Genomic DNA, 72089 nt, shown 5'->3' on the forward strand with positions numbered 1-72089 from the left:
CCACTTTGTATGGTGTTCTGGACCGAACCCCGCTATTTATTAATATTTCAGATATTGTGTTTAGGATAGAGACATAGTAATTTCCAGTAATATGCTCAGGGAAGGGGTGCAGGTCTGTGTAAATTTTGAGGAAAAACCAATATGGCGAAAGTCACTAAAAAGCACAAAATGTTGCCATTTGTGAACCCAGGCTCTGAGGGGGATCAGAGTTGGGCGAGAGTGTATCTTAAATTAATCTGTGAAATGTGTATGTAATTTCAATGACGTGTTTATCTGGTAAACCTGTTCGTTATGAAAAATTCATTATCTAAGTAAAAGCAAAGGGGCATTTCTTCAATAGAGTGTAAGACTCTGACTCACTCTGACCTCACTGCTCCCTTCTCAAATCAGGTCAAAGAGAAATCCTTGACCTATCAAATCGTGAGTGGGTTGGCAAAGAAAGTTAGCATCCACATCCATTTTCAAAAGACATAAAAAGAGCCACTGGAAGCCAGACAGGGACATTCATTTTCCAACCTTCAACTGAATTCCTGCGCAGCACTCTGACAGAGAACCCCAGAATCCAGAATCCACTTGATCCAGAACTTCACTCCAGAACTTAAAGCAGAGAGGCCTGGACCACCAGCTAAATCCTTTTTCAGCAGGCCTTCAGAATCCAGCAATCCAACCAAACTATTCTACAGCCGGGCGAGCTGTTGGATTCTTGCCAAGAACTTTTGCCAGAACTGGTAGCAGACCCAGAAAGCAGTGCTGTATCCAGAGAGACCAGACCAGATCGCTGTGAGCAGAACCAGAGAACCAGACCAGACCAGCAGAGCAGAGCTACCCACATAGCTGTGACTTCAGAACCAACCGCCTGGAGTCCAGTCCCAACCTGACCATTCCCTTACGGCCTATTTCAAATTCATAGTGTGAGTATCTCACCAGAACTGTGCAGAAGAAATCTCTTAGTTTAAAATAATCTAAATCAAACATTTAACCTGTCCAAAACTGCATCATAGAATCGTGTGTCCCTTCTCCGATTTTAAACCTGTAAAAGTGTAATTTGCCATTTTGAATCATTATTTCATTTCTGAAAAACTACCTTCATAAAATCGTCCGTATCTCTTGAACCGTTTGTGCTAGAAGCGAGATTTAACTTTCATTTTAAGCTAAGATCCGACATTCTATTCATTATACTTTATTCCATAATCACGCTCGACACACTCGGAAAAAGTGCCGCGATTTGCGATTTGGCTCAAATTTCTTCACTTGGCAAAATAGCAGCTTCTTGCTTTCCTTTGCTGAAATTCGTTTGCAACCTGACAATCATTCATAGAGCATTGCTAAAGTGATCCTGAACTAATTTAAAGTAGCTATCACCCACCCTGAATCTCTTATAGGGAATTAAAATCATTTTTAGCATATGTTTCCCTTCTTTGCAAACCACACTTAAAGTATTTTGCCTGTGTTTTAAAATCATCCCTGTGATCTAAGCTTGCTAGGGGGGAAGTGAACTACATTTGATTATATTCCTGAGAACTGTGTGCTTACTTCCATCTCCTTATATTGCATAAAGGGGGGGAGTGAATTGCCACAAGGGGAAAAGTGAACATATTAGCTTTTGTTGAACCCATATCAGTTTATTCCTGTGCTGCATTCTTTTCCATCACTACATTCATTGAAATCATAAAAGTATTTTCAGCTACCTTGTTCTTTCCGTACCAACTCCTAAGTAATAAAATAAGTGTGCTAGTATAACATTATCCATTGTTGATCGACATTATACTCATAAGTGTGATATAAAATATTAATTTATTATAAAGTGTGATATATATCTATTGTTTAATTTTTCAAATAAACCTTTTCAATTTGCAAAACAAACCTACTTCTTGGCTCAGTGGGGTCAGGAGGATTCTAAGAGAGGGGCATTATATAGGGGTTTATCATCCAGAGTATAACTTGTCATAAAAATATATGAATAAGGGCTTCCCTTGAGCAATCCCAGACAAGGCACTGACTTAGTGGGAATGCTTGATTGGAGTCATTAACAACTACCTACCTTCCAGGGCCTACCATGTACTGCGTGAATACACAAGTACACACATCAGCAGATCCACACATTCCTCAACAGATCACTGACAAATTACACATGCATCTGCAGCATGCTGTGCCAACTCTGACACCACTAATGGTGAAGGTTGCTTCCTGCCTTGTGAAGACCATACTGACACCATTGACAGATCATGTCCCGGGACGATAGCTCAGCAGCAACATGCTCACTTTGGAAACAAGACAACACGAAGCAGCACAGGTTGATCCCCGGGTCCGTGCTTAGACACCTGTGGTGTGGTATACATACACAAGACATATTCCTGCAACAGCGCCTTCTTGCCGCTGGGCTGTGGGAGTGCTTTAAAAATGCAAATAAATAAAATAAAATAAAATCCTCCTATTACAGCACAGCCAATATCGGAGAGCAGATGTACTAAAACATTCCTGCTGTTGTGTCTGAGTCCAAAATGTGCTGCTTCAAGGCTCCCCTTTGTGTAGCGACACACATATTTGCCTCATGACAAACCTACGCATACCATCAATAGCAAAAGACAACTCATGAGAGCCACTTCAGTTACCCCGGAATTCAGTGGCTTCAACACATTTGTCATTTGTGTACCAAAACATCATACAAAGTTGTATCAGGCACACTTACTTCACAAGGAGCAACACAAACACACAACTATTAATGTGAAAACCCTCTATCCACCCACCCCAGCAGAAACAAATGGTAGGTCACAGGGAAAATGCACCATCATTGCTTTATCCACCTGCAATAACACCTTCGGGCAAACAAGAACCATTGTGTGCACTACACAATGAAACTTCCATCTACTGGCTCCCAGCTGCCATTACCCACTTTTCCCTCGTCCTCGTCCCAGTGCAAAAAAAAGGTGGGTTCACCTCTGACACAGGTATCATAGCATGTACAAGAGAAGATGCAACTTAAGGTGATTTGCAACTGAACTCGATGTGAGGTTGACCACTCCTCCTACACTAAGGGATGGATGATAGGTAGGTGTTTCTCAACCCTTGTCCAGTGTCTGTCCATGTCTATGCCAATGCAGGGATGTAATGTAGGAGGTGACTGGCCTAAAGTGTCTCAGGTTGGATTCTACCCTAACTGTCAGGTACTGTGCAAGACGTTCCCGTTTACTGTGCCACGTAGCTCACTTTCAAAGCCTAATAGTCAGTCAATATGGGTGGGCACAAAAGCAGATGCATGTTGCAGGTAATACTTAAGTCAGGAAGGAGTCCTGCCAGGCAGGTTGCAATTTCCTTATGCTATTCCTGTCAAAGTCATGTTTCTCACAGATGTGTGTACTTTTCCTAACATGTCAGGTGGCAAACAATTTAAACATTAGTACTAGACCCTGCATCCTGCACACTTAGATGTTTGTGCATGGGAAGAGGAAGAGGGCAGGTTGGGAAAATTGCCCATAATTGACAAGAAAATCTGATTTCAAATAGTAGTAACATCATCCTCTCAGTGCATAATCCTGTCTGTCAAACAACCTCCTTCCCTTTAGGTGTATCCCACATGCAGTTGCACCAACCATCAATGTACTCAGTAAATGAGGCCACTTAAATTGCACAACCATATACCTGCACTGTCACCCATTGCAAGTCTTCCACACCTTTAATTTATGCAGTGTGTTAGCCTGTAGTCAATACGATTTTGCATCCACAAGTCAGCATGCCTGTCAGCCCATAATAAATTAGAGGTTAGGACAACCGCAGACTACTTTTCTGCTGGTACAATAATTTGAGATCCAGCAGACAGGCCTACTTAGCTTTTGTGAAATAATACTTCCTCCTCACAACAGTGGTCTCTATAATCAGTGAAAAAGTGCCTGATAGAACATTTTGACCTCCTCTGCAAGGTAAAGACATTCTATGACACATGCCTCTGCACACCTTCCGCCCAAAACCCTACCTGAGACAGTGTTAGCTGCTTTCCCCTTGACCTATCCTGCTTGTTGTTCATCACTTTATGGGCACTCACTGGACACCCACTCCCTCCTCATCCATGTCTCTGATACCCTCAACATGCCCCTTGTCCATTCATGAATATGTTCTCCAAATGTATCAGAATGCAATGTAGACACCCACACAATATGTCAACATTATGTAACGTTACACACCCCTGACTATCAATAGTTCTTGTTCACATTAATGGGAATGCAGCAATACCATTACACATGACACATGAGAAAGACAGTTTGCCCTCCAACATCTGCATCTCACTAACAATGCACAGCGTCTACTTTCCATGACATATGTCACGAGATGACATGCAAGTCTGACATGAGAGGAGTGTAAATGTAATGCTGCACCAGAAAAAAACGACTGCATCACCACTCCCCAGAAACATGTACACAGGAACATCCCGAGGAGTCTGACTCTAAGCAGCATGTTGTGGAGTTGTAACCAATAACACAAAGCACATGCGTACTTGATCAAGGAGACTTGTACACCCTCAGTGATGTAGGACAACGGCCATCTTCACTGACAGCGACATCATCCATGTGTAGCCATATTGAATCATTCATGCTCAACCCTAGATGTGCCACAGCATGCAACTATTGGGATGCATAGACCAACAGCCATGCTAATGAATGACAGTGCAAAACCATTGCCTGGTGGTACTGCTGGTGTGCTATGAATCCCTCACCACTTCCACCTTGGTGAAGGGTCTTGGTGCTAAGAGGGTCAGGGTCCAGCAGACAAAATGAGCATTGTGTACAAATGAGGGTGTCTTCTCAGGGAATATGGGCTTCAGATGAGCCATGAGATGTGAAATGACATTGGACATTTCTTCAGACAAGCTAAACGAGTCTGGGCCTCATCACCAGTTGGGCATTAGCTCTTAAACCTGGCAGTAATGGAATTAGCAACTCCAGTAGCACTGTGCTGGATTACGAGTTGTTGCAAATACCGCCGGACCCAAAACGTAATGCCACTATTACAGCCGGCACTATTACAGCTGATGCTATCACAGCCGGTACAAATAGCTTTGACAACACAAAGTGCAATTACAAACCTATTATTAGTGCATGTACAGTGGTATTAGTGCCAAAAACCAGTGCTAATGTAGCTGAGAATTACCTCCAGATGGAGGTAAATGAACCCAGGTGCCAGGTATCAAGCCAAGGCTGCACACAATGCACACCAGAGGAATATATAAATCACACCTAGGCCCCAAACAATGTGTTCAATACGATGCTTCCATTATTTGCTAGAAGCTCAGATAGGCAGCTGTTCATGCTGCACCTGGACCTACAGATTGAGGCCAACCAGGTCAGGGTGCAGGGAGAACAGGGGTGGGGGTGGGGTGGGGGGGCAGAATGAGCAGGAGAAGGAGGAGGATGAGAAGGAGAGTGGCCCCAGCAAGGGAAGCACCCATCCACAGGGTCATGCCATCACGCTGGGCCCTTAGTGACACCTAGTTGGTATCTGAGTACCTCCTCAACAGGGCGACCATCACTGAGCTGCTGGCCACAATCCAGGATGACATAAGGAGCAGGATACATATGTGTACAGATCTGTCCTCACTGGTGAAGCTTGCAGCAGTCCTGAAGTTCCTGGGAGAGGCACCTTCCAGCACTCTGTGGCAATGATGAACGGCATGGCAAAGCCCACATTATGTGCAGTCCGGGCCAGTGCTGGATGCCTTCCTGAGCCAAATGATCCAACATATTGCATTGCCCACCACCTAGGCCCAGGTCAACGACATGAAGGCAAGGTTACATACCGCCACACAAATGCCTAATGTCATAGCAGCCATTGACTGTACCCATACCACGTTGGTGGCCCTCCTGGCCCATGATTCCATATACAGTAACCGGAAGCACTACCACTCTCTCAACGTGCAGGTGAATTGCAGCCCTGACCTCATCATCAGCCACTGCTGTGGCCACTACACAGGTTCCACCCAGGGCTCCATGGTCCTATGCAAAAGAACAGTGTCTGGATACATGGAGAGGCACAGAGGTCAATGGCATGGATAGTGGGGTGAGTACAATCCCTGCCACATATTCACAGTGAACCACCAGGCCAAAAAGGGTGTGTCCGGCAACTCTGAAAGAAAGCATGGCATGACAAGTGGCTGTATTGGCAGCACCCAGGCAGCATCTTCACCAACAGCAGGGGGCATCCAAGGTAGCATGCACATGTTGGACACACCTGGACACAAAGGTAGCGCTATTAGCTCAGGTTTTCAAGCAGCAGCCCTTATTTGAGTGCATTTACAACTGTGCGCTAATAGTGTTACCATCGGAGTTAGGGCACGTGCACGCTGCATGACCCGTCAGTAATGCTATTTGTGCTCAGCAGATATTGGGCCTCATCACGAGTTGGGCGGTAATGCCGGTGCTAATAGCTCCGGCGCTAATAGCCGTACCGCCAAACCTCCGGTGCTATTAGCGCCGGATCACGGGTTTGGTGTAAGGGTTATTGCCCATTCCCCATTGGGCCCATTCGGGAATTCCTCATTCCCCGTTGGGCCCAATGGGGAAAATTTGCGCTATTACCGCCGGCGGATTTCCCACCGGCGGTAATTGTGCCGAAAATCAGCAATTTTGCCACGGATTTTCCCCCAGCTCAGAGCTGGGGGAAAATCCACCAAAGCCATGATCTGGCGGACCCTTAAATGCGGTGGTAATAGCGCTACTGCCGCATTTAAGGGTTACCGCCAGACTCGTGATGAGGCCCATTGTGTAGAGTTAATGTCAAACTCTTGATGAGGCCATCTGTCAGACAGACTGCACATATCATAGACATCATTGTTCAATGGAATGTTTGCCTGTATGTGTGGGGCAGTTGCAATCCATATCACTACGTCAGTTGACTTCACTGCACTTGTCTGAATGTACAGTTCCCTAGCTCAATAATGCACCTTGGATGGGGATTTTATTTTTTTATCCATTCTCCATCCATGGGCATATTGACACCAGTGTGCATGAAGAAGGAGTGGTGGTGGCAGCAGGATAAGGGTGTGTTGGGACATAGCCCATGGTATCACCTGTGTGGTTCAGCTGGAACCCACATCCTGTGGAGGATCCAGGGAATGATGCACTCTGAACGTGCATTGCCAAAGCCTAGTCCTCACTGGCTAGGACTACTTGTAAATTTGATGCATGCATGAGTAACCCAATTGCAATACGCTCATGATGATGACTATCGAGAGTGTCAAACAAGTCTGCATGCATGCTGACCCCTGACATCTGCAACTGCATATATTGTCTCAACATATCTGTGTCTTGATGGAGGGTTTCCCTTGAGGCCCACAGCTCTTTTTGCAGGGCTTGCCTCAAGGAGGCCCTCTCTTGCTGCACAATATCCCAATAGGCCAAACACTCATCATGCAGGGATTGCCACAAGACAGAATCCTCCTCAGGAGTCACCTTGCTCTTGTAATGCTTGTCCTAGTTCCTCTCCTGCCGCAATAGGCATAGTTTGTCAGTGTGTGCAGCATTGGAGGAGATGAAATATTCTGCCAGATGATGGATATTCCATACCATCTCTTGCAGGACCTCACCCTATTGGGCACTTGCATGCAGTGACTCCTCCTCCCACTCTAAGAGTCTGGCAGACACAGGTCCACCATGTGTGTGTGGCCTACCAAGCTGGAGCCCAAGAGCGGTCCTGTCTCAGTGAGTGCATTGTCAATGGCTGGTGGTCTATAACCCTCCCATTGACATCAGACTCTGTGTCTGCTTCTATGATGGTGGAAGGCAATGTTGCAAACACAGAAGCCACCATTGATGCAGGCCTCTCCACAGGTAGGGCCAGGGTCGCCTGGCTCTCCTCCTTAGAGCCAGCATTCTCTAGGAACTCAAGGAGCTCCGTGGCATCCAGACTACTTAGTGGTGGCCCCTCCACCATGTCCCTCAGTATGCCTTCCACATCTGATTCAGCAGCATCATCAGAAGACGAGTCGGCAGGCCTTCTGATGATGTCCTGAAACAGGAGGGGATTCTCACCGGACACAGCACCCCAGGATGCACTGGTGGATGGTTGTGCCTCATCCTCCTCCTACTCCTCCTCCTCCTCCTCCTCATACACTGCGTCCTCACCTGCACAAAGTTAGACAAAAATATTCAGAGACCAAGCTACCCCGCTGAATGGGATTATTTAAATTCAAATGTATACAGACACAAATAGGCTTACTACACATGCATCAGAAATTGAAACTGGGCATTTTGTAATGTGGAAGGCACAGTTGCCTAAAGTTCAATGCTTTGTAAAATCCTTTCGGTGCACATCAGGTCCTGCATTGAGCCACAGATTAGAGGAGTAGGTGAGCAGACATACACAAAGAGATGTATGAGAATGCAAGGTGTAACAGTAGACAGATGGAGTTCTGCACATTGCTGAGCATATTCTCCACTTCATCCATGCATACTTGCAATATGTGAAAGTGTCACATTTTCTCTTGCTTACAAAACACGCATGCAACAATGTGTGTTGCCAACATCCCCATCACCCCCTTCGCCAGATACCCCATGGACATATGTGTGGTTATTCACGCTCACATGAATCTTTACCATGTGTGAGGAAACTACAATATGGATATGACCTGTGTGCACTTGCATGGCCACTGAATTATTGACACTCCAAATATGGAATCAACATTACATATCAAATATATTTTAGTCAACCACTGAAACTTCTGTCAAGTGCACCCCCTCATGCAACTTGTCACTGACATTGTAGCTGCACTATCCACAATCATTAAGCTTTCAGTGTGTCCAATAAAGAGTGTCTTTAAGACCATTGGCACACACATAGGTGCATTGGGCAACTAAATTTCTGTAAACAGTAATGTGTGCCGTAAAATCAATGTCAACTGGAAGCATGGCTCATGCATCCACATACTATGATGCTCAACATGTAATGGACGTGACCATGGATGCATTACAGTAGTAAACATGGATAGGAGAGAAGGACCCTATCCAACAGTACTGCAACATTTGATTGCATATCATGTGGTGACAGCAGCATGTATTTCATGCACGCATGGCACTCACCTGATGTGGCAGCATAGGTGTCCATGCCTTCCATGCCAACCATCTGCTCACTCTTGATGATGCCACTGGCGACCTTTTCAAATGGAGTCAGCTCTTCAACATGTGATGATCCATCACTGGTAGTTTAGGCAGAGGCCACATTGCTGCCAAGCTTCTCCTTGATCCACCTAATGAGGTCACCAATCCTTTTGTGTAACTCTTCCCCAGTGGGCCTACCACCCCACCGGCATTTTTCAAATCTGTGACCTCCTGCCATAGCCTCAACCGATTGGTCACATGAAGGGTAGTACCATCCAGAGATTACATGTCAACATGGTGTTTGATGACATAATCTGTGAGGATTTGCAATTCCTCATCAGTAAAGCGCTTCTTCGTTGGTGGCTCCTTCTCCTGAACCTGTGACTGTTCCCGGGCAGCCACCTGTGCCTGGCGCATCTTAGCCCTAGAGGGCCTTGATGGTACTGGGGCACTTGTAGCCTCACCCCCACATTTTGAAGGTGTATCCTTCTTCTGCTCTTTGCCCTGTCCTCTGCGTCAATCCCTCTTACAATGGAATTGTTAAGGGAGAATGTTCTTCAAAGCCCAATGTAAGCCATGTTTCCTCCACATACCCATAAAGAGTGCTACATATTTGCATGACAGCAAAAGGAAATGCAGGTGTGAGTTGTGCACGAGCACGATATCTAAATAATAGCATGGGTACGTTCATGGGTGGCACGTACTGCGTGCTGCAAAGAACCTACAAGCATAGGGCCATTTCTCTGATTTTGTCACTGGTGCCTCGTGGATCTATTGGAGACACCTGTTCCTTCTATTACCTCCTGCCTTGTGCCATTTTGTAACCCCACCTGCCATATTTTGTCTCCTTACAGGAACATCTCCTGCTGCCTGGTATTATGTGCCTGGTTTCTGGTCAATTACACTGCCTTGGAGAGCCTGGTTTTCCTCCCTAGCCTGTTCTACTGTGGGTCCCGTGCCAGGCTTGGTGATCACCTCATCTGCCATATACAGACTTCTACATCTCAATATTACTTACACAGCTCCAATTTTCAGATATAGTTAGGGCCCAGCATCACCCCACCAGCCTCAGGTGCACCATGTCTGCAACATCTACCAGCACCAGAAGGTGGGGAGCCTGAGGGCTGTCAAAGTCTCTGCTGACACGATCGGTACAATTTTAAAACCTTTATTAACATTGTTGGGGCTGGAGAAACTCCTACTTTACCATAAAACTAAGATGGGAATAGACTTGACAATCAAATAATAAATAATGCAGTCCTAGTGGAGTCTGTAAAATCAAAATGGCCTATGCCAACAAAACTCAATTCTTGCCCTATCTCTTGTACACAAAAGTGTAAAAATGAGAAATGTATGCAATAGGAAAAATCAGTGTTCAAATGATAATGTGGTTGTACCAGCTCTCCTTCCCATGTTAGGCTTCACAGAGTAAGGCAGTTCCTTTTTCTCAGGATGACACACTCTGTCTCGGTTTCCAACACAATACACAGTTCAAAACCATGTATCGAGGTCTGCCTGGCCTTCCACGTTAAAGTGTCTTTCTCTGACTTCCAAAATAATTTTTCAGCCAAAATGTTCACAAAGATCACCCTCTTTCGGGCTTAGAACTTTCACCATGTTGTTCTCGTAGGTCCCCCTCTGTCGGGCTCATACCTCTAACAATAAAGTTCAACACAAACTTGCAAGGGGGCTCCCTTACCCAAGCTTATTATACTTTGGGTCTCCTCAGTCAGGTTTGAACAACTTTCGGATGTCGAAGAATTTCAAATGTACGTGGCATTCTTTACAGACCGCTGCAGGACCACTCCAACTCAAAGTTCACGGTTGAACTTTCATTCTTCCCTTCTCTAGGAATTAATCTTCTTTATTTCACTTGTGCTGTTCTTTCACTTTCTCCCTTTAAACAAAGTACCTTTCACTGAGACTTCCGAGTGGGCTACTTATTTTCACCAGACCACTCCGTCACTTAATATTGCTGATTTCACAGCTGTTATTTACATCAAACTTCACTCAAAGGTCTGCCTTTCTTCACATCTCATCCACATGCATGCAGCCCTCACTTACAATATAATGTTTCTATTTCAAACTTTAACACACACTGCTCTCTCAGGACACTGGCCAACTCACCGGCTGTGTGTGTCGTTTTCTGGATTTTGTGATTTCTAATTGACGAGTCAATGTTAGTACCACAGGTTTGGCCTCTTCTCCCCAAACCTGCCATTGACCCGGGAAGGTTGCTGGCATCCTTGACACACGATACAGTCTTTACTTGTGGGATCTTGCCTTTTACACATGTCTATCGTGGTCTGCGGAGGCAACAACCTCCAGTAGGGAACTCTTGGGGTTTTCTACTCACAGACTTCTTCCCTTGGTCCGTCGCCCTGCTCCAGTAGGTTTGCTTTTGTTCCGGAAGTTCTGCTCGTACTTGTATTCCACCTTGCTCCAATTGTGTCCTTAGGTGTTGCCTTTTATCAGTGTGAGGAGGGCTAATTGGTATCAGATGTATGCACTTGAAGTTAAGTGCCTGACTTTGCCTGACATGATTAACGGGACATGTACTCTATGATGTATGAGAGTTATTCTTGTTACTCTCAGTCACCCTCTTCCTCGGCCCAGTGTTTGTGTGAAAAGGGGCAGAGGGTTGGGACCTTGGAATATCCTAAACATAGGATGGGATAGATGAACATAATGGGGGGAATACCACGTCTCACCATTGGCTGCCTGTTATGGAGAATTCTCAGAAATGTGCTAATTTCTACCTTAGAGACCCCCAGCACCTCTGCTGGATTTTGATGACTTGAATTTTTAACCCGGCGAGAGTGAGACCATTTCTCCCATTCTCTCTTGTATTGTAATGTGATTTTTGGACACTGACACTCCTTTGGTTGTGGAGTGTGACAAACTCCATAGGCATCATCTTTTACATTGTTTAACCAGCACCTTCAGTGCAGTGGCACAGGGAACTCTTTCCAATTTCCCAAAGGTTTTTAATACCTTCTCTTGGATAAACTACTGTTTCCAAGAGCAGTGAAGTGAAATTGCCTTTACTTACAGTTGTAACTTTGTATACCCAGCACACACTATCTTACAGTAGGGTGCTGGAGGGGTTACTTAGTATCCCCTTTGTCTAGCTTCTTAATTAACAATCTTATGTTACCCTTTCCTCCTTGAATTGCTGATGGCAGTGGTTTTCTTTTAACCACCGTGGTGTGCTTTTACCATTGACTGTGTTCGCAGCCATGGTAAAACACACAAGGGTGCCATTTATTTTCAAAATGGCCCCCGTTTATTTCCACCATTTCCTTCTAGAAAGGTCCTTCTTGTGATTTACTCTGCGGGCCAAACCAGGTTTGGTCCCATTGTTCGTTTTGACTCCAGGGTGTATTGCGGGGGCAAGAAGAGAGGGGGTGCCCAAAACTCTCTTTGCTTAGTCTCCTAGAAGACAGGAATGCACTCTTAGGTGATTGGTTGGCTGGCTGTCTGGCAAGGACAGCCACCCTGCTAGGTGACTGACAGCTGGGCTGGAATGAATGGAAAAAACCTGCATAAAAGGCAAGGCTTTTTGCCTTGGAAGACAGAGTCAACCACTGGACGAAGGAATCTGAAGAAGAACTTGGAAGAGACGCCTGCTGCAACTCCTGGACCATTGGTTTGCCTGGTGAAGCCCTGCTGCTGTGCTAAAGCTCCAAATTCGCCTCAACTAGAGAAGCCCTGAAAGGACCACTTCTCAGCTTGAGTTGGTGGGACCAATCATCTCCAAAGAGGGACACCTGGACATCCTATTAAAGTTGGTTGAATTTCCACTGCAGTCGCTGCTGGAACCAAATAGCCAGGGAGAGGAACACCAGATCCTGTGTGTTACTTTTAAGCTGGGCAAGAGCTCAAGGAAGATCCTCCGCACTCCCAGGAAGCAGGACTGACCAAACCTGAACCCCTTCAACAGAGTGCGGGACCCCTGATGCAAGGAATGTCCACCTCAACAGCCAGGATCCGTGGTGGTGCTATTTGTGGTAGACATGAACCGTGGTGGTGCTATTTGTGGTAGACGCGAGGAGCTGAAACCTCCGAAGTGCCACTTGTTTGAAGATTGCTGGTTGCATCCACAACTGTCCCATTGCAGTGCAGGAGCCCACAGAGGTCCTCCCTCTTGTTCGCAAGACTGAGGCCCAAGAACACCAGGATCTGCAGAGCTGCACAGGAAGAGAAGCCATCGCTGCACTTTTCTTCAACCTAAAGGTACTGTACAGTCTAAGAGAACTTACCTCTTATCTTGTAACCTTGCTTGTTCTCAGTTGAGACTTGTCTTGGTTTCTCATGTAAAGTTGCTTGCATCTTCTACTACTCACAGGCCTAACAACTTGTGACCCTACATTTGATTCTACCTTTTCTACAAAGATTTTCTAAAACATTGTGCAACACTTTTACTTACCTTCAAGAAGTGTTTCAGTGCACCTTGACTTTTTGCTAACTAAGGATTGGCTGTCCTGGCTCCCTGAATGACCCTTATCTCCTCTGCTTATGTGTTTTGCCTTCCTTCCAGGAAAGGGTTAACTGACTTTTCATTTTTTTTAAGTACTTACCTGATTAAGATTAACTTTGTGGGCACTCGACTTATTCTGAAACCTCTCTTCTTTGACACTCATCTCAGTAATATTCTAAATGCAACAGTGATATATTAATGTCAACGGCACCCTAACTATTGAAATCAAGTGAGGGTGTAGGAAGTGTTTGTATGCCATTCCAAATGGGTATTTGCTGATTTGGAAAACTATTAGTTTGTATTTTGAAGTGTATTTGTATGTTGCTTTATATTGCTCCCTTCTGAAGAAGGCTTATTCTAACTGACTGGTAAATACATTAATAAGTGTTTAATCAAGAAATGTGTGTGTAAGGGTGTATTTGAATAATAGTCACTGTGAATCTCTGTGTAACTCCCCTACAGCTCACATTGACCCCCCTTGAGATAAGCCTGGGTACTCGACCACACAACCAACCTGTGTAGTGAAGACTTATACCAAAGGTTGGGTTCCTATTGACAGGAGGTCAGGGTTGTTGTAGAGCACCCAAAGGGTACTGAATACAATGTTGCCTAACACTGCCTCACCCCCACTTTTTGAGGAACTCTCACCCAGGTGATCATCCCCCGCTGGTCCACCCCCAGTGTCTGGATCCAAAGTTGATGGCCATGCTCTGGCCACCTGAGAGAGAGATCCCCGGGACTAGCGTGTGAGACACCCACTGGTTTCTCACAGTGAACAGGTCCTGACCCATTAAGATTCCCTCTTTATTAGGCAGAAGCAACTTGGGGCATGTGGATGTCAAAGGATCTGGAATGACATCACAACTGCCAACAATGCCGAACGGGTGTCAGTCCTTAATGTGGACAATGTCAAAAACCACTGAGATGACCTGAGGATCTGGAACCAGACGAAGGCGAAGGCCACCAGTGAGGCTCGGACATAGGTGGAGGTGCACTCTGTAAGCCGCCACTAAGTGACACTGCTTCAACTTCAGCACTTCATGTCCAGGTCCTTGAACTGCAGTCCCTTTATTCAAGCTGCTAGTACATTCTCACAGGGTGTACAATACCGCGGCTTTAGAATGTCCTCAATGAGTATGCATGAATTGAGGAAGTCAGTGCTTTTCATGTCATGTGTGTTACACAATTCGTAAAAGGCATGCCGTCTCATACACTCATTGTGAGTATGCCATGGCACATATCTGTCAACCAGACAGGTGTAAGAATGATGTCTGGTAGCTTGGGTGACAAAGAAAACTCATGTTCACACAGTGTGAGATGCTGATGGTAAGGCCACAGACAGGGACAACACACAGATACAGATTTTAAGGCCTTGTAGTACACACCTTCCCTGTGGGTTGTTCAATTAGGGAATGATGATTGCATCAAATCCACTAAGCCGGTGGGACTGACACATGTGTTTGGATGTCTGATCATGGCGATTTAGTGCATTTGACAATCTTGTTCACTGTCTGAACTAGTCTGGCCACTGAATTAGGAGGTGCATACATGGTATGTCATCATAACAATTTTTCATGTTAGTACCAACAGCATTTTGATCCTCAGCAACAGGTGCATGTACATGTTGCATACATTCATGTTGGACTATCAGGGATGGGACAACCGGTGCTGTGAAGGTGCATTCCAGGGCCAACGCCCCCAGATGTCAACACAGACCTCAGGCATGCCCAATTACATCCACCTCCTCTGATGGCCATATGCCTGGGGAGCGTAAACATCTGATGCCACTACTGCTGAAGAGAAGCCCCTGGATACCATCATTGTGGAGGACACCTCAGCAGCAGAGGAACAGGGTAGTGGTGACTTAACCAAACAGGGTATTCAAGGCAATGAGCCCTCATTGGAGGTGTCAGGGTTGATGGAGGAGGAGGAATTTATTGCAGGACGGCACATGGTGTCAGGTGGGGTAGCAAGGGTGATGTGCAGGCTGCACACCTGGCCCAGAGACAGGAGGGTGAGCAGTCCACCATGGAGGGAGCAGCACATTCTCCTGTCCCAGGGCCATTTGCTGCAGCACTACCCACCTTCCATGACTCCACCAAGACCGTTCCTGTACTTCCGTCCAAAGAGTTCTGCCATGCAGCTGGGTGGCTTGAGGTGGCAGACATTTCTCTGTGATACTGTTCATGCAACTTATGAGCTGCTTCCACAACATCATGTCAGGTGTGCCCCCTCTTGTCATAACTGGCAAAAGCACTGCTTGGTGGTGGCCTCTCTGGACTGGTTACTCCAATAAACCCAGCCTCCTCCTCCTCATCTGTGCCCCAGTCAACTTCAACAGAGGCCTTCATGTCAGCCAACACCAGGGCCTCCTCTGCCCCTGTCCCTCCATTGGAGAATCTTGATGTGCCTGCACCCCTGAAGGAGGTGGAATTCGGTAGATAGGAAGATGAGGTGATCATAGAGCTGGCCCAGGGACCAACAGGCGGCCAGACTGTGGAGGAATCACAGGCAAGTGATCCCAATGCAGGTGCAGTACTGCCCTGAATCAGACTGTCGTCCAATCAGAGGGACTACCTGTGACTGAGATGCATTGCCAGGCAGCAGGAGATGTTTGTTCTGAATAGGCAAATCCTTTGTTGAATAGCTTGCCAGGATGAGGTGTGACAATCCTTCAAATGCTGTCACTTTTCCCCAGAGGAGAGTACCTGTCCATGTGGCTAGGGAGGTGCAGCCACTAACAAATAGTCCCCCTAGGGGTGGTAACCCATGGGAGGATCTTCTGGGAAGTAACTCCCATCCTGGGGAAAAGGACGTGCATCCAGGACAATGCCCCTTTAACTCCTGATCCCATTGGGTAGTAATAACCCCCAATATTTCTCTACCTATAGTGCAATCTTGGACCATCCCCGCTATTTAAACTAAACAGGGACGAAGGTTTTTTTTCGGTTTTGAATCCGGAAGGAGAACCTGGCGAGTGAGGATGCTGTTGAGAAGCTAGTGAGGTCGAAATTGGGCTTTTGGAGACTGCAGCAAGGGCAGTCCTTTCACGGGGGTATGATGGGGTAAAGCATCCAGTCCTTTCTACAAGTAGAACTTTGTTTCCCTGTGAGAAAAAATATGCCACAATAGAATTACAGGCCCTTGCTATTAAATGGGATGTAGAACATCTGCAATATTACCTCACAGGTCAAAAATTCAACCTGGTAACAGATCACCCCCCTTAACCTGGCTCAGTCTACATAAAGAAACTAACCCTTGCATTATGCAATGGTTTTGGGAATTACAACCATTTTGCTTCCATGTCGAGCATAAGATGGGGAAGGAAAAGGGAAATGTGGATTTATTGTCTTCATTTCCACTTCATATGTCATCATTTCTCCCCAGAGGGGAGCCCCTTTCTAAGAGTCTAGGGAGGTGTGGCCGCCACTAGTCAATAGTCCCCCTAGATATGGTAACATGTGGGGATGTCATGGGGAGGAAATCCCCTAGTGGGGAAAAGGACATGAGTCAGGGACATGGCTGATTTATGTCCCAATCCCACTGGGTAGTAATAACACCCAAACCTTTCCTGCCTATGGCACAGTCTGAAACCCTGCTTTATTGTAAATTGTCGGATAATCTTGCTGTGATGAGGACAGGTATGAAGAAGATCGCAAGCATGCTGCCATCATGTAGAAATAGTGCTCAACCAGCTGTTGTCAATTGAATTGACATTATGCTGGGGCCTTCCCCGCTATTTAAACTAAACACTGAAGAAGAACGATGTTCGGTTCAGAATCCAGAAAGTGAAACCAGTGAGCAAAGATTCAGTTGAGAAGCCATGAAGGTTGAAATTAGGCTTTCAGAGACTGCACAGTGGTAGCTCACCAGAGTAGCAGAGATGAGCAGCCAGACTCCCAAGAAGTGCCTTGTGCGTCAGCTAGGAGCCGGCGCCTTTTAAGTGGAGAAACTGAGAGGTGGTGGCGTGACCTGTCGTGGGTAGAACTTGCAGTCCAAGAACTGCACTGATACCGCCTACTCTGGCCTACCATGGAGCTGGATAGGTGAATGTATGGGGAGCACGAGGAACTGTCATGGCAGCGTGACCTGTAACAGGTGGACTGTCCAGTCCAGAACATCTACTGAGACTGCCTACAGAACTGTGCCTATGAAGAGAAGTGGAAGTAGAAGGTAGAAGAGCAATCCCAGGGTCCCTGACAAAACCGGTGAAGCCTTCTTTGAGACAAGGTAACAGGATTAAGAATAAGTCTGGGATGGTGAAGCAGAAGCAGAAGAAGTCGAAGAAGAAGAAGAGAAAGTAGTGGACCACATTGTGAGGCAATTCACTGGCCAGTTCTGCAAAGGTGTGATACAGGGAAGCCAAGGAGGACTCAGGGAAATCTCTTCATCATCTTAGTGGGGGCAAGTTAAAGAATCTAAAGAAACTCAACAGTAGAAGAAGCCCTTGGAGGTAAACACGAGAACTGTTGACTAAGTTAGAATTAAGATAGCACAGAAGATGATTACAAAGAACGGGGACCAAACTAGGAGAAGGGATTCTTACTCCTATCCCTACTGTAGAGTTGCGGATCCTTGTCTTTTTGGAGTGTGAACCTTGGAACTGTTCCAGAAGTTGAGAAAGTTGCACCTTGAGAGACTAACACCCAGGAGAAGGGCAACGCTAAACTGGGCTGTAGAAATAATTTTTCTTGGATTCGAATTTGTGCTTACAGTCAAATGGATAGAATAGGAGTTTGAACTAGGATGATAAACTTTTTGATTTGGACTATACAGACCTCCTGACTGCCCATATTTTAGTTTGTTTGAGGTAAGTAAACCACCACTAGTTAGGGCTAGATAGGTTTCTTGGTTGTTAATAAAGGTTTATAGCAATCATTATACCACCGCTTGGTCAGACTTCTCGTTCCATGTAGCCACAGAGGCGACAAGAAGCATACATACAGGTAGTAAGGCAGGAGGCAAGAATGCAGGTGCCTGGCCAGATGTTCTCCAGCACTGGGATATTTGAGGAATATCGAGATAGCTCCTTCACCTCTGCCCATTCACTTCTCCAGATTGCAAATTCTTCTGCATAGTGTTCCTTTAGGTTGCCACAGTAGTTGAAGTGGCCCTTTGGTACGTGCTTGCCCTTGTGGATGTGTTCACACTTCCACAAAGATGCGGCTTATTGTATTGTGGATGATAAAAATGGATTTGGGATCCCTTGGATTCAATGGGCTCCCCACCTCACATGAGTACTACATCACCTGAAGGGATAATCACAAAGTATTAGCAGAACAAACCATGGGGTTGGCAGTTGGTGTGCAGCTGAGTGTGATCCAAGGGTCATCCATGGAAGAGGTGATTCTCCTGGAACTACCAGTACTGCTTCCAAGTGATCATGTTGTAGTTGGATATCTGCCAGGTGTAGTTCATGGCAGATAACAGCCAGAACAGTTGAGGAAGGTAAGTGCTCAACACTAAACTGGGCCAGAGGTTTTCAAGGTGCTTAGCTGTTAAGTGTGCTTCCACTTAGAAACATTGTACGGCTGACACCACCATTGAACTTAGCAAGGCCCACAAGCTTGTTCAGCACCTTCTAGGGTCTGTGAGTGGGTGTGCACATCCATTACTATTGGATATGTGACTTACCCTTTTCATGACAGATCTGGAGTGCAGGCCAGAATACAGTTCTGTGTGTTCAACAAACAACAAGAACAGTAGGTCAGTGGGAGTCCAATTGTGTTCCTAAGTGCAATGAGTATGGAGGGTTCATGGGTTCATCCGATGAGCTGTCATCAAGAGAGTGATGTAGGGAAATTTCTTGGGAGTGGAGGAGGCCTAGTAAGATGGGCTGGAGCTTTATCATGGACCTCAAGTTGATTCAAAAGGATTTCATTCAAACATTTGGCATTTCACCAAATACCTGGAATCAGTATTGTGCTATTGTGCAATAGATGAGTGGCCGTTGGGGTGCTGATAATTCCGGATGCATGAATGTAAGATTGCACCTTGTTGGGGAACATACTGCGAGGAAGAGGAGTGGGTGCAGAGTGATGAGGCTAAGGGGGAGCTGATTGGTGGAGGTACTGGGATGAGGGCTTGTGGGCTAAGCCTCAATGTAGGATTGTGTGGTGCAGATTGGTGGAGGTACTGGGATGAGGATTTTTGGGGGAAACCTTAATGTAGGATTGTGGGGCACAGATTGGTGGAAGTACTGGGAAGGGGACTTGTGTGTGCTGCCATACTGTAGGATTGGGTTGGTGCAGATTCATGTAGGCACTGGAACAAGGACTTGTGGGTGCAGCCTTAATGTGGATTTGTGGGGGCGCACATTGGTGGAGGTACTGAGTCGAGGACATTTGTGGGCTTACTTAATGTAGGATTGGGGGTGTGCACATTGGTGGACATACTGGGCCGAGGACATTTTTGTGCAACCTTTATGTAGGATTGGGGAGGGCAGATTGTTGAAGGTACTAGGACGAGGACTTGCCCAACGCAGAAGAGGAGTGGAGGTAATGGTTATTGCTGTTAAATAATTCTTGATGACTTCATTCCCATTGGTCTGGCCAATGGCACACTTTGCATTGTGGCTCAGGGTACTTCAACAGTGCTATGTTATTTTGCCATGAGGCACTTTGTGGGCGTACCGTGCGCCATGTCTGGCTTCGATCACAATGTCGTCTACACTGGATGAACTCTAATTCCCTGATAAGAGCCAAGGGATGTTGGATCCCAGGAGAGCAGGATGCACTGCACACCTAAGATTCATCTGGGTGAGTAATCTTGATTTGATAGCTATGTTGGCCAACTTTCCAAAATCCTTTCACAGTGTCCATTACACATAAAGACCCATGGTGGCCTATTGAGCAGCGTGGATCAGGAACAATTTTTGAAGAGCTTACATCCTTTATATGCATGTTTTTTAAATCAGTGACACAGTTTGAGTTCATTTTTGTTTTATTATTTTTGGCGTTTTAACGTGTTTTATGGGTTGTGTTGTCTGCTGTCAAACACTACAAATCTGTGACACCAGCACATTAACAAAAAGTTGTTAGTTATGTCAAATGTGTTTTGAAGATCATTCGATGCAGACATCATTTGTTCCTGTACAGTAATATGCCTAATTAAATCTCAAACATGTTGCTAACACCAATTTGAATGAATAGATCAAAAAGCACAAACACTTCACATTCAGTAGGAATAATGGAAAGAAACAGACCCTAGTCATTAAAGCACAGCTACCAAAGTTATACTTGATTACTGCATGTCGAAATGTGCACACAATGTCAAATTTAGACATTCCTAATAAAAATCTTCGCTGGCATTTCACAAAAAATAAGCATGCTACATATAGTTTAAATGAAGAAAAAAAATACCATATTAGAACATGGGTTCTCATGACAGCAATATACCTTGAAAACCGTGGTTTGGAGGACAAATTAATTTGATAAAGGCCAGCTTTGCATGCATGATATTAATCATTGAGCTTCGTACCAAAAAGATAATTTAGCTGACATTATTTTGTGGTGACAGATGGTGACCCTTCACAGTGGCTGAAGGTAAAAAGGTTAAACAAAAGCTCACAGGAAGCTAGGCTATGAGGTCGTGGAGGGGTGAGGTAGTCACAGCAAGGGCCAGTTTACACCCAAGTTGAGCATTGGTAGAACGAGAAAAGTTCTGGGATGGAAAAAGAAAGGTCAGAAGGTTGGCAGAGGAGATGGTTTGCGATGTTACTAGCCAACAGGTGCACACAAGGTAGCATTGGGTATTTATGGTGCTGCCCTTTAAGGGCACACTCACGCGGCAGAGTGATGCTGCACTTTGCTGCGTGCCTTATAAATAAAAGGGGCGTAACCGGCCACCACAGAGTGACCGGGGAGCCCAAACTGATGACATCGGTGTTCGTGTGGATCTCTAGGCGTGAGCGGGCTCACAGGCACTCTGGGTACAACCAGAGACATACAACAGTGGCAAGGGAGATCCGATTGTTCACAAGGGCACGGCGATGAAGGCTGTGAATTTCTTTTTCTCTCCTGAGCTGATTTTCACCATCCTGAATGATGCGTAGAGGGGACGGACCACGTGGTTTGGCAGCCATTTGTTTAACATGCTTGGGATGGTCGCAGCTCTATTTTGGAGCGCCTGTGCACCATTACGGCTCAATTTTAGGAAAATCCGTCAGCGGACCGGCTGATATTGCATGTGAAGTGCTTTGTGAAGTTCTTCTTTTCAGAATTTCATTAAGTTTGAGGTGAGGCGCTAGGGGAGGCCTGCTGTTCCTTTGTTTGGTCCCCTGGGCACACCCAGCTCAATTTATGGAGCCACTGACTGGCCTGAGGTTTCCCTGGCAGTGACATCTTGTGCATTGTGGACTGTAGTGCCTGCTGAGAGCCCCGGATTTTTCCAATTTTGGAAATATTCTGGGGTGCACACTACCATGCAACAGCAGACTATTGGAGTGGTGACTGCTGGAGCCCAGAGTCATCGGCTGAGTGAAGCTCAACGCTGCATCAAAAGGGGGTGTGGTGAGTTGCAGCCCTATCTAAGTTGGGTGGGGTGCCTGTGCGCTCGCCATCATGAGTGAAGCCGACCAAGCAGCACCTCCTGTGCCCCCTGCGCAGATGCCCCAGTCCCCAGTACCACAACAACTGCCTGGGATGAGACAACCTAGTGCTTTACAACCAATGCCCAAGTTTGATCTCTGTTGCCCCGTCCAGCTTAGGACCCAGATGGAAGATGTTGATTGATAGGCTTGGAATGTACTTTTGGGACACCATAGAGACCAATGATAGCAAGTTGGCAACAGTGCTATACTCTGCTGGGCCTGCAGTGCATGAGGTTTTTCTGTCTCTCCAACCCATTAAGAACTCCTATGATTCAGAAAAGGCCGCTTTACATGACTACTTCCTGCCACTTGCCAACGCAGACTACAAACACTTCATCATGCTTTCATCTCACCAGAAGGATGACAAGACTCTGGACACATTCTATTTTTTTATTTATGTATTTATATTGCGCTGCAGCCCGCGGGCATCAGAGCGCATTACATATAGACAGACATGGTTGTTCAGGTAACAGGACATTGGCATGTGCCACATACAACATATGATTTTACTAGTGATGCATTAAGGTTACTGGTGTGTCTAGTGATGGTATCTTATTTGAAAAGAAGTGTCTTTAGTTTTTTTCTGAAGCTTGAGTGATTAGTTTCCAGTCTCAATGCAGGGGGAAGTTCATTCCATTTAAGGACTGCTTTTGTCGTGAAAGCCCTGCCTAGTACCTTTGCTTTTTTAGCTGGTATTACTTGGAGTAGGCCTGTGTTGTTTGATCTTAGGTTACGACATGATACATGCCACTTGAATTGTTTTTTTAGGTATATCGGCACTTTACCATATAAGCATCGATGTACCATAGTTATAGTTTTAAATGTGATGCGTTCCTCGATCTACGATTCTACGGGAGGTTGTGTCGGCCAGCTGTGCCATCTGCATGTGACAACCCGGACACTATGGGCCTCATTACGACCCAGGCGGTAAGTTACCACCTGGGTCGTACCCTTACCACCATGGTGTAAACTACGTTTACACCATGGTGGATGGCGGATTTACCGCCCCATTCCAAGGTGAGTGGGGCGGTAAATCCCCATTTCCCATTTTACTCTTCCCCATTCCCATTTTTGCCCCATAGGGCATAATGGGAGTGGGGAAGGCGCTAATTACGCCACCATAAATTACTGTGGCGTAATTAGCACCATGGTCCCTTAGCGCCATGGATTTTAACGCCTGCAAAAAGCAGGCGTTAATATCACCATGGCGCTAACGGACCTTGTAATCAGGTGTTAAGGGTCGGCGCCGTTTACGGCGCCATTAACCCCTTAACGCCTGATTCGTAATGAGGCCCTATGATACAGAACCAGTTAATCCAGGGATGTGCATCAGGAAAACTGCGGAGGCAGGTGCTGCGGGAACCCGACATCTCTCTGCCTCGCACCCCGGAGCTCTGTCCGTGTCAGGAGGTGTCGGAGGTGAGGGCATCCGGAATGGGGGTTGGGGTGAACCCTGGAAAGGCAGAGGACATCTGTGCAGTGGGTTGTGGTCTTGTTGGCAGAGGGGCCATGCGGCCAGGTAGGAACCAACGGGACAGAGACACCAGGTCAGTGGACTTTTGCACAAAGACTCTGAGGGGTCCGGTAAGAGCGGGATTCTTTTGCCAACAACGCCCACCCAACATTGCCCAGGTGGATCAAGGGAAGGAAGATGCCGGGCTGGACGATGAAAAGAAGAAGAGGAGGAGAATTCTTTTTTGTATCCAGTGTGGATGTCCTGCGGTCCAAGAATAGGCAGCTACCAAGGTGCCTCATGACGGTAAACAAATCATCGGTTCCGGTGCTGATGGACACAGGAGCTTCAGTGAATGTCATAGCGCGGGAGCACTATGATGCCATGCAGTGTCTGCAAAGGCTAGCAACGCCAAAGGCATGCATATATACATGTGGTGGGGCATAGCCAATCCCGCTGGATGGAGTCTTCGTGGCTAATGTGAGGCATGGTGGTTCAGTGATTAGAGCACACTTCCACGTCACCACGGTTAGCATTAAAACCCTGCTGAGCTGTGCGGCTGCGGAAGCACTGGGAATCGTCAACATTGTCTACTCAGTGTATGTGGACATTCAGATGCTGCTGGAGAAGTACTTCTGCCTGTTTGAAGGGATTGGGCGCATGGCCGGTGATCCGGTGAAACTGCACATAGACAAGTCAATCCAACCGATTGCCCTGAAACATCGGCGGGTACCGTTCCATCTGCGAGACCTGGTTGACCAAGAGCTGGACAATCTTGTCAAACTAAACATTATTGAAAAGTTGGAGGGCCCGACTCCGTGTGTCTCTCAGATTGTAATCGCGAGAAAGCCAAAACCGCCTGACTCCGTCAGAATATGTGTGGGCATGCGCCTCCCTAACAAAGCAATCAAGAGGGAACGACATCTGACGCCCACCATTGATGACATAATCACATAGTTGCAAGAAGCCCAGTTCTTTTTTAAGCTGGACTTGTGGGCTGGATACCACCAGGTGGTGCTGCACCCTGAGTCGAGGTATATTACCACGTTCACCAGCCATTTTGGTCTTTACCGCTACAAGAAGCTGAGTTTCAGGCTGTCGTCCGCAGAACATCATCTGTGGGGCCCTCGCTGACATGGAAGGTGTCCTCAGTATCAGCGATGACATTTTCTTTTTTGCCATGTCCGGGCTGAGCATTTGAACAAACTGGCAAAGACCTTTGAGCGGCTCCAGTCTCTGGGTTTAACACTACACCGGGAAAAATGCAAATTCTTAAAGACTAAGATTGAGTTCTTTGGCTTTGTATTTAAAGAATGGGGTTTGTCACCTGACCCAAGGAAGGTGTCATGTTATGTTATGTCAAGTATATTTATATAGCGCACGTTCGCCCAGGGGCATCATGGCGCTGAAGGAATATTACCGGGTAGCAGTTAGAAAAGCAAGGTTTTTAATTTTCAACGGAAGGCGAAGTGATTGGTGGTGTCACGCAAGGGAAGGGGTAGTTTGTTCCATGCCTTTGCGGCAGCAAACGGGAAGGCACAGCCTCCCTTATGGGCTAGCTTAAAACAAGGTACTGCCCCCCGATGGGTGGTTTGTGAGTGGAGAGTGCAAGTAGGTAAGTAGGGAGTGAATTTTGCTTGCAGATATTCTGCTCCCACACCATAAAAGGCTAGATGCATTATGCACATGGACTTGAACAAAATCCGATGGGCAATGGGGAGCCACTTTAGTTGTCTCAGCATAGGAGTCATATAGGCTCCAAAAGGTGGATGGATGATAGATCTAGCAGCAGCATTCTGAAGCAACTGCACACATCCAGTAAGATAGCCAGGTTGCGCCCGGTATAATGAGTTTCAGTAGTCCAGTACACTAAGGAGCACGGCAGCCACTACCGGAGCTTGACTGGCTCTAGGAATAATGGAGGACCAACCGTCAGAAAACATCTCAGAAGTGCATAGTCTCCTGGGAATGGTCATCTATTGTGGCTGGTTCATCAAGAACCTTGCATCCCGGTCTGTGCCACTGCATGCCCTCACCAAGAATGACGTTATCTGGCAGTGGGGGCCGCTGGAGCATGCTGCGTTTGAGGACATTAAGGTGACCCTGACTGGCCACCATGGCCTTTTTCGACACGGTCCTTCAATTGGATATTGTGGTGGACGCCAGCCCATTTGGCCTGGGGGCCGAGCTCACCCAGTTTGATGCAAACTTGTATGTCTTTCCGGTCGCATAGGCCAGCAAAGCCCTGTCAGAAACGGAACAAAGATATTCTCAAATTGAGCGAGAGGCCTTGGCGGTCCTGTGGGGCTGTCGACACTTCACGCTGTATGTGTTGGGGAGACCTGTGACGGTGGTCACGGACCACAAGCCCCTGTTGCCCATCCTGACAGGGTCCTCCTCCAAGCCACCAGGGAGGATTGAGTGATGGATGTTGGCTTTGCTGGAGTATTGGATCTCCCTGGTGTACCGGCGTGGCAGCAACAACGCAGCCGATTACCTCTCTAGACACCCGAGACGTGAGCCCGAAGGGCCACTAAACATCTGTGCAGAAGAAGCTGATGAGCATGTTCGGCTCGTGGTGGAAGCGGCCACTTTCAACCCGGTGGCGGTGGGCGAATTGGAGCAAGCTGCAGCAAAGGATGAATGTGTCATTATTCCCAAGATGGCCATTCAGCAGTATTCGTGGAGGATGGTACTGGACACTCTGGCCCTAAGAACTCAGGAAGCCAAAGCCTCGTTGGAGAAACTTTGGAGGGTGAGGGACAAACTAACATTCTCTGAGACTGGCTTACTGCTCAGAGGTGACCGAATAGTAATCTCACACAGAAAGATACAGCTACTCATCGAACTGGCCCACCAGGGGCACCAGGGCACTGCTAAAACAAAAGGCCCGTCTGCAGCAGAAAGTGGGGTTCCCGGATCTGGAGAGGAATTTGTTGTGGCATGTTTGTGGTGCCAGGCAGCGTCACCAGCACAGAAGGAACCCGCCATAGAGACAATGCCGTGGGGCATGAAACCATGGGAGGTGTTCCACGCTGACTTTGGGCCTCATTACACGGTATGCAGTAAGGGTTTACCAGTACTGGTAAGGACACCGGTACCAGCAAACCCTTACCGCCTTACTACGAGGTCCCTTTGCCGGACCCGACCTCAAAGGCTGGTTTTACCAGCCGTTAAGGAACGGGTCCGCAAAGGGATCTTGGTGCTTATTACGGTACCGCAATTACAGTACCGCAATTACGGAACCACAATTTGCGGTACCGTAATTACCTCCTTCCCCATTCCCATTGAGCCCTATGGGGGCAAAAATGGGAATGGGGAAGTGCATTGGTGAATGGGGAATTACTGGCCCCGCGCACCTTGGAGTAGGTGTTAAGTGACTTCAATTCAGCACTCCAACTAAGTCAATGCCTAGTCTGGGATGCCCAAGGGAAGCCCTTATTTATATGTTTTTATGACAAGTTCATAGATCTGGATGATAAACCCTTGTATAACGCCCCTCTCTTTGAATCCCCCTAACCTCACTGAGCCAAGAAGTAGGTTTGTTTTGCAATTTAAAAGATTTATTTGAAAAATTAAGCAATATATATATATATATATATATATATATATATATATATATATATATATATATATATATATATATATATATCACTTTTATTAATAAATTTATATTTGATAGCAGACTTATGAATATAATGTTGATCAACAATGGGTAATGATACAATTGCACAATCTGTTCAATCAGTGAGGAGTTAGTATAGAAAGGATAGGTAGCAGAGAATACTTTTATGGTTTCAAGGAAATGCAATGATGGAAAAGAATGCAGCACAGAAATAAACTGATATGGTTTCAAAAAGAGATAATATGATCACTTTTTCTTTTGACAATTCACTCCTCCCCTACGCAATATAAGGAGATGGAAGGAAAGCACACAGTTTTCAGGAATACAATCAAATGCAATACAAATTCCAGTTCCCCCCTAGCAAACTTAGAGCAACCGGTATGCTTTAAAACAGGCAGAAATACTTTTAAATGTGATTTGCATGTAGTGACAAATATGCTAAAAATGATTTTAATTCCCTATAGGAGATTCAGGGTAGGTGATAGCTACTTAAGATTGGTTCAGGTCAACACTATCAGTGATTCATAAGTGATTATCAGGTTGAAAATGGAGTTCAGCAGTTGCAAGCAAAAGGACAGCTATTTTTGACAGGTGGAGAAATTGAGTCAAATTGCAATTCACAGCACTTTTTCCGAGTGCGTCAAGTGTGATTAAGGAAAAATGATAAGAAAAGCTTGGGTTCTTAGCTTTAAAATGAAAGTTAAATCTCACTTCTAGGATGTGTGGTTCAAAAGATACGGACAATTTAGTGGAGGTAGATTCTCAGAAATAAAGTAAGATTCAAATGACAAATGACACTTTCACAGGTTTGAAATCACAGAATGGATACACAATTTCTATGCAGTTCTAAATAGGTTGAAATGGATGGGATGAGATTATTTTAGACTAAGGGATTGGTTCTGCACAGTTCAGGCTGGATACTCACACTATAATTTTGAAATAGGACGTCAAGATCTGGTCAACAGGTTTAGACTGGACGTCTAGCGGGTGGTTCTGAAGTCACAGCTATCTGGGTCAGCTCTGCTCTGCTGGTCTGGACCTCTGGTTCTGGCAAAGGTTCTTGGCACTGCACAGCGGTCTGGTCTGGTCTGTGGTTCTGGATACATCACTGCTCTCTGGGTCTGATTCTGGCAAAAGTTCTTGGCTAGAATCAAACCGCACAGCCCGGCTGTTTTATTCTGATGTGCCCCTTGGAAGTCTGGGGTAAATCAGTTTGCAAAATGTAAGGCCAGCTGTGAATACTTTTAGCTTGCAGTAGGCCTTCTGCTTCAAAGTTCTGGAATCTGGAGTCTGGTTTTCTAAGTTCTGGTCTCTGGATATTGCCTGAATTTGAAGTCGTCCGTCAAAGTGCTTCGCAAGAAAGTGGAAAGAGCAGTCCCTATCTGGGTTTCAATGGTTGTTTTTATGTCTTTTGAAAATGGGTGGGAAGGCTGACTTTCTATGCCAACCCACTGGGGATTCTGATAGGTTAGAGTATTTTCTGTCCTCTGACTGGAGAATGGAGTTGTGAGTCATCCTGTTGTCATCAGGCATCATTTTTATGGCATACAGAAAGAACACTCCCCTTGTCACTTTGCACACAAATCTATTTTTGACTTAAATGCATATTTATCTATGTACAATTTTTCGAATATCACTAAAAAGAGCCACAGGGGGAGAGAGGGAGGTGATGACCCTGCGACCTTGGCCCTACAGTCAGGTGAATGGTGTGTCTGTCGCCGGGAGAGATGTCCCCCGATACACTCGTTAATTTATTCTAAGACAAAACAAAGTTTTAAAAAAACATTTTGGTGTGAAAATCACACTTAACTGATATTGAATTCAAAATACAAGAGATTATCTTAACATTATTCATATAAAGTTGTGACAGAAAGAGAACAACCACTCGATAGTGACAGCAAAGCTAGGTTTTTTATTTTCGGTCACAATACAATGCCTCTAAAAAATTATTCACTAAAAAACAACAACAAATGTACCCTATGGCTGTGGTGAAGTGGAATCATCACACCAGATCGACATATTAATATCAGTGGGATAGGAGCATGGAGAACAAGAATGATAAGGTCCCAGTAGGTGAGCACTCAATGTCCAACATCAACTGGTAAAGGGTAGAGCATTTTTAGGTAGAACTAGCTCTATCATGTAAGAGAAACATATGATATTTATTAGGTTTAATTTTGTGAAAGTCGACAAATGTTTCGGCTACTAACACCAAAAGAAATCAGGCAATGCACAAAAACGTTGTCTGTTGGTGCGGGTATAGCCGTCTTCAGGACAAAGGAGAAACAAGGTGTTATGATGATTTGACAGTGTTGAGTACTTCATAAACATTGTGCTGTGTCGTTAGGAAAGGCACAAAACCCACTACAAGATAAACAGACATAAGCATATCACATATACATAAAAATATAAATCAAAAAAGGCATCACGAAAGAGTGGTTGGTAAAAACAGTTGTTTAAAACATTAACGGTGTAACAGCGGCGGAACGCCCGGTAGGCAGTACACAACATGTTCATCATCACTGACTGCAGCCAAGGCATATGCAAAGGAAATGATGTCATAAACTTAACCATATCCTGCATTCTTAAGGTCTATTTATTTTGACCATCCAGTTCGGATATAACATTTAGCTTATATGGAAGTAGTAAAGTTATTTTCTTTGATTAGTGGTAACTTTTAGTTTAGAGCGGAAGGCTCGCCTATGTATTGAGGATGAGCACAATCCATGAAGAAAAACAATTATTCACAATTGCAGCACAGAGATGAAAGTTAATGTGCTGTTCCTATTTCAACGTGAGCTGTTAAAAAGAAAACACTTTTAGCATCAATAAGAGGTTCAGACAAAGAAATATTGTTATTGAACCCTCAGAGATCAAATGTCTTGCCTTCCCCCAGAGCAACTGTTGACAATTACACCTCAAAGCAGCATATCCTATTCAGTAGAAAGAGTCTATTGTTTTGACTGAGGTCAGCAGACCAGGGTGCCACTCTGCATCTGGTTAACACGACCATGTGATCTCCTGTGCTGTTGCTGGTAAGGGCAGGTGTGAATGCTTCCCATGGACAGAGGCCTCTTGAACTTTTAATTAAATCAGACTGCCTTCTGGTATGGGGCCTGGAAAGAGTAGGTGTTAAGAATTCTCATTGACGAGCAAGGTTTTGAAGTCCCAGTTAACTTAAAATCCTTTTCAGCTCCTGAAATGCAGGTCTCCTGTCAGAGTTTAGATCGCTAGCGCCGGTCAGTGTCAAACACCGGTACTACACCCATTTTTGGGAGCTGTCTTGAATTAATACATTTCAAAAAGGGGATTTTACTTGAAAGCATATGATCCTTGCTAACATTGTATTAATGTGGATTCTGCAGTAGAGTAATGTAGACCACCCAAACAGAAGTTGGATTTTTTGTTTGGTGGTGTTGTGCCCATGATTTTAGCAATTTTTGCCATTAATTAAAACAGATTTTTAACAGCACCATATTCCTTTGCACTGATTTCGCTCATGGCGCTTCTGGCCCATCACGCTCGCACTAGTGGGTGGCAGGACAGGCGATCATTTTGCTGTGCACAAAACTGCGTGGTTTTCCTGGATTCTAACGCAGATGTGGGCTTTTCAGCCATCTTGGATTTTCTAAGCCCACAGCACCAAATGTTGCAGAATAATAACTTGAACATGGGTCGATACACCTGACATAGGCCGGTAATTCCGCCATCCACCAAGGCGGACACGGTAAAATACCGGCGGCAACCATGGCGCTAATAATGCCATGGTTACCGCATACCGTGTAATGAGGCCCTTTGTCTCTACAACCCAGGATATGCTTTTATTTTCTGGTCATCGTTGATGAGTGGTCTAGGTACCCGGAGGTGGAGTTTGTTGAATCAGTGGCGTTTGAGAATTTGGTGGTGGCTGTCGAGAAGATCTTTGCCACTCACAGACTTCCCAAGGTGCTGTACTCAGACAACAGAGCACCCTTTCAAGGTGAGAGTTTTGCCAACTTGATGGAAGAATATGGAGTACATCACTGAAAGGTTATGCCACTGTGGCCCAGGGCAAATGGAGAGGCAGAGTTGTTGATGAGGACTTTAAATAAGGTCTTCCACATTGCCCAAGGACAAGGTCAGTGTCTGCAGAGGACCATCTATAGGTTTCTGAGGGAATACCGGGCCACCCCCCCACACATCTACGGGGGTGGCACCAGCAGAGGTGATGTTAAGCAATGTCCAAGGGGCCTTCTGCCAGAAACGGTCGAGCGTGAGCCCGCCGTCATAGACAAGGGCCCTCATTACGACCCTGGCGGAATCCGGAAAACGATGGCGGAAATGCAATACCGCCATCGAATAGCGCTCGGTGCGACTATGACCCGTCACCGCAAAGTACGATGCCATTAGCGACACCGTAGTGAACGCCAACGCCAACTGCACCAAGCACGCGCGCGCGCGCCATGCCAAACCGTAAACACCACCATGGCGCAAGGGTACGCCAATTCCGACCCTAGCGGACATGTACCTAACGCCATCAAGCATGGCGGAATGCACCATTCCGCCATGGTGAGAAGTACGGCATCGCGAATCAACCGTAAACGGCCCCACTGAGTGCCTGTACACCGCTCCCTGCCCACAAAGTACAACTCCCCGTAGGTGCAATGAAGTCACAATGCAACCATTGAAATGTACAAGTCACCCATGCATGCCAACGAACAAAAGAAACACAACAGGGGCCAATGGGAGCTGCAGGGCACAGATGGCACGAATACAGAAGCCATCCCAATGGACATGACCACAGTCCCCCACCAAGAAACGCACGCAAACACAGGCACCTGTGACCAGCAATATTCCGAAAATCACATCATTCCACCAGTCCACCTGGCTGACCGGCATCTGGCACACAAAACCCAATCCCCCGCCCCTGAGCATGACAACATTGGGCAGCCCCCATCCCTGACCTCACGGGCTTCGTAGGCAAACGCGCCCAGTACAGTACCACGCAACTAAACTCCGAAGCTGGAACCCAGTGCAGATCTCCTCACAATACATCGCCCCCCAAATAGGCATATGCCACATCACTTGCAAAGAAGAACGCTACACGGGCCAAATCAGAATAGAAATTTAATGCACATCAAAATCACCAAGCCCATACAGCCATCAGGCCATGAACTCCAAAACACATTTCACCATTGTGGGCTGCATCCGCAAGAAATGACCAGCCACTACTCGTGTGACGCCCTGTTCCCTCATGGTACACAGAGCCACATTCACGTACGAAAAGGCAACATGGAAGCGCACAGAACCGCAGGGCCGTCCCAATGGGGAGGCACTAGTCCAGCTGAAAGGCCGAAATGTTGCTCCGAGCCACCAGTACTGCGTAAGGGCATGTGGCCCATTGGCGATCGTCCCATAAGATCGTAATGCTGCTCCACTGATTAACACGAAGCAGCAGGTGTCGGGAGTAAAACCCATCTGCAGGAGTGGCATACAGATGGCAGTGGCAAAAGGGGAGGAGATACCTGTCAACCAAAAGAAAAGAAAAAGAACAGAATGGCCATCAGTACTACATTCCAACAACTCACTGCAATGATCACACTAAATCCACAGCCATATGCATGCTAGCCCACTCCAAAGGATCATCACCACCCCAAAACCACTTGCGACTCATAACTATCTATATCGAGGTGTAAACACCATCACAAACGAGTGTACCTGTGCATGCGTCTGTGAAAACAGAATCCATCTGATGGGATTGTTAACGTGCATGGACACAAGTGTCTGAAGGCGCGTCGAGACAGGGAGGGCTCCTCAAGGCTAGATAGACGATGGTCCCACTATGGCAGCCCTGCATCACATAGCGCAGGGGAGGCGGACAGATTCCAAGAAGCCCTGTACATGGCAAACTCTGTATCAAATCATCTGCCCATGCATCCATTCATCATTCCCTCATCCCGGTATAAAAACGCCTGAATATTTACTCACATAACATTAGAAATATCCATTGAGTCTGTGCGTTATGCAGCCTGCAAAATCCACAGGGCCCCAGCCCGTAATTCCAGTGTAGTGAAGTAACATGTATTTGGGAACGTCCGGCCTCATCGCCCACGTCGCTAATGCGCATCCCAAACCATTCATATCAATCATTGCATTCTCGCCATGGCCCCTGTCTCAAGGACATTGTACAATAGTACGTTATATTTGCAGTCAGACCTGTGGGCATTTCCTCGCCGCTAGCTGAAAACCGAAAGCGCCGCCCTCCGAATTCCTCATTTGCAACATCACGTCGAAAAGGCATCTGTGGCCGCTTGAAATCACAAATTAATCCATCTAGTGCGGCTGTGTGTGAAAATGGCAACTGCCTTCACTCACAAATGGCACGCCCCGCCCGTCGGTGAACCTCGGTACAGTGATGCATGAGGGTCCACCGTTACTCGAGTACTACGTTCCACTGACCCTTCACAACTCTGTTCGCGACTGCACAGATAGTATGTGAAACAATGGGACCACAGCAGAATGAACATATCAACCAATGTTACACGGCCATCGGGTACAAATACATGATTGCAATAGCAAGATGCCATTCCACGAATTGCAGCGTTGTGCGCGGGACGTGCTCGGCCAAAGGGGAGAGCAGTTTGCACAGGTGGAATGAATCACCACAGGTGGAGGCCATTCAGCCTGAAAACACATAAATTGCACAGCCAGTCTCCTCCCACAACCACACCGAAATGCTACTGGCAGGACTCGCGATGTTGGCCCTGGGGGACCTGATAGCACTGCAAGTACTCCAACTCCAAGAAGAAGACGAACACCAACTACAACCGGCCGCATGGAGGAGACGCAGGAGGAGGAGGAGGCCAAGGCAGGGCCAGCAAGGGCCGCCAGCACAGCCACTACCACCACGCAGGCAGCCCGCAATCCCACGCCTCCGAGCACATCCGTTCAACCTCACTGATGAGCAGATCCACACCCTCTACCGTCTGGACCGGGACACCATAGCCGCCATTGTGGACATGACACAGGCTGACCTTGTCAGCATGATAGACAGCCCAACCGCCATCCCACCCCTACTGAAGGTGGTGTCTGTACTCCACTTCCTGGCCACAGGCACCTACCAGCACACAGTCGGACAGTTGCATGGCATTTCTCAGCCACTGTTCTCACGGACACTATTGCAAGTGCTCGATGCCCTCCTGCAGCACGCAGACGACTACATCTCCCTACCACGCTCGGAGCAGGAAATTACCAACACAAAAGTGGGATTCCATGCACTTGCCGGCATACCTGGTTGCATTGGTGCCATCGACTGCACCCATGTGGAATTGGTCGTCCCACATGCCATGGAGGCCCAGTACCGCAACCGAAAACAATTTCATTCTCTGAATGTACAAATGGTGTGTGACTCCAACAGGATCATTACACATTGTTGTGCCCGATTCCCTGGATCAACCCATGATTCAATGGTCTTGAGGAACTCTACAATACCACGCTACATGGAGCGACACGCAGGGAACAGATCCTGGCTACTCGGTGAGTCTCATTACATGCATGATAATGTGGGGTATGTGATTCGGCAATGACCTGGCAGGAAGGGGGGGGGGGTGTGCGTACGTAGCAATGGCATTCCACATCATATGTTTCTCGTCCACATACAGGTGATGCTGGATATCCACTGAAGAGATGGCTCCTCACACCAGTCCGGAACCCACGGGACCAGCATGAGGAGGACTACAACCATGCCCACTCACGTACCCGTGTAGTCATTGAACAGGCATTCGGCCTACTGAGGGTCGTTTCCGCTGCCTCAGCAGGTCTGGCGGGGCACTCCTGTACCGCCATGAGAAGGTTGCAAAGATGGTGATGGCATGTGTCATGCTCCACAACATGTGCGTACGTAGAAATGTGCCCATGCCCCCTGACGCAGAACTGCAAGCACCTGATGATGGTCATGATGAGGGTGGGGATGTGGCAGCACCTCAAGGAGTCTGCGAGGCACCGGAGGGCCGTGACATTCGTCAGCATCTCATTGATGTATGCTTCTAGCACTCACGCCTGGTGGCTGATACATGGACACGGGACTCTTGTGTGTCTGGGACATGCACAATATGGACTGTACGCCTATGATGGCCTAGTACACAAAGATCAATGTCCACACATCTCATTGGTTGATCGTGCACTTTTTATGGCATATGTGATATCATGTGGAACACCCTATCGACCCGCCACCCAAGTGAGCCCAACACACCCCCTCCACCCTCCTACCTCCCCCCCGAACACCAGTGTCCAAAGATGCTCATTGTCAGTGGGCAGTCGCTATTGCAAGCCCCCTCTGCGGGTATCAGGGGCACCCCTGCCTGTGGAGCGCAGGTTCCTCCCAGATCTACGTTGGGGGCTGCCCTGGACGGAACTTGCAACGGATGATGTCTCTGCCTGCTCACGTCCATGCATGTCCCTAAGGGTTTGCGAGAGCTCAGTGAGCACACGGCGCACTGCGGCAAGTTTGGCACATACGTCCTTGGACGTCGCATGCAGTTCCCCCCTCAGGCTCTCGGTGCTTCTCTCCATTTGGACTCTCAAGCTCTCGGTGCTACTCTCCATTTGTGTCCTTAGTGTCTCTGTACTCCTCTCCATTTCTGCCCTAAGTGTCTCAGTTGATGTTTCTATGTCTGCCTTAGTGCCCCCACATTCATCGGCATGGTCCTTGAGGAGCGTGGCCAGTTGCTGCTGTTGCACGATTAACTGGTCGAGGGACTGTTGCCTCTGCTGGGCCATGGCCATTTGCGGGGGTGTCACAGAGGGGCTGTTGTCCTCATGTTGCCCTGCCACAGGGCTTGTGGGGGATGGCCAGTCGTCGTCTTGTGGGTCCCCCTGCGTGGTATCCTCATGTTGTACGGGATGGGACAGACAGGGGGATTGGGACAGGTCATGGATGGATCTGACTTCGACATCCCCGTCTTCTGTGTCGGAGCATGCTGCCATCAATGGGGTGTCACCTATGGTGCTGCTGCCACCGGAGGCAGTGCCTTCTGTGGCATCCGTTGGGGGGACCTGTGGTGGTGGTGTTGTGGGCATGCTGGCTGCTGGGGTGCCTGTTGATGTTCCCTCCTCTGTGCTGCCACCTGATTTGTGCTGCTGCCGTGTCTTGATGCGTGCAGCTGAGGTGGAGGGTCTTTGGCCGTTGGTCTTGGCCCTCTTTGCAGGTGTGCTGGTAGGGGTGTCCTGAAGCTCGTCGTTTGGATCGGACCCTGTGGTGGAGTAAAGGAGGGCGAGGGTTATTGATGGGTCTGTGGGAATTGGAATGGCATTGTATCACATGCATTGGGGTGGTACCTGAGGGTGATTTGGGTCGGGGCCTTGGAGGTGCTTTCATTTGTGTGTGGAGTGAGGGTGCAGTTGTTTGGCAGCCTGCAGTTAGGGTGTGCCTGCTGCACGTGTAGTGCGTGTTTTAGGGGTTTTTAATTATTTATGTATTTATTGTGGGTTTTAACGTGCGCTATCAGGCCGATGTGTGTGGCCGTTCTCCTGGACATGTGTTTCTGTTGCACTATGTGGACGCATGGTACTTCACATGGATGGACTTTGTGGATTTGGCATTGTTTTATTTGGGCCACCTACCTGAATCTTCGGATGTCTGCACTCCTTTCTCCATCCCTCCGACTCCCTCTATGCTCTCCATTCCGATGGTGGAGGCACAGATTTCTTCCCAGGGGGTCAACTTGATGGGTGATGCAGGACCTCCCCCGGTGGCTGTGGCAATGTTGCGGTTGGCAGAGAGTATGCTGCGGACGCGTATCCGCAGGTCGTCCCATCGCTTACGGCATTGCTGTGGGGTGCGGGGTGCGGTCCCCACCGCACTTACCCGCTGTGCCACCAGAGCCCATATGGCCTTCTTGTTTGCAAGTGCCGTCCTGGTCATTTGCGTGCAGAAGACGACGGCAGCATTCTCCTGGAGGGTCTCTGTTAGCACGGTGAGTTCCTCACGGGAGAAGTGGACCTGCCGCTTGCGGTCGCACGCTTTCTTCGCTACTTTTCCCATTTTTCTTGGTTTCGCTAGGGTGGATGACGGGTTGGGGTGTGTCTCAGGGTAGTGATTTTAGTGGTTGTGTGGTTTTAGTGGTTTTATAGGTGTACGGCGGGATGTTTCCCGTTCCGGGCCCATGTTTTAACTTCCGTTTCCGTATATTTCCGGTCACCGTACTTTCCGGTAGGCGCACACTGCGGTGTCCGCTGTGATGGGTGGCGGTATTGCACCTAGGGCGCCCTACGGCGGCGGTGTGGGCCGTTTTGGGGTCATTTCCGCCATCGCGGACTTTGCACTTCCGCCATGCCGTGGTGCTCGTGCCCGATGGGTCGGAATGGGCCGCACTTTGCTCCTTCGTGCAATGGCGGAAACGCTATTTACGCTGTGGCGGTCCGGTCAGTCACTTTCCGCCAGGGTCGTAATGAGGGCCAATGAGTATGTGGAAAAGGGAAAGGAAGAAATGAACTGAGCAGGAGAACATTCGTAGGGGACTCAGGCCTCAGCATTTTGTCCACGGTGATGAGCTGTTGGTAAGAAACCGGCACCCACACAGAAATCTGTCTCTAACGTATGAGCCGGGGCCTATGGACATAGTGGCAGTGAAGGGATTGATAGTGACTGCATCTAATATTACATGTCCAGTTAACATAGTTTCTGTAGCGCCAAACCATCCGATCCCTGTCTTTGTAAGATGTTGTGTTCACTTCTGACAGAATTCTGCCCTTTTCATCCAGACAGAATCTCTAAACTTTTCCAGAATTTACACAAATGTGCGCAAGGAATATGGGCATCAGATGATGAAGTGTCAGATTTTTAACATACAGACATTTGGAGTAATACCCTATTTTCCGCTACTACTCCCCAGAACATTCCAGAGAGTTGAGATTAGTCTGAAATTGTAGGTACATTTTTCATATCAAGAATCTCCAAATTGTACATTTCCGTATAGGAGATACAATATTTATAAGCAATTTAATAAAACATTGATTTGTCTCCAATGGAATTCACATCTGAGTCTGGTCCGCCCCCAGGAGCTTGGCTTGACTCAGAGATCAAATGTCTTGCCTTCCCTCAGAGCAACTGTTGCCAGTTACACCTCAAATCAGCATATCCTATTCAGTAGAAAGAGTCTATTGTTTTGACTGAGGTCAGCAGACCAGGTGCCACTCTGCATCTGGTTAACACGACCATGTGATCTCCTGTGCTGTTGCTGGTAAGGGCAGGTGTGAATGCTTCCCATGGACAGATGCCTCTTGAACTTTTAATTAAATCAGACTGCCTTCTGGTATGGTGCCTGGGAAGAGTAGGTGTTAAGAATTCTCATTGAGCAGGAAGGCTTTGAAGTCCCAGTTAACTTAGGATCCTTTTCAGCTCCTGAAATGCAGGTCTCCTGTCAGAGTTTAGATCGCTAGCGCCGGTCAGTGTCAAACACCAGTACTGCACCCATTTTTGGGAGCTGTCTTGAATTAATACATTTCAAAAAGGGGATTTTACTTGATAGCATCTGTTCCTTGCTAACACTGTATTAATGTGGATTCTGCAGTAGACTAATGTAGAACACCCAACCAGAAGTTGGATTTTTTGTTTGGTGGTTTCGTGCCCATGATTTTAGCAATTTTTTACATTAATTAAAACAGATTTTGAACAGCACCATATTCCTTTGCACTGATTTCGCTCATGGCGCTTCTGGCCCATTACCCTTGCACTGGTGGGTGGTAGGTCAGGCGACCATTTTGGTGTGCACAAAACTGCGCGGTTTTCCTGGATTCTGGCGCAAATGTGGGTTTTTCAGCCATCTTGGATTTTCTAAGCCCACAGCACCAAATGTTGCAGCATAATAACTTGAACGTGGGTCGATACACCTGACAAGACCCCCCACCCGACTGCACTTTGATTTCGAGTCGAGGGGAAGTCGGATGCAAAGGATGTTTTGATCCACGTGCTGGGATGTCGCATCATCTTCTTCTGATTCCGCAGATGGCACAGTTCAGCATCTTTTCCTCCATCAGGGTGGATCGATCTGTTCTCCTCGCCAGTTTTGATGGGAGTTTCGGGCAGTACCTCGGGCCCCTCGGATCTTTGCTCCCAGTCCCCGGGTCGTCCTCCTTGGTCAGTCTCCATGGTTTATCTCTCCTAGGATGACAAAGCAAAGTGCAAGAAACATATTTGTAGACATTTACCCACCACTATTAATGGTGGGGCGAAGATATACATTTTTTAAATCAGGAGACATTTGCATTCAAGAATCATAGAATTTTATAGGCTATATGTGGAATATTTTAGGGTTGGACTTGTATTAATCTGGAGCGGCCCCCACTGGGATTGCAGAGGACTCCTCCAGTTGCTGCAAAGTGTGCCTGGGATGGCAACACTTTAGCTGATATTTATGGACCCTCTTGTCTTTCCCTTCCGCCAAACTGCCTTTGGGGATGCAGATCTTGTAGGAGACTGGTGAGATCTTGTCTACAATTTCAAAAGTACCCTTCCATGTAGGCAGAAATTTCCGCTGTTTGGCCTGGTTCCTTTGGAAATTGTATAGATCGACCTGGTCTCCCACATTGTATTCTTTCCTAGTAGTCTTCAAATCATAGTGAGTCTTCATGCTATCGGCTGATCTTTCTAGGTTTCGCTGAGCATAGGCAAACGCATGTTGGAGGTGTTTCCTTAAATTTTCAACATACTCATGGGTTGTGGAGGCAGTGATCAATGTCTGCTCTTGGGTCCTGTAGAGAAAATGCTGGGGAAGCACCATCCTGTGTCCAGTCATCAGCTCAAACGGTGACATTTTAGTTGCAGATGAAGCGGTAGATCTGATGGCCATTAGGACAAGAGGTAATCGAATATCCCAACTTGGCCCAGAATCTGCCACAAGCTTTTTTAATATGCTCACAATGGTTCGGTTGTAACGTTCTACTGCACCAGAAGAGGCTGGCCGGTAAGCAATGTGTAGCTTCCTTTTAACCCCCAGTATCTCCCACATCTTCGTCATTACTTCGCTGGTAAAATGGCTACCTCTGTCTGACTCAATCCTTTGGGGTAGACCGAAACGGGAAAAGATGTGGTTGATCATCAGGGCAGCTGCTGTTTCTGCCTTGCAGTTTGGGGCCGGGAGACATTCCACCCATTTAGTAAATACGCATGTCACCGTCAACATGTACTTATTCCCCTAGAGGAGCGAATCACGGGCCCTATGTAGTCGACTTGCAAATCTGACCATGGCAGTATCATCCCCCTCTTTAGGAGAGGCGCACGGTGTGTGAGGGATGTTGGCTGAAATTGTGCACACACAAGACACCACTTCAAGTGTTGGTTGAGATCCTGCCCCATGTGTGGCCAGTATGCAACCTCTCTTAAGATCTCAAGTGTTGTATGAAACCTCCTATGACCGGCGGTGGCCGCATCATGGGCGTGACTTAACATCAGGCTTTGGAATGAGGTAGGAACCACTCACTGATCATGGCCAGTTGGGATTTCCTTACCAACAAACCGTCTTGGATTCCGAACATTTTTGGACATTTCATCAAAACTCTAAGGTCCTCTTTCCCAATGTAATCGGTATCCGTCAGGGGAAAGTTCTCAGGGTCCTCAATGTGTTGGTAAAACTTACCAATTATTGGATCCCCCTTCTAAACCGTAATCAAATCAGCATCTGGGGTCTCCTAACTCCATTGTGCAGTTGAAAGATCATTGTGAGCATTTGTCTGGGACCTAGTGATAGCAGTGACCTGGATTTCCCCCAACAGGGACTCAATCTCTATTAGATCCCCTTGGATGGCCCCGGTTTTTGCCAGCTGATCAGCTAAGTCATTTCCAGTTTTATCTGGTCCCTCTACTTTGGAATGACCCTTGATCTTCTTCCAGTAGATGGTCATCCCATTCGAGATGACGAGATCATCAATATTTTGGATTAACTTCCCAGGTTTCAAGGGTTTTTTATTAGCACATAAAATGCCTCTGGTTTTCCAATTAACCAGGTGCTCCACGAACCCGTTCCGTACATAGTCTGAATCTGTGATTATGACCAGTTCGTGGAGTTGATGTTGGACAGCAGTGAGGATGGCTTGATACACAGCCATCAACTCTGCCACCTGACTACTTCGGGGACCAATCTTGTATCCAGCGGAGGGTTCTGGGGACTCATTCACCCATGCATTCCCTACGCCGGCCACCAGTTCTTTCTCCCCGTTGTTGTCAACATGGTAAGAACATCCGTCCACATAGACAGTGGGCATTCCCTCACACTTTTCTTATTCAAAGACTTTGTGTGGGGAATTAAGGTATGCCTCCATGTTGTCCTTGATTTTTAGACTTTCGTCCTCGAGACAGTTTTCTCTGGCACAATCATGCAAGTCAGCCAGACCTTGCGTGCGCGAGGGGACTCTTCTTGTTTTGGCCATATCTGGCCTGCACAGGAAAGCCTTGCATTGACAGAATCCAGGAAGTAATTCAGGAATTACGCACATTTCCGGGACGGATTCTGTCACTTTGGAGATATTGCAGAGGCTGGTATGGAGTCTCCACTATGATGTGTTCGCCCTGGATAAACAGGCGGTAATTCTTCAATGCCCACACCGTTGCCAGGAGTGCCTTCTTACAATCGTTGAATTTTTCCTCCACAGAGGATAAAGATTTGCTTGCATAGGAGATTACTTTATTGACCTTGTCATGCTTTTGAAATAGTACTGCAGTCAAGCATGTATTAGAGAACCCTGTCTCCAAGAAAAACTCCTTGTTTCTGACAGGGTAAGCTAGGCAAGGCACTTGCGAGAGGCTTCTTTTGAGCTGTTTTACTGCCTCAGATTGTTCTGGACCCCATTCCCACTTGACCCCCCCTTCAAGAGATGAATCAGGGGTCTGGTGATCTTTGCGTAGCCCTCAATGAACTTTCTGCTGTAATTAGTCAATCCAAGGAGGCTCCTTAGTTCCCGCAGAGTTGTGGGGTCTTTCAGTTTCTGAAGTGCTTCCACTTTCTTTTCCTGGGGACAGAGATCCTGAGGAGTAATCTCATGCCCCAAGAAATTAACATGGGTTCTACACCACTGTGCTTTCTGAAAGGAAAGTAATGCTCCGGCGGCCCCCAACTGTGTCAGAACATAACGGATCTCTGCTATGTGTTCCTCCACCGATGAACCTTTGATGAGGACGTCATCTACATAAGACAGGTTACCCCTTGCACCCAGGTCGGGCATGGCCTTGTGTAGGAAGATGTTGAATTCATTGCCGGAGTTGATGTATCCTAAGGGAGTCCGGGTCCATGTGTACTGCTGGCCCCCAAATGTAAAAGCCAGCTTGTATTGGTCCCCCTACTGACAGGCACAGTCCATTATTCATTAGTCAGGTCTATTGCAGTGAATGCCTGTGACCCCTGGATCTGGGCCAGCCCTTGGTCAATGTAGGGAAGAGGCCATCGGGAAGTATGGACCCGTTTGTTGAGCTCCCTAAGGTCGGCGCAGAGTCTCCACTGGCTGTTTGGCTTCAATATTCCCAGCACCGGATTATTGAAGGTGCTGTGTACTGGACAGATTATTCCCCGGGACTCAAGGTTCTTAAGTATTTCAGTAAGGGACTCCATGGATGAGAGAGGCAAGCGATATTGCTTCACAAACACTGGAGTCATGCCAGGGTCCGTGGGAATTGTTGTTGTATGGATGTCGGTGCAACCACAGTCATATGAGTCTACCGCAAAGAGATCTTTGAAATCCAAGAAAACTTGTTTCCACTTTTGCTTCTGTTCCAGAGTCACACAGGCATCAGTTAGGTGGCTCTCTCTTCCACCATCTGCCTGAAGCCTGGAAAGACTTCTGGTCTTGCCATCTCAGCGGCCTCCTCCAGCTGGGTGGAGAAGTCCCTGGTCAGAGTGATGATTTTGACTGGAGGCTTCAGGTGGGAAAGGCAGTCCTCATGGACCTGGAAAATCACCTCATCCCTCCTGAAGTCACAAGTCACATCTTCAATACCATAAGGGCAGGAAGTGTACACCAGGAAGTTCCCCCCATGCCAGTAAAGATCCTGTCTGGTGTTGTATTGTCATCACTGTCACTGTCAAAACAGTCCTTGGGGATTGGTCCTAACAGTTCATTTCCTAAATCAATGGAAAAATGTCGGTCATCAACCATCATTCCAATAAGGGTGCCTGCGGCTAGAGTAATACTCTTTAAGTCGCTGTTATCCACCTCTATTGGAATGGTGTCATTTTCTATGTTTACTAATGGTGTTGGGTTTACCCCCAACCCATGCTGTTGGAGAGAAGTATTTAGATGAATATAAGCATCAGGGATTTTCAATTTTTGTCCTCTTTTAACTTTCACTTCCAGGGAGAATTGTCGGGTCCTTTCTGGGATGGTGACTTCCTCTTTAATCTGAATTTCAACTACATAAGGTAGCAATTGAGCTGACCTAAATGCTTTTTCTGGATCATCAAAGCCCATGGGATTATTCGCTAATCGGGACCAAGCTTTGAAGTTTATTAGGTCCAAAGTAATGGCAAAGCGATTGAGAATGTCACTGCTTAAGTAAAAGGCGGCAGGGACGTCTCGCAAGACCCAACAATTATGGACTATGCTCTTGTTGCCAATGGAGATTTTGAGCATACACCTGCTTGGCAGGAGATGTTTGGAATTGGGTGTTTCCAGATCCATTTCCCATGTGTCTATCAGTTTGAATTTGGGAATGGCTGGATCTTTTGGGAGATGCCGGAACATGGCTTCGCTGATGAAGCTCTTACCATTGTTCACACTCACTCGGGCGAGAACAGAGTCCTTCCCATCATTTAACTGAACAGGGATGAACAACTGCTCTCCAATTTGCTGAATATCAGCCAGGTTCTGAGCTGATTTCACATCTTTCGGAACTGTTGGAGTGGGAATGTCTGATTGTGGATTAGTAAAGAATTTCAGAGTATTTCCTTCCAGTGTGGAATACCACCTTAAACTGGAAGGAAAGTTGATTTGCAGAAATCGAGAGGACCCCCCATCACTGGTTTGTTGTCCTACTGCTATTACTGTCACGTCTGGAATTTGGTTGTTCTGGAAGTGAAATTCTACTTGGTCAGATTTTTGTTCAACCATGTGGCATATGCCGTTTAAACTAACATGGTTGACACTCTGTTTTAATTTAATTGGCCGGCTAGTCTGGGTCCAGAGGACCTTGTTTACGCAATCTATTAGGGGTGACAACCTTCTCAGGAGGTCATTCCCTAGTAAACAAGGGGTGCCCTCTGGAGTCACTACTATGACTGGGTGTTTCACCTTGTGTCGCCCAATTTTGATGTCCAAATCTGCAGTCCCCTCGATGGGAATTTCCTTCCCGTCAATGTTCTGAAGTTGTCCAGGAAGAGAGGTGAGGGGAATTCGGTAATTCTCCCCTCTTCCTGCATTTAGTTCATCAAAGGTCCTTTTGGACAGAAGGGTAGCTTGGGATCCAGTGTCCACCAGTGCCAAAATTGTACCCTGCCCCTGCACTTGAACCGGGGCATAGTATCTTCCCTCCTTCTCCTCAAGGGGGCACAGATAATGAATATTATCGGACAACTGGTGGGCTAATTTTTTAGTATTGGACATTGCGAGAGAAGAGATCTGGGCAGAATTCTGTGGAGAGTCATGGGAATCTGCAAGAAAAAGTTGGCAACTGGAAATCAGAGCCGTTGTGGGTTCCCCTGGTTCCGGTTCTGGGCCGCCCCCCCCTTTTTGGAGGCAGTCACCAGAATGGGGTTGAATCAGGGGAATTTGATGCTGTTGGTTCTGGGATGAGATGATGGGCGGTGCTAGCTCAGTCCCCACATCTACCCAGTTTGGATTTGGATCCCTTGGGACCCATTTTTCTTTGGGAGGAGTTCCCCCATCTCTGAAGGAGAAGATCCTTTTCCCAGGATCCTCTGAGGATCCCTCTCCCTCAAATTGGAAGATCTGTACCTCCTCCACAAAATGGGTCTGTTTGGGTCCTTTGTTTCTCCTACCTCCTCTCTGCTCCTTGTTTGGCAGACTTTCAGGGGTAGCAGATTTTGTTTCCGGTTCCTGGGTTTCCAGGGGCTGTTTACAAGTGGGGAAGGAAGCTTCCTCCAAGGCTTTACACCCCCCTTCCCCTTGTGCCTCCCCCTGGGAACCGGTGGATTATCGGGGGGCTGCCCCTGTCATTGTTCAGGAGCACCAGGCCCAGAGTTAGGGGCATTCTGCGCCGGCATGATCATCTGAGGGTTCTGTTGAGCCCTCAGCATGTGACCCAGATCCTGTGCCATATTTTGGACCTGGCGCTCTAACTGTGAAACCCACTCAGGCTGATACTGGGTTCGGTTTTCTCCCTTGGGCTGATCCTGGGAAGGGTAGCTATCCCTTCTCTGGTAGTACCCTGGGTTGGGACAATTTGGGTACCCCTCCACCCTTTGCCTCCCCTCTCCCAGATTAAGTGGTCTGGGCTCAGGTAATTGGGGAAAGAAGGATGGATGATTTGGGGGTTGGAAATTGGGTGGATACCTGGGAAAAAAGTTCTGCCCAGTATTTGGGGAATTTCTGCCCTCCTGTGGGAAGTTAGGAGTGGAGTTCCCTGGGTTAGGTGCTTGGCTGGATCCCACCCTTGGGCTGGAGGAGTCCACACATAAACCAGGATGGGTTGGTTTCCCTTGTAACGGGGACTTACATAATCAGGGGAGTGAGTGACCCCATTTGTAGGACTACCTCCCTGACTCCCTGTCTGTGACTGGCCTGAGGTTCTTCTTGGTTTAGAATTATTCGGTGCAGGCAGGTTTTTAGGCCCCCCCATCTCCAAATCTAAAATTGGGGCAACCTTTACCTCTGCCACCTTAGCAGCAGCAGGGGTGCTGGTCGGTTTGGGGCTTTTCTGGGCGTTATTTTTATTTTCTGTGGGCTTCTGCACCTCATAGTTCCGGGTAACCTGTTCAATGACCCAGTCTAGTGACCTTTTCTCGTGAAAATCTCTCACTAGCTGGGTCATTATGTATTTGGGTAAGGCATGGAAAAACGTATTTACAAACTCTTTACTGTCCGTGCGCACCCTTTTGGCAGTCTGCGCAATGGCACGCTTCAATTCCTGCACAAATTCTTGTGGGGCCTGATCCTCCGCACATTGCAAATTGTAGGCTGCCTTGCAAGCCTCTTGGGGATTTCTGTGAACAGAAAAATGTTTCAAGATGGCCGCCCTATATGTGGACCATCTTGAATGGTTTTGGTCCCCCAGCCCCACAAAGAAACTGGAGTATTCCGTGGAGAATGTCCATTTGACGTATTGCATGCAGCTACTGCTGTCTTTCAAATGGAAAGTCTCCATCATTTGCTCAAAGAGCTCCAAGTGTTCCCACACAGAATACTTGGCGTTCTTGTGATAAGGGGTGAGGACACTCCTTATTGCCTTAATCGGACCCTGGTCCATTCATCCTCTGACTCAGAAGCACTGCTCCCAGAGGTGCCCATCTGATCTTCCAGGTTTTCCCGGATTCTGCAAGCTTGGAAATGGCTGGCAGGATGTGGGGACCTGGTCTCCTGTGTCCTGTGACGCTCAGGGGAGTCTTCAGATTCCTCCTTGCTGCCAGGATTTGATGAGTACCCCCCCATTGACCTAACTGGGGAGAGGTTTTCAGGATGCCCTTAGGGGGCCTACTCTCCTGGGGTTCCCCACTACATTGTACTGTACTTAGGTGCCCATACCCGGATGCCCGCCCAACCATTCCTGGGTGGTACTGGCCTATGAGCCCCATACTTTTGGCTGGATAGTAATCTGCAATCCCTGTGGACCTGTGCTCATGTGCGCCAGGGGACATGGGGGTGGCAGAGCCCAGTGACTGGGAGAGATGAAGGCCTCTGGTACTAGGGCTCCTGAGGTTATGCTCAGGTGTTTCCCTTTCCCAGCGAACCTCAGCCCCTAATCCCTGTTGCCATGCAAGAGCCTGTGCTTTCAGTTCCTCAGTCAAGGCCTTACTAGACTCTATCAGTCTCTCCTGCATGGCTACCTGTTGCTGGATCCTATCTTTGTCCTGGCAGAGAGCCTCATTCTCTCTCTGTGCTTCCTGGTTAGTCTTGGAGTACTGGGCCAGTATTTGCTGCAGGAGGGTTACCTCCTGAGTCCCATCCATACTGGCCTGCTCCTTTCTTGCCAGAGCATCTTCCACCCTTCTGGTGTGCTCCAACACGTTTTGATGCTCTTTTTGGCGGTCACCCAGTCCCTGGAGGGCCAGGTGATTTTCTTCCATTTTTCTTTTTAAGTGGCAGACTTCCTGGCCTAAGGTGTCCCTTTCCTGACTAAGAGCCTGCCTCTGTGCTGCCAGGTCGTCCCTCTGCCTTTGAAGCGCACCAGCTTTCTGGCGCTCTTCCTCAAATTCTGTCTGGGTATCCAGGTATTTCAGAATCAGTTTGTTTCTCTCTGCCTTCTCCCTATCTAGGTGGCTTTTCAGGGTGACTACCTGCTGTGCGCATGCCCTATTGAAGTCCAGTTGTTGCTCCAGCTTTTTCTGGCTCTGCAGTAGGGAGTCCAAACCTTCTTGGTACTCCTTCTGCAAGGCCAGAAATCTGGTATCCTGGTCAGACATTTCCTGTTGCAGGATACCCATATCCTCTTTGATTTTAATGAGGTACTGTCTACTCTCATTTTCTGACTACTGGCTCCTGTGCAACCTCTGCTCAGAAGAGACCAGGTAAGATTGGGCCTTCTCTAATGCCATCTGTTGCCTATTTGCCAGATCTTGGCCTTCAGCACATTTGTCCTGTATGGCTCCCATATATAAATATAAATATGCTGCTATCCTGACAATGTTGTCGTGCTCATCTTTGGCTTTAGGGGCCATATATAGTTCACTCAGGGCCACATGTAATGGACCCTGATCTCTCCATATGTCTGACCCTGTTGCAGTGATCTGGGGTGTGATTGCCTGCAACCACACCGTCTGGTCCTGTTCCATCCATTCGCCTCTCACAAATAGCTTATGTAAGAGGTGCTCTCTTGCTATTTTGATATCTACCAAGGTAGTCATTCTGGAAATTGATTTCCTTCCTGACTTACAGAAGTTAGTATTTTATTTTGCAAAACAGACCCACTCCTTAGAGCGTCCTTCTTTTGAGGGGTGCTTTTAAAGTGTAACACAGCATGGTGATCAAACAGGATTTATGTATCCTGTCAGTTAGCACACTGTATTAAGATGCACAAGTGGTAGATCTAATCCAGACGTCCCGGCTCGAGCTCCCACTCTGTTAAGTGACTTCAATTTAGCTCTCCAATTAAGTCAATGCCTAGTCTGGGATGCCCAAGGGAAGCCTTTATTTATATATTTTTATGACAAGTTCATAGATCTGGATGATATACCCTTGTATAACGCCCCTCTCTTTGAATCCTCCTAACCTCACTGAGTCAAGAAGTAGGTTTGTTTTGCAATTTAAAAGATTAATTTGAAAAATTAAACAATATATATATATATCACACTTTTATGAATAAATTAATATTTGATAGCACACTTATGAATATAATGTTGATCAACAATGGGTAATGTTACAATTGCACACTCTTTTCAATCAGTGAGGAGTTAGTATAGAAAGGATCAGGTAGCAGAGAATACTTTTATGGTTTCAAGGAAATGCAATGATGGAAAAGAATGCAGCACAGAAATAAACTGATATGGTTTCAACAAGAAATAATATGATCACTTTTTCTTTTGACAATTCACTTCCCCCCTACGCAATATAAGGAGATGGAAGGAAAGCACACAGTTTTCAGGAATACAACCAAATGCAATACAAATTCCAGTTCCCCCCTAGCAAGCTTAGAGCAACCGGTATGCTTTAAAACAGGCAGAAATACTTTTAAATGTGATTTGCAATGAAGTGAAAAATATGCTAAAAATGATTTTAATTCCCTATAGGAGATTCAGGGTAGGTGATAGCTACTTAAGATTGGTTCAGGTCAACACTATCAGTGATTCATAAGTGATTATCAGGTTGAAAATGGAGTTCAGCAGTTGCAAGCAAAAGGACAGCTATTTTTGACAGGTGGAGAAATTAAGTCAAATTGCAATTCACAGCACTTTTTCCGAGTGCGTCAATCGTGATTACGTAAAAACTATAAGGAATAGATTGTTTTGGGCTTGTTGGAAAGCTTAGGTTCTTAGCTTTAAAATGAAAGTTAAATCTTGCTTCTAGGACGTGCGGGTTCAAAGGATACGGACTATTTAGTGGAGGTAGATTCTCAGAAATAAAGTAAGATTCAAATGACAAATGACACTTTCACAGTTTTGAAATCACAGAATGGATATACGATTTCTACGCATTTCTAAATAGGTTGAAATGGATGGGATGAGATTATTTTAGACTAAGAGATTGGTTCTGCACAGTTCTGGCTGGATACTCACACTATAATTTTGAAATAGGCCCTCAAGATCTGGTCAACAGGTTTAGACTGGACTTCTAGCGGGTAGTTCTGAAGTCACAGCTATCGGGGTCCGCTCTGCTCCGCTGATCTGGATCTCTGGTTCTGGCAAAAGTTCTTGCCACTGCACAGCAGTCTGGTCTGGTCTGCGGTTCTGGATACAGCACTGCTCTGTGGGTCTGGTTCTGGCAAAGGTTCTTGGCTAGAATCAAACAGCACAGCCCGGCTGTTTTATTCTGATGTGCCCCTTGGAAGTCTGGGGTAAATCAGTTTGCAAAATTGTAAGGCCAGCTGAGAATACTTTTAGCTTGCAGTAGGCCTTCTTCTTCAAAGTTCTGGAATCTGGAGTCTGGTTTTCTAAGTTCTGGTCTCTGGATATTGCCAGAATTTGAAGTCGTCCGTCAAAGTGCTTCACAAGAAAGTGGAAAGAGCAGTCCCTATCTGGGTCTCAATGGTTCTTTTGATGTCTTTTGAAAATGGGTGGGAAGGCTGACTTTCTATGCCCAACCCACTGAGGATTCTGATAGGTTAGAGTATTTTCTGTCCTCTGACTGGAGAACGGAGTTGTGAGTCATCCTGTTGTCATCAGGCATCATTTTTATGGCATACAGAAAGAACAATCCCCTTGTCACTTTGCACACAAATCTATTTTTGACTTAAATGCATATTTATCGATGTACAATTTTTCGAATATCACTAAAAAGAGCCACAGGGGGAGAGAGGGAGGTGATGACCCTGCGACCTTGGCCCTACAGTCAGGTGAATGGTGTGTCTGTCGCCGGGAGAGATGTCCCCCGATACACTCGTTAATTTATTCTAAGACAAAACAAAGTTTTAAAAAAACATTTTGGTGTGAAAATCACACTTAACATTATTCATATAAAGTTGTGACAGAAAGAGAACAACCACTCGATAGTGACAGCAAAGCTAGGTTTTTTATTTTCGGTCACAATACAGTGCCTCTAAACAATTATTCACTAAAAAACAACAATAAATGTACGCTATGGCTGTGGTGAAGTGGAATCATCACACCAGATCGACATATTAATATCAGTGGGATAGGAGCATGGAGAACAAGAATGATAAGGTCCCAGTAGGTGAGCACTCAATGTCCAACATCAACTGGTAAAGGGTAGAGCATTTTTAGGTAGAACTAGCTCTATCATGTAAGAGAAACATATGATATTTATTAGGTTTAATTTTGTGAAAGTCGACAAATGTTTCGGCTACTAACACCAAAAGAAATCAGGCAATGCACAAAAACGTTGTCTGTTGGTGCGGGTATAGCCGTCTTCAGGACAAAGGAGAAACGAGGTGTTATGATGATTTGACAGTGTTGAGTACTTCATAAACATTGTGCTGTGTCGTTAGGAAAGGCACAAAACCCACTACAAGATAAACAGACATAACATATCACATATACATAAAAATATTAATCAAAAAAGGCATCACGAAAGAGTGGTTGGTAAAAACAGTTGTTTAAAACATTAACGGTGTAACAGCGGCGGAACGCCCGGTAGGCAGTACACAACATTTTCATCATCACTGACTGCAGCCAAGGCATATGCAAAGGAAATGATGTCATAAACCTAACCATATCCTGCATTCTTAAGGTCTATTTATTTTGACCATCCAGTTCGGATATAACATTTAGCTTATATGGAAGTGGTAAAGTTATTTTCTTTGATTAGTGGTAACTTTTAGTTTAGAGCGGAAGGCTCGCCTATGTATTGAGGATGAGCACAATCCATGAAGAAAAACAATTATTCACAATTGCAGCACAGAGATGAAAGTTAATGTGCTGTTCCTATTTCAACGTGAGCTGTTAAAAAGAAAACACTTTTAGCATCAATAAGAGGTTCAGACAAAGAAATATTGTTATTGAACCCTCAGAGATCAAATGTCTTGCCTTCCCTCAGAGCAACTGTCGACAGTTACACCTCAAATCAGCATATCCTATTCAGTAGAAAGAGTCTATTGTTTTGACTGAGGTCAGCAGACCAGGTGCCACTCTGCATCTGGTTAACACGACCATGTGATCTCCTGTGCTGTTGCTGGTAAGGGCAGGTGTGAATGCTTCCCATGGACAGATGCCTCTTGAACTTTTAATTAAATCAGACTGCCTTCTGGTATGGTGCCTGCGAAGAGTAGGTGTTAAGAATTCTCATTGAGCAGGAAGGCTTTGAAGTCCCAGTTAACTTAGGATCCTTTTCAGCTCCTGAAATGCAGGTCTCCTGTCAGAGTTTAGATCGCTAGCGCCGGTCAGTGTCAAACACCGGTACTGCACCCATTTTTGGGAGCTGTCTTGAATTAATACATTTCAAAAAGGGGATTTTACTTGATAGCATATGATCCTTGCTAACACTGTATTATTGTGGATTCTGCAGTAGACTAATGTAGAACACCCAACCAGAAGTTGGATTTTTTGTTTGGTGGTTTCGTGCCCATGATTTTAGCAATTTTTTACATTAATTAAAACAGATTTTGAACAGCACCATATTCCTTTGCACTGATTTCGCTCATGGCGCTTCTGGCCCATTACCCTTGCACTGGTGGGTGGTAGGTCAGGCGACCATTTTGGTGTGCACAAAACTGCGCGGTTTTCCTGGATTCTGGCGCAAATGTGGGTTTTTCAGCCATCTTGGATTTTCTAAGCCCACAGCACCAAATGTTGCAGCATAATAACTTGAACGTGGGTCGATACACCTGACAAGACCCCCCACCCGACTGCACTTTGATTTCGAGTCGAGGGGAAGTCGGGTGCAAAGGATGTTTTGATCCACGTGCTGGGATGTCGCATCATCTTCTTCTGATTCCGCAGATGGCACAGTTCAGCATCTTTTCCTCCATCAGGGTGGATCGATCTGTTCTCCTCGCCAGTTTTGATGGGAGTTTCGGGCAGTACCTCGGGCCCCTCGGATCTTTGCTCCCAGTCCCCGGGTCGTCCTCCTTGGTCAGTCTCCATGGTTTATCTCTCCTAGGATGACAAAGCAAAGTGCAAGAAACATATTTGTAGACATTTACCCACCACTATTAATGGTGGGGCGAAGATATACATTTTTTAAATCAGGAGACATTTGCATTCAAGAATCATAGAATTTTATAGGCTATATGTGGAATATTTTAGGGTTGGACTTGTATTAATCTGGAGCGGCCTCCACTGGGATAGCAGAGGACTCCTCCAGTTGCTGCAAAGTGTGCCTGGGATGGCAACACTTTAGCTGATATTTATGGACCCTCTTGTCTTTCCCTTCCGCCAAACTGCCTTTGGGGATGCAGATCTTGTAGGAGACTGGTGAGATCTTGTCTACAATTTCAAAAGTACCCTTCCATGTAGGCAGAAATTTCCGCTGTTTGGCCTGGTTCCTTTGGAAATTGTATAGATCGACCTGGTCTCCCACATTGTATTCTTTCCTAGTAGTCTTCAAATCATAGTGAGTCTTCATGCTATCGGCTGATCTTTCTAGGTTTCGCTGAGCATAGGCAAAAGCATGTTGGAGGTGTTTCCTTAAATTTTCAACATACTCATGGGTTGTGGAGGCAGTGATCAATGTCTGCTCTTGGGTCCTGTAGAGAAAATGCTGGGGAAGCACCATCCTGCGTCCAGTCATCAGCTCAAACGGTGACATTTTAGTTGCAGATGAAGCGGTAGATCTGATGGCCATTAGGACAAGAGGTAATCGAATATCCCAACTTGGCCCAGAATCTGCCACAAGCTTTTTTAATATGCTCACAATGGTTCGGTTGTAACGTTCTACTGCACCAGAAGAGGCTGGCCGGTAAGCAATGTGTAGCTTCCTTTTAACCCCCAGTATCTCCCACATCTTCGTCATTACTTCGCTGGTAAAATGGCTACCTCTGTCTGACTCAATCCTTTGGGGTAGACCGAAACGGGAAAAGATGTGGTTGATCATCAGGGCAGCTGCTGTTTCTGCCTTGCAGTTTGGGGCCGGGAGACATTCCACCCATTTAGTAAATACGCATGTCACCGTCAACATGTACTTATTCCCCTAGAGGAGCGAATCACGGGCCCTATGTAGTCGACTTGCAAATCTGACCATGGCAGTATCATCCCCCTCTTTAGGAGAGGCGCACGGTGTGCGAGGGATGTTGGCTGAAATTGTGCACACACAAGACACCACTTCAAGTGTTGGTTGAGATCCTGCCCCATGTGTGGCCAGTATGCAACCTCTCTTAAGATCTCAAGTGTTGTATGAAACCTCCTATGACCGGCGGTGGCCGCATCATGGGCGTGACTTAACATCAGGCTTTGGAATGAGGTAGGAACCACTCACTGATCATGGCCAGCTTGGGATTTCCTGACCAACAAACCGTCTTGGATTCCGAACATTTTTGGACATTTCATCAAAACTCTGAGGTCCTCTTTCCCAATGTAATCGGTATCCGTCAGGGGAAAGTTCTCAGGGTCCTCAATGTGTTGGTAAAACTTACCAATTATTGGATCCCCCTTCTAAACCGTAATCAAATCAGCATCTGGGGTCTCCTAACTCCATTGTGCAGTTGAAAGATCATTGTGAGCATTTGTCTGGGACCTAGTGATAGCAGTGACCTGGATTTCCCCCAACAGGGACTCAATCTCTATTAGATCCCCTTGGATGGCCCCGGTTTTTGCCAGCTGATCAGCTAAGTCATTTCCAGTTTTATCTGGTCCCTCTACTTTGGAATGACCCTTGATCTTCTTCCAGTAGATGGTCATCCCATTCGAGATGACCAGATCATCAATATTTTGGATTAACTTCCCAGGTTTCAAGGGTTTTTTATTAGCACATAAAATGCCTCTGGTTTTCCAATTAACCAGGTGCTCCACGAACCCGTTCCGTACATAGTCTGAATCTGTGATTATGACCAGTTCGTGGAGTTGATGTTGGACAGCAGTGAGGATGGCTTGATACACAGCCATCAACTCTGCCACCTGACTACTTCGGGGACCAATCTTGTATCCAGCGGAGGGTTCTGGGGACTCATTCACCCATGCATTCCCTACGCCGGCCACCAGTTCTTTCTCCCCGTTGTTGTCAACATGGTAAGAACATCCGTCCACATAGACAGTGGGCATTCCCTCACACTTGTCTTATTCAAAGACTTTGTGTGGGGAATTAAGGTATGCCTCCATGTTGTCCTTGATTTTTAGACTTTCGTCCTCGAGACAGTTTTCTCTGGCACAATCATGCAAGTCAGCCAGACCTTGCGTGCGCGAGGGGACTCTTCTTGTTTTGGCCATATCTGGCCTGCACAGGAAAGCCTTGCATTGACAGAATCCAGGAAGTAATTCAGGAATTACGCACATTTCCGGGACGGATTCTGTCACTTTGGAGATATTGCAGAGGCTGGTGTGGAGTCTCCACTATGATGTGTTCGCCCTGGATAAACAGGCGGTAATTCTTCAATGCCCACACCGTTGCCAGGAGTGCCTTCTTACAATCGTTGAATTTTTCCTCCACAGAGGATAAAGATTTGCTTGCATAGGAGATTACTTTATTGACCTTGTCATGCTTTTGAAATAGTACTGCAGTCAAGCATGTATTAGAGAACCCTGTCTCCAAGAAAAACTCCTTGTTTCTGACAGGGTAAGCTAGGCAAGGCACTTGCGAGAGGCTTCTTTTGAGCTGTTTTACTGCCTCAGATTGTTCTGGACCCCATTCCCACTTGACCCCCCCTTCAAGAGATGAATCAGGGGTCTGGTGATCTTTGCGTAGCCCTCAATGAACTTTCTGCTGTAATTAGTCAGTCCAAGGAGGCTCCTTAGTTCCCGCAGAGTTGTGGGGTCTTTCAGTTTCTGAAGTGCTTCCACTTTCTTTTCCTGGGGACAGAGATCCTGAGGAGTAATCTCATGCCCCAAGAAATTAACATGGGTTCTACACCACTGTGCTTTCTGAAAGGAAAGTAATGCTCCGGCGGCCCCCAACTGTGTCAGAACATAACGGATCTCTGCTATGTGTTCCTCCACCGATGAACCTTTGATGAGGACATCATCTACATAAGACAGGTTACCCCTTGCACCCAGGTCGGGCATGGCCTTGTGTAGGAAGATGTTGAATTCATTGCCGGAGTTGATGTATCCTAAGGGAGTCCGGGTCCATGTGTACTGCTGGCCCCCAAATGTAAAAGCCAGCTTGTATTGGTCCCCCTACTGACAGGCACAGTCCATTATTCATTAGTCAGGTCTATTGCAGTGAATGCCTGTGACCCCTGGATCTGGGCCAGCCCTTGGTCAATGTAGGGAAGAGGCCATCGGGAAGTATGGACCCGTTTGTTGAGCTCCCTAAGGTCGGCGCAGAGTCTCCACTGGCTGTTTGGCTTCAATATTCCCAGCACCGGATTATTGAAGGTGCTGTGTACTGGACAGATTATTCCCCGGGACTCAAGGTTCTTAAGTATTTCAGTAAGGGACTCCATGGATGAGAGAGGCAAGCGATATTGCTTCACAAACACTGGAGTCATGCCAGGGTCCGTGGGAATTGTTGTTGTATGGATGTCGGTGCAACCACAGTCATATGAGTCTACCGCAAAGAGATCTTTGAAATCCAAGAAAACTTGTTTCCACTTTTGCTTCTGTTCCAGAGTCACACAGGCATCAGTTAGGTGGCTCTCTCTTCCACCATCTGCCTGAAGCCTGGAAAGACTTCTGGTCTTGCCATCTCAGCGGCCTCCTCCAGCTGGGTGGAGAAGTCCCTGGTCAGAGTGATGATTTTGACTGGAGGCTTCAGGTGGGAAAGGCAGTCCTCATGGACCTGGAAAATCACCTCATCCCTCCTGAAGTCACAAGTCACATCTTCAATACCATAAGGGCAGGAAGTGTACACCAGGAAGTTCCCCCCATGCCAGTAAAGATCCTGTATGGTGTTGTATTGTCATCACTGTCACTGTCAAAACAGTCCTTGGAGATTGGTCCTAACAGTTCATTTCCTAAATCAATGGAAAAATGTCGGTCATCAACCATCATTCCAATAAGGGTGCCTGCGGCTAGAGTAATACTCTTTAAGTCGCTGTTATCCACCTTTATTGGAATGGTGTCATTTTCTATGTTTACTAATGGTGTTGGGTTTACCCCCAACCCATGCTGTTGGAGAGAAGTATTTAGATGAATATAAGCATCAGGGATTTTCAATTTTTGTCCTCTTTTAACTTTCACTTCCAGGGAGAATTGTCGGGTCCTTTCTGGGATGGTGACTTCCTCTTTAATCTGAATTTCAACTACATAAGGTAGCAATTGAGCTGACCTAAATGCTTTTTCTGGATCATCAAAGCCCATGGGATTATTCGCTAATCGGGACCAAGCTTTGAAGTTTATTAGGTCCAAAGTAATGGCAAAGCGATTGAGAATGTCACTGCCTAAGTAAAAGGCGGCAGGGACGTCTCGCAAGACCCAACAATTATGGACTATGCTCTTGTTGCCAATGGAGATTTTGAGCATACACCTGCTTGGCAGGAGATGTTTGGAATTGGGTGTTTCCAGATCCATTTCCCATGTGTCTATCAGTTTTAATTTGGGAATGGCTGGATCTTTTGGGAGATGCCGGAACATGGCTTCGCTGATGAAGCTCTTACCATTGTTCACACTCACTCGGGCGAGAACAGAGTCCTTCCCATCATTTAACTGAACAGGGATGAACAACTGCTCTCCAATTTGCTGAATATCAGCCAGGTTCTGAGCTGATTTCACATCTTTCGGAACTGTTGGAGTGGGAATGTCTGATTGTGGATTAGTAAAGAATTTCAGAGTATTTCCTTCCAGTGTGGAATACCACCTTAAACTGGAAGGAAAGTTGATTTGCAGAAATCGAGAGGACCCCCCATCACTGGTTTGTTGTCCTACTGCTATTACTGTCACGTCTGGAATTTGGTTGTTCTGGAAGTGAAATTCTACTTGGTCAGATTTTTGTTCAACCATGTGGCATATGCCGTTTAAACTAACATGGTTGACACTCTGTTTTAATTTAATTGGCCGGCTAGTCTGGGTCCAGAGGACCTTGTTTACGCAATCTATTAGGGGTGACAACCTTCTCAGGAGGTCATTCCCTAGTAAACAAGGGGTGCCCTCTGGAGTCACTACTATGACTGGGTGTTTCACCTTGTGTCGCCCAATTTTGATGTCCAAATCTGCAGTCCCCTCGATGGGAATTTCCTTCCCGTCAATGTTCTGAAGTTGTCCAGGAAGAGAGGTGAGGGGAATTCGGTAATTCTCCCCTCTTCCTGCATTTAGTTCATCAAAGGTCCTTTTGGACAGAAGGGTAGCTTGGGATCCAGTGTCCACCAGTGCCAAAATTGTACCCTGCCCCTGCACTTGAACCGGGGCATAGTATCTTCCCTCCTTCTCCTCAAGGGGGCACAGATAATGAATATTATCGGACAACTGGTGGGCTAATTTTTTAGTATTGGACATTGCGAGAGAAGAGATCTGGGCAGAATTCTGTGGAGAGTCATGGGAATCTGCAAGAAAAAGTTGGCAACTGGAAATCAGAGCCGTTGTGGGTTCCCCTGGTTCCGGTTCTGGGCCGCCCCCCCCCCTTTTGGAGGCAGTCACCAGAATGGGGTTGAATCAGGGGAATTTGATGCTGTTGGTTCTGGGATGAGATGATGGGCGGTGCTAGCTCAGTCCCCACATCTACCCAGTTTGGATTTGGATCCCTTGGGACCCATTTTTCTTTGGGAGGAGTTCCCCCATCTCTGAAGGAGAAGATCCTTTTCCCAGGATCCTCTGAGGATCCCTCTCCCTCAAATTGGAAGATCTGTACCTCCTCCACAAAATGGGTCTGTTTGGGTCCTTTGTTTCTCCTACCTCCTCTCTGCTCCTTGTTTGGCAGACTTTCAGGGGTAGCAGATTTTGTTTCCGGTTCCTGGGTTTCCAGGGGCTGTTTACAAGTGGGGAAGGAAGCTTCCTCCAAGGCTTTACACCCCCCTTCCCCTTGTGCCTCCCCCTGGGAACCGGTGGATTATCGGGGGGCTGCCCCTGTCATTGTTCAGGAGCACCAGGCCCAGAGTTAGGGGCATTCTGCGCCGGCATGATCATCTGAGGGTTCTGTTGAGCCCTCAGCATGTGACCCAGATCCTGTGCCATATTTTGGACCTGGCGCTCTAACTGTGAAACCCACTCAGGCTGATACTGGGTTCGGTTTTCTCCCTTGGGCTGATCCTGGGAAGGGTAGCTATCCCTTCTCTGGTAGTACCCTGGGTTGGGACAATTTGGGTACCCCTCCACCCTTGGCCTCCCCTCTCCCGGATTAAGTGGTCTGGGCTCAGGTAATTGGGGAAAGAAGGATGGATGATTTGGGGGTTGGAAATTGGGTGGATACCTGGGAAAAAAGTTCTGCCCAGTATTTGGGGAATTTCTGCCCTCCTGTGGGAAGTTAGGAGGGGAGTTCCCTGGGTTAGGTGCTTGGCTGGATCCCACCCTTGGGCTGGAGGAGTCCACACATAAACCAGGATGGGTCGGTTTCCCTTGTAACGGGGACTTACATAATCAGGGGAGTGAGTGACCCCATTTGTAGGACTACCTCCCTGACTCCCTGTCTGTGACTGGCCTGAGGTTCTTCTTGGTTTAGAATTATTCGGTGCAGGCAGGTTTTTAGGCCCCCCCATCTCCAAATCTAAAATTGGGGCAACCTTTACCTCTGCCACCTTAGCAGCAGCAGGGGTGCTGGTCGGTTTGGGGCTTTTCTGGACGTTATTTTTATTTTCTGTGGGCTTCTGCACCTCATAGTTCCGGGTAACCTGTTCAATGACCCAGTCTAGTGACCTTTTCTCGTGAAAATCTCTCACTAGCTGGGTCATTATGTATTTGGGTAAGGCATGGAAAAACGTATTTACAAACTCTTTACTGTCCGTGCGCACCCTTTTGGCAGTCTGCGCAATGGCACGCTTCAATTCCTGCACAAATTCTTGTGGGGCCTGATCCTCCGCACATTGCAAATTGTAGGCTGCCTTGCAAGCCTCTTGGGGATTTCTGTGAACAGAAAAATGTTTCAAGATGGCCGCCCTATATGTGGACCGTCTTGAATGGTTTTGGTCCTCCAGCCCCACAAAGAAACTGGAGTATTCCGTGGAGAATGTCCATTTGACGTATTGCATGCAGCTACTGCTGTCTTTCAAATGGAAAGTCTCCATCATTTGCTCAAAGAGCTCCAAGTGTTCCCACACAGAATACTTGGCGTTCTTGTGATAAGGGGTGAGGACACTCCTTATTGCCTTAATCGGACCCTGGTCCATTCATCCTCTGACTCAGAAGCACTGCTCCCAGAGGTGCCCATCTGATCTTCCAGGTTTTCCCGGATTCTGCAAGCTTGGAAATGGCTGGCAGGATGTGGGGACCTGGTCTCCTGTGTCCTGTGACGCTCAGGGGAGTCTTCAGATTCCTCCTTGCTGCCAGGATTTGATGAGTACCCCCCCATTGACCTAACTGGGGAGAGGTTTTCAGGATGCCCTTAGGGGGCCTACTCTCCTGGGGTTCCCCACTACATTGTACTGTACTTAGGTGCCCATACCCGGATGCCCGCCCAACCATTCCTGGGTGGTACTGGCCTATGAGCCCCATACTTTTGGCTGGATAGTAATCTGCCATCCCTGTGGACCTGTGCTCATGTGCGCCAGGGGACATGGGGGTGGCAGAGCCCAGTGACTGGGAGAGATGAAGGCCTCTGGTACTAGGGCTCCTGAGGTTATGCTCAGGTGTTTCCCTTTCCCAGCGAACCTCAGCCCCTAATCCCTGTTGCCATGCAAGAGCCTGTGCTTTCAGTTCCTCAGTCAAGGCCTTACTAGACTCTGTCAGTCTCTCCTGCATGGCTACCTGTTGCTGGATCCTATCTTTGTCCTGGCAGAGAGCCTCATTCTCTCTCTGTGCTTCCTGGTTAGTCTTGGAGTACTGGGCCAGTATTTGCTGCAGGAGGGTTACCTCCTGAGTCCCATCCATACTGGCCTGCTCCTTTCTTGCCAGAGCATCTTCCACCCTTCTGGTGTGCTCCAACACGTTTTGATGCTCTTTTTGGCGGTCACCCAGTCCCTGGAGGGCCAGGTGATTTTCTTCCATTTTTCTTTTTAAGTGGCAGACTTCCTGGCCTAAGGTGTCCCTTTCCTGACTAAGAGCCTGCCTCTGTGCTGCCAGGTCGTCCCTCTGCCTTTGAAGCGCACCAGCTTTCTGGCGCTCTTCCTCAAATTCTGTCTGGGTATCCAGGTATTTCAGAATCAGTTTGTTTCTCTCTGCCTTCTCCCTATCTAGGTGGCTTTTCAGGGTGACTACCTGCTGTGCGCATGCCCTATTGAAGTCCAGTTTTTGCTCCAGCTTTTTCTGGCTCTGCAGTAGGGAGTCCAAACCTTCTTGGTACTCCTTCTGCAAGGCCAGAAATCTGGTATCCTGGTCAGACATTTCCTGTTGCAGGATACCCATATCCTCTTTGATTTTAATGAGGTACTGTCTACTCTCATTTTCTGACTACTGGCTCCTGTGCAACCTCTGCTCAGAAGAGACCAGGTAAGATTGGGCCTTCTCTAATGCCATCTGTTGCCTATTTGCCAGATCTTGGCCTTCAGCACATTTGTCCTGTATGGCTCCCATATATAAATATAAATATGCTGCTATCCTGACAATGTTGTCGTGCTCATCTTTGGCTTTAGGGGCCATATATAGTTCACTCAGGGCCACATGTAATGGACCCTGATCTCTCCATATGTCTGACCCTGTTGCAGTGATCTGGGGTGTGATTGCCTGCAACCACACCGTCTGGTCCTGTTCCATCCATTCGCCTCTCACAAATAGCTTATGTAAGAGGTGCTCTCTTGCTATTTTGATATCTACCAAGGTAGTCATTCTGGAAATTGATTTCCTTCCTGACTTACAGAAGTTAGTATTTTATTTTGCAAAACAGACCGACTCCTTAGAGCGTCCTTCTTTTGAGGGGTGCTTTTAAAGTGTAACACAGCATGGTGATCAAACAGGATTTATGTATCCTGTCAGTTAGCACACTGTATTAAGATGCACAAGTGGTAGATCTAATCCAGACATCCCGGCTCGAGCTCCCACTCTGTTAAGTGACTTCAATTTAGCTATCCAATTAAGTCAATGCCTAGTCTGGGATTCCCAAGGGAAGCCTTTATTTATATATTTTTATGACAAGTTCATAGATCTGGATGATATACCCTTGTATAACGCCCCTCTCTTTGAATCCTCCTAACCTCACTGAGTCAAGAAGTAGGTTTGTTTTGCAATTTAAAAGATTAATTTGAAAAATTAAACAATATATATATATATCACACTTTTATGAATAAATTAATATTTGATAGCACACTTATGAATATAATGTTGATCAACAATGGGTAATGTTACAATTGCACACTCTTTTCAATCAGTGAGGAGTTAGTATAGAAAGGATCAGGTAGCAGAGAATACTTTTATGGTTTCAAGGAAATGCAATGATGGAAAAGAATGCAGCACAGAAATAAACTGATATGGTTTCAACAAGAAATAATATGATCATGTTTTCTTTTGACAATTCACTTCCCCCCTACGCAATATAAGGAGATGGAAGGAAAGCACACAGTTTTCAGGAATACAACCAAATGCAATACAAATTCTAGTTCCCCCCTAGCAAGCTTAGAGCAACCGGTATGCTTTAAAACAGGCAGAAATACTTTTAAATGTGATTTGCAATGAAGTGAAAAATATGCTAAAAATTATTTTAATTCCCTATAGGAGATTCAGGGTAGGTGATAGCTACTTAAGATTGGTTCAGGTCAACACTATCAGTGATTCATAAGTGATTATCAGGTTGAAAATGGAGTTCAGCAGTTGCAAGCAAAAGGACAGCTATTTTTGACAGGTGGAGAAATTGAGTCAAATTGCAATTCACAGCACTTTTTCCGAGTGCGTCAATCGTGATTACGTAAAAACTATAAGGAATAGATTGTTTTGGGCTTGTTGGAAAGCTTAGGTTCTTAGCTTTAAAATGAAAGTTAAATCTTGCTTCTAGGACGTGCGGGTTCAAAGGATACGGACTATTTAGTGGAGGTAGATTCTCAGAAATAAAGTAAGATTCAAATGACAAATGACACTTTCACAGTTTTGAAATCACAGAATGGATATACGATTTCTACGCATTTCTAAATAGGTTGAAATGGATGGGATGAGATTATTTTAGACTAAGAGATTGGTTCTGCACAGTTCTGGCTGGATACTCACACTATAATTTTGAAATAGGCCCTCAAGATCTGGTCAACAGGTTTAGACTGGACTTCTAGCGGGTAGTTCTGAAGTCACAGCTATCGGGGTCCGCTCTGCTCTGCTGATCTGGATCTCTGGTTCTGGCAAAAGTTCTTGCCACTGCACAGCAGTCTGGTCTGGTCTGCGGTTCTGGATACAGCACTGCTCTGTGGGTCTGGTTCTGGCAAAGGTTCTTGGCTAGAATCAAACAGCACAGCCCGGCTGTTTTATTCTGATGTGCCCCTTGGAAGTCTGGGGTAAATCAGTTTGCAAAATTGTAAGGCCAGCTGAGAATACTTTTAGCTTGCAGTAGGCCTTCTTCTTCAAAGTTCTGGAATCTGGAGTCTGGTTTTCTAAGTTCTGGTCTCTGGATATTGCCAGAATTTGAAGTCGTCCGTCAAAGTGCTTCACAAGAAAGTGGAAAGAGCAGTCCCTATCTGGGTCTCAATGGTTCTTTTGATGTCTTTTGAAAATGGGTGGGAAGGCTGACTTTCTATGCCCAACCCACTGAGGATTCTGATTGGTTAGAGTATTTTCTTTCCTCTGACTGGAGAACGGAGTTGTGAGTCATCCTGTTGTCATCAGGCATCATTTTTATGGCATACAGAAAGAACAATCCCCTTGTCACTTTGCACACAAATCTATTTTTGACTTAAATGCATATTTATCTATGTACAATTTTTCGAATATCACTAAAAAGAGCCACAGGGGGAGAGAGGGAGGTGATGACCCTGCGACCTTGGCCCTACAGTCAGGTGAATGGTGTGTCTGTCGCCGGGAGAGATGTCCCCCGATACACTCGTTAATTTATTCTAAGACAAAACAAAGTTTTAAAAAAACATTTTGGTGTGAAAATCACACTTAACTGATATTGAATTCAAAATACAAGAGATTATCTTAACATTATTCATATAAAGTTGTGACAGAAAGAGAACAACCACTCGATAGTGACAGCAAAGCTAGGTTTTTTATTTTCGGTCACAATACAGTGCCTCTAAAAAATTATTCACTAAAAAACAACAATAAATGTACGCTATGGCTGTGGTGAAGTGGAATCATCACACCAGATCGACATATTAATATCAGTGGGATAGGAGCATGGAGAACAAGAATGATAAGGTCCCAGTAGGTGAGCACTCAATGTCCAACATCAACTGGTAAAGGGTAGAGCATTTTTAGGTAGAACTAGCTCTATCATGTAAGAGAAACATATGATATTTATTAGGTTTAATTTTGTGAAAGTCGACAAATGTTTCGGCTACTAACACCAAAAGAAATCCGGCAATGCACAAAAACGTTGTCTGTTGGTGCGGGTATAGCCGTCTTCAGGACAAAGGAGAAACGAGGTGTTATGATGATTTGACAGTGTTGAGTACTTCATAAACATTGTGCTGTGTCGTTAGGAAAGGCACAAAACCCACTACAAGATAAACAGACATAAGCATATCACATATACATAAAAATATAAATCAAAAAAGGCATCACGAAAGAGTGGTTGGTAAAAACAGTTGTTTAAAACATTAACGGTGTAACAGCGGCGGAACGCCCTGTAGGCAGTACACAACATTTTCATCATCACTGACTGCAGCCAAGGCATATGCAAAGGAAATGATGTCATAAACTTAACCATATCCTGCATTCTTAAGGTCTATTTATTTTGACCATCCAGTTCGGATATAACATTTAGCTTATATGGAAGTGGTAAAGTTATTTTCTTTGATTAGTGGTAACTTTTAGTTTAGAGCGGAAGGCTCGCCTATGTATTGAGGATGAGCACAATCCATGAAGAAAAACAATTATTCACAATTGCAGCACAGAGATGAAAGTTAATGGGCTGTTCCTATTTCAACGTGAGCTGTTAAAAAGAAAACACTTTTAGCATCAATAAGAGGTTCAGACAAAGAAATATTGTTATTGAACCCTCAGAGATCAAATGTCTTGCCTTCCCCCAGAGCAACTGTTGACAATTACACCTCAAAGCAGCATATCCTATTCAGTAGAAAGAGTCTATTGTTTTGACTGAGGTCAGCAGACCAGGGTGCCACTCTGCATCTGGTTAACACGACCATGTGATCTCCTGTGCTGTTGCTGGTAAGGGCAGGTGTGAATGCTTCCCATGGACAGAGGCCTCTTGAATTTTTAATTAAATCAGACTGCCTTCTGGTATGGGGCCTGGGAAGAGTAGGTGTTAAGAATTCTCATTGACGAGCAAGGTTTTGAAGTCCCAGTTAACTTAAAATCCTTTTCAGCTCCTGAAATGCAGGTCTCCTGTCAGAGTTTAGATCGCTAGCGCCGGTCAGTGTCAAACACCGGTACTACACCCATTTTTGGGAGCTGTCTTGAATTAATACATTTCAAAAAGGGGATTTTACTTGAAAGCATATGATCCTTGCTAACATTGTATTAATGTGGATTCTGCAGTAGAGTAATGTAGACCACCCAAACAGAAGTTGGATTTTTTGTTTGGTGGTGTTGTGCCCATGATTTTAGCAATTTTTGCCATTAATTAAAACAGATTTTTAACAGCACCATATTCCTTTGCACTGATTTCGCTCATGGCGCTTCTGGCCCATCACGCTCGCACTGGTGGGTGGCAGGACAGGCGATCATTTTGCTGTGCACAAAACTGCGTGGTTTTCCTGGATTCTAACGCAGATGTGGGCTTTTCAGCCATCTTGGATTTTCTAAGCCCACAGCACCAAATGTTGCAGAATAATAACTTGAACATGGGTCGATACACCTGACATAGGCCGGTAATTCCGCCATCCACCAAGGCGGACACGGTAAAATACCGGTGGCAACCATGGCGCTAATAGTGCCATGGTTACCGCATACCGTGTAATGAGGCCCTTTGTCTCTACAACCCAGGATATGCTTTTATTTTCTGGTCATCGTTGATGAGTGGTCTAGGTACCCGGAGGTGGAGTTTGTTGAATCAGTGGCGTTTGAGAATTTGGTGGTGGCTGTCGAGAAGATCTTTGCCACTCACAGACTTCCCAAGGTGCTGTACTCAGACAACAGAGCACCCTTTCAAGGTGAGAGTTTTGCCAACTTGATGGAAGAATATGGAGTACATCACTGAAAGGTTATGCCACTGTGGCCCAGGGCAAATGGAGAGGCAGAGTTGTTGATGAGGACTTTAAATAAGGTCTTCCACATTGCCCAAGGACAAGGTCAGTGTCTGCAGAGGACCATCTATAGGTTTCTGAGGGAATACCGGGCCACCCCCCCACACATCTACGGGGGTGGCACCAGCAGAGGTGATGTTAAGCAATGTCCAAGGGGCCTTCTGCCAGAAACGGTCGAGCGTGAGCCCGCCGTCATAGACAATGAGTATGTGGAAAAGGGAAAGGAAGAAATGAACTGAGCAGGAGAACATTCGTAGGGGACTCAGGCCTCAGCATTTTGTCCACGGTGATGAGCTGTTGGTAAGAAACCGGCACCCACACGGAAATCTGTCTCTAACGTATGAGCCGGGGCCTATGGACATAGTGGCAGTGAAGGGATTGATAGTGACTGCATCTAATATTACATGTCCAGTTAACATAGTTTCTGTAGCGCCAAACCATCCGGTCCCTGTCTTTGTAAGATGTTGTGTTCACTTCTGACAGAATTCTGCCCTTTTCATCCAGACAGAATCTCTAAACTTTTCCAGAATTTACACAAATGTGCGCAAGGAATATGGGCATCAGATGATGAAGTGTCAGATTTTTAACATACAGACATTTGGAGTAATACCCTATTTTCCGCTACTACTCCCCAGAACATACCAGAGAGTTGAGATTAGTCTGAAATTGTAGGTACATTTTTCATATCAAGAATCTCCAAATTGTACATTTCCGTATAGGAGATACAATATTTATAAGCAATTTAATAAAACATTGATTTGCCTCCAATGGAATTCACATCTGAGTCTGGTCCGCCCACAGGAGCTTGGCTTGACTCAGAGATCAAATGTCTTGCCTTCCCTCAGAGCAACTGTTGCCAGTTACACCTCAAATCAGCATATCCTATTCAGTAGAAAGAGTCTATTGTTTTGACTGAGGTCAGCAGACCAGGTGCCACTCTGCATCTGGTTAACACGACCATGTGATCTCCTGTGCTGTTGCCCATTTTTGGGAGCTGCCTTGAATTAATACATTTCAAAAAGGGGATTTTACTTGATAGCATATGATCCTTGCTAACACTGTATTAATGTGGATTCTGCAGTAGACTAATGTAGAACACCCAACCAGAAGTTGGATTTTTTGTTTGGTGGTTTCGTGCCCATGATTTTAGCAATTTTTTACATTAATTAAAACAGATTTTGAACAGCACCATATTCCTTTGCACTGATTTCGCTCATGGCGCTTCTGGCCAATTACCCTTGCACTGGTGGGTGGTAGGTCAGGCGACCATTTTGGTGTGCACAAAAATGCGCGGTTTTCCTGGATTCTGGCGCAAATGTGGGTTTTTCAGCCATCTTGGATTTTCTAAGCCCACAGCACCAAATGTTGCAGCATAATAACTTGAACGTGGGTCGATACACCTGACAAGACCCCCCACCCGACTGCACTTTGATTTCGAGTCGAGGGGAAGTCGGGTGCAAAGGATGTTTTGATCCACGTGCTGGGATGTCGCATCATCTTCTTCTGATTCCGCAGATGGCACAGTTCAGCATCTTTTCCTCCATCAGGGTGGATCGATCTGTTCTCCTCGCCAGTTTTGATGGGAGTTTCGGGCAGTACCTCGGGCCCCTCGGATCTTTGCTCCCAGTCCCCGGGTCGTCCTCCTTGGTCAGTCTCCATGGTTTATCTCTCCTAGGATGACAAAGCAAAGTGCAAGAAACATATTTGTAGACATTTACCCACCACTATTAATGGTGGGGCGAAGATCTACATTTTTTAAATCAGGAGACATTTGCATTCAAGAATCATATAATTTTATAGGCTATATGTGGAATATTTTAGGGTTGGACTTGTATTAATCTGGAGCGGCCCCCACTGGGATTGCAGAGGACTCCTCCAGTTGCTGCAAAGTGTGCCTGGGATGGCAACACTTTAGCTGATATTTATGGACCCTCTTGTCTTTCCCTTCCGCCAAACTGCCTTTGGGGATGCAGATCTTGTAGGAGACTGGTGAGATCTTGTCTACAATTTCAAAAGTACCCTTCCATGTAGGCAGAAATTTCCGCTGTTTGGCCTGGTTCCTTTGGAAATTGTATAGATCGACCTGGTCTCCCACATTGTATTCTTTCCTAGTAGTCTTCAAATCATAGTGAGTCTTCATGCTATCGGCTGATCTTTCTAGGTTTCGCTGAGCATAGGCAAAAGCATGTTGGAGGAGTTTCCTTAAATTTTCAACATACTCATGGGTTGTGGAGGCAGTGATCAATGTCTGCTCTTGGGTCCTGTAGAGAAAATGCTGGGGAAGCACCATCCTGCGTCCAGTCATCAGCTCAAACGGTGACATTTTAGTTGCAGATGAAGCGGTAGATCTGATGGCCATTAGGACAAGAGGTAATCGAATATCCCAACTTGGCCCAGAATCTGCCACAAGCTTTTTTAATATGCTCACAATGGTTCGGTTGTAACGTTCTACTGCACCAGAAGAGGCTGGCCGGTAAGCAATGTGTAGCTTCCTTTTAACCCCCAGTATCTCCCACATCTTCGTCATTACTTCGCTGGTAAAATGGCTACCTCTGTCTGACTCAATCCTTTGGGGTAGACCGAAACGGGAAAAGATGTGGTTGATCATCAGGGCAGCTGCTGTTTCTGCCTTGCAGTTTGGGGCCGGGAGACATTCCACCCATTTAGTAAATACGCATGTCACCGTCAACATGTACTTATTCCCCTAGAGGAGCAAATCACGGGCCCTATGTAGTCGACTTGCAAATCTGACCATGGCAGTATCATCCCCCTCTTTAGGAGAGGCGCACGGTGTGTGAGGGATGTTGGCTGAAATTGTGCACACACAAGACACCACTTCAAGTGTTGGTTGAGATCCTGCCCCATGTGTGGCCAGTATGCAACCTCTCTTAAGATCTCAAGTGTTGTATGAAACCTCCTATGACCGGCGGTGGCCGCATCATGGGCGTGACTTAACATCAGGCTTTGGAATGAGGTAGGAACTACCCACTGATCATGGCCAGCTTGGGATTTCCTTACCAACAAACCGTCTTGGATTCCGAACATTTTTGGACATTTCATCAAAACTCTGAGGTCCTCTTTCCCAATGTAATCGGTACCCGTCAGGGGAAAGTTCTCAGGGTCCTCAATGTGTTGGTAAAACTTACCAATTATTGGATCCCCCTTCTAAACCGTAATCAAATCAGCATCTGGGGTCTCCTAACTCCATTGTGCAGTTGAAAGATCATTGTGAGCATTTGTCTGGGACCTAGTGATAGCAGTGACCTGGATTTCCCCCAACAGGGACTCAATCTCTATTAGATCCCCTTGGATGGCCCCGGTTTTTGCCAGCTGATCAGCTAAGTCATTTCCAGTTTTATCTGGTCCCTCTACTTTGGAATGACCCTTGATCTTCTTCCAGTAGATGGTCATCCCATTCGAGATGACCAAATCATCAATATTTTGGATTAACTTCCCAGGTTTCAAGGGTTTTTTATTAGCACATAAAATGCCTCTGGTTTTCCAATTAACCAGGTGCTCCACGAACCCGTTCCGTACATAGTCTGAATCTGTGATTATGACCAGTTCGTGGAGTTGATGTTGGACAGCAGTGAGGATGGCTTGATACACAGCCATCAACTCTGCCACCTGACTACTTCGGGGACCAATCTTGTATCCAGCGGAGGGTTCTGGGGACTCATTCACCCATGCATTCCCTACGCCGGCCACCAGTTCTTTCTCCCCGTTGTTGTCAACATGGTAAGAACATCCGTCCACATAGACAGTGGGCATTCCCTCACACTTGTCTTATTCAAAGACTTTGTGTGGGGAATTAAGGTATGCCTCCATGTTGTCCTTGATTTTTAGACTTTCGTCCTCGAGACAGTTTTCTCTGGCACAATCATGCAAGTCAGCCAGACCTTGCGTGCGCGAGGGGACTCTTCTTGTTTTGGCCATATCTGGCCTGCACAGGAAAGCCTTGCATTGACAGAATCCAGGAAGTAATTCAGGAATTACGCACATTTCCGGGACGGATTCTGTCACTTTGGAGATATTGCAGAGGCTGGTGTGGAGTCTCCACTATGATGTGTTCGCCCTGGATAAACAGGCGGTAATTCTTCAATGCCCACACCGTTGCCAGGAGTGCCTTCTTACAATCGTTGAATTTTTCCTCCACAGAGGATAAAGATTTGCTTGCATAGGAGATTACTTTATTGACCTTGTCATGCTTTTGAAATAGTACTGCAGTCAAGCATGCATTAGAGAACCCTGTCTCCAAGAAAAACTCCTTGTTTCTGACAGGGTAAGCTAGGCAAGGCACTTGCGAGAGGCTTCTTTTGAGCTGTTTTACTGCCTCAGATTGTTCTGGACCCCATTCCCACTTGACCCCCCCTTCAAGAGATGAATCAGGGGTCTGGTGATCTTTGCGTAGCCCTCAATGAACTTTCTGCTGTAATTAGTCAGTCCAAGGAGGCTCCTTAGTTCCCGCAGAGTTGTGGGGTCTTTCAGTTTCTGAAGTGCTTCCACTTTCTTTTCCTGGGGACAGAGATCCTGAGGAGTAATCTCATGCCCCAAGAAATTATCATGGGTTCTACACCACTGTGCTTTCTGAAAGGAAAGTCATGCTCCGGCGGCCCCCAACTTTGTCAGAACATAACGGATCTCTGCTATGTGTTCCTCCACCGATGAACCTTTGATGAGGACATCATCTACATAAGACAGGTTACCCCTTGCACCCAGGTCGGGCATGGCCTTATGTAGGAAGATGTTGAATTCATTGCCGGAGTTGAGGTATCCGAAGGGAGTCCGGGTCCATGTGTACTGCTGGCCCCCAAATGTAAAAGCCAGCTTGTATTGGTCCCCCTACTGACAGGCACAGTCCATTATTCATTAGTCAGGTCTATTGCAGTGAATGCCTGTGACCCCTGGATCTGGGCCAGCCCTTGGTCAATGTAGGGAAGAGGCCATCGGGAAGTATGGACCCGTTTGTTGAGCTCCCTAAGGTCGGCGCAGAGTCTCCACTGGCTGTTTGGCTTCAATATTCCCAGCACCGGATTATTGAAGGTGCTGTGTACTGGACAGATTATTCCCCGGGACTCAAGGTTCTTAAGTATTTCAGTAAGGGACTCCATGGATGAGAGAGGCAAGCGATATTGCTTCACAAACACTGGAGTCATGCCAGGGTCCGTGGGAATTGTTGTTGTATGGATGTCGGTGCAACCACAGTCATATGAGTCTACCGCAAAGAGATCTTTGAAATCCAAGAAAACTTGTTTCCACTTTTGCTTCTGTTCCAGAGTCACACAGGCATCAGTTAGGTGGCTCTCTCTTCCACCATCTGCCTGAAGCCTGGAAAGACTTCTGGTCTTGCCATCTCAGCGGCCTCCTCCAGCTGGGTGGAGAAGTCCCTGGTCAGAGTGATGATTTTGACTGGAGGCTTCAGGTGGGAAAGGCAGTCCTCATGGACCTGGAAAATCACCTCATCCCTCCTGAAGTCACAAGTCACATCTTCAATACCATAAGGGCAGGAAGTGTACACCAGGAAGTTCCCCCCATGCCGGTAAAGATCCTGTCTGGTGTTGTATTGTCATCACTGTCACTGTCAAAACAGTCCTTGGGGATTGGTCCTAACAGTTCATTTCCTAAATCAATGGAAAAATGTCGGTCATCAACCATCATTCCAATAAGGGTGCCTGCGGCTAGAGTAATACTCTTTAAGTCGCTGTTATCCACCTCTATTGGAATGGTGTCATTTTCTATGTTTACTAATGGTGTTCGGTTTACCCCCAACCCATGCTGTTGGAGAGAAGTATTTAGATGAATATAAGTATCAGGGATTTTCAATTTTTGTCCTCTTTTAACTTTCACTTCCAGGGAGAATTGTCGGGTCCTTTCTGGGATGGTGACTTCCTCTTTAATCTGAATTTCAACTACATAAGGTAGCAATTGAGCTGACCTAAATGCTTTTTCTGGATCATCAAAGCCCATGGGATTATTCGCTAATCGGGACCAAGCTTTGAAGTTTATTAGGTCCAAAGTAATGGCAAAGCGATTGAGAATGTCACTGCCTAAGTAAAAGGCGGCAGGGACGTCTCGCAAGACCCAACAATTATGGACTATGCTCTTGTTGCCAATGGAGATTTTGAGCATACACCTGCTTGGCAGGAGATGTTTG

The sequence above is a fragment of the Ambystoma mexicanum genome, chromosome 6q (genome assembly GCF_040938575.1).
Source record: "Ambystoma mexicanum isolate Mex_15411 chromosome 6q, UKY_AmexF1_1, whole genome shotgun sequence".
Lineage (NCBI taxonomy): Eukaryota > Metazoa > Chordata > Amphibia > Caudata > Ambystomatidae > Ambystoma > Ambystoma mexicanum.